Source organism: Zingiber officinale, chromosome 6B (assembly GCF_018446385.1).
Source record: "Zingiber officinale cultivar Zhangliang chromosome 6B, Zo_v1.1, whole genome shotgun sequence".
In the NCBI taxonomy this organism is placed as follows: Eukaryota; Viridiplantae; Streptophyta; class Magnoliopsida; order Zingiberales; family Zingiberaceae; genus Zingiber; species Zingiber officinale.
Window position 1 is genome coordinate 850,433 of NC_055996.1, and position 72,089 is coordinate 922,521.

General features: G+C 43.7%; 2 protein-coding genes across 6 annotated transcripts; one reads left to right on the plus strand and one right to left on the minus strand.

Moving 5' to 3' along the window:
- Nucleotides 1–25,274: 25,274 nt before the first annotated feature.
- Nucleotides 25,275–47,137, minus strand: LOC121991655 (GPI ethanolamine phosphate transferase 2-like). Of its 4 annotated transcripts, XR_006114698.1 has the most exons (18): nt 46,890–47,137; nt 46,709–46,802; nt 46,088–46,132; nt 45,830–45,997; nt 45,683–45,767; nt 45,493–45,599; nt 37,942–38,022; nt 35,949–36,001; nt 35,756–35,858; nt 34,851–34,994; nt 33,855–33,951; nt 31,693–31,918; nt 31,496–31,589; nt 30,184–31,278; nt 27,923–28,015; nt 27,540–27,817; nt 26,103–26,332; nt 25,275–25,474 (listed from the first exon to the last, which is right to left on the minus strand). XR_006114698.1 is itself a non-coding variant. In XM_042545641.1 (17 exons), the coding sequence occupies exons 1-17, from the start codon at nt 47,015–47,017 to the stop codon at nt 26,173–26,175; spliced, it is 3,051 nt and encodes a 1,016-aa protein (XP_042401575.1). In that variant the 5' UTR covers nt 47,018–47,137; the 3' UTR covers nt 25,967–26,172. The 4 variants fall into 4 exon arrangements, 3 of the variants coding, with proteins under 3 accessions (XP_042401575.1, XP_042401576.1, XP_042401577.1); XM_042545641.1 differs by lacking the exon at nt 25,275–25,474 and having other exon boundaries at nt 25,967–26,332; XM_042545642.1 differs by lacking the exon at nt 25,275–25,474 and having other exon boundaries at nt 25,967–26,332; nt 45,830–46,002.
- A 175-nt stretch (nt 47,138–47,312) lies between these two features.
- On the plus strand, nt 47,313–52,728 carry LOC121991657 (zinc finger protein ZOP1-like). Of its 2 annotated transcripts, none has more exons than XM_042545645.1 (4): nt 47,313–47,661; nt 51,445–51,645; nt 51,747–51,867; nt 52,180–52,728. In XM_042545645.1, the coding sequence occupies exons 1-4, from the start codon at nt 47,653–47,655 to the stop codon at nt 52,425–52,427; spliced, it is 579 nt and encodes a 192-aa protein (XP_042401579.1). In that variant the 5' UTR covers nt 47,313–47,652; the 3' UTR covers nt 52,428–52,728. The 2 variants fall into 2 exon arrangements, with proteins under 2 accessions (XP_042401579.1, XP_042401578.1); XM_042545644.1 differs by having other exon boundaries at nt 47,315–47,661; nt 51,747–51,870.
- Nucleotides 52,729–72,089: the final 19,361 nt, after the last annotated feature.

Sequence of the window (72,089 nt, forward strand, 5' to 3'; positions counted from 1 at the left end):
TTACTTTTAAAACACCACAATCATATTCAAATAACGAAACCAAGTGAATTTTATTTTTGCATTCATGAGCAGCAGAAGTTTGTGCATCATATTTTTTAGGTTTACATGAGAATAAGCCCCTCGACACCCAGCTGTGGAATTTGTACATCACCTTTTTGCAGCATAAAATGTGAACCTTTTTGTGAGGGAATTGCAATGTGTACTTTGCCTGATTCTGCTCGCTGTGTTCTATATACTAACATCGTGTCGAGCCTGATGGTTTCTTGTCTGGTCTGGATATAAAGAAACGGGGAGGATATATCTTTGAAAGTCACTCATTAAAGTGGTCCTCATTGCAATCATCATGAAAAAAAATGATAATTTCAGTTAGTCTCATTGACTATTTCTGAATGATCAATCTGATCCCCAATGGCGGAGCCAGCCCGGGTGATTCATCCGGGCTGCGGGCTACGCAGACATGGACACCCGGGCTGATTTTTACTATTGTTCAAATTTTTTTCATTTTTCTACAGTAAACCTAAGGTTTTTTTCTTTTTCTCCCGCCTTGGACCTCAGGCTGTAGCCCGGGTATCTCATCACTTGGCTCCGCCCGTGCTGATCCCATGGAAATTTTCCATCAACCATCAAGATAAATCAGAAAACGCACATGACGACAGGGTGTAGCTAGATGGAGCTTTGAGGGTGCGACCGCACCCCTTGAATTTTGAGAAAAAAAAAAATACATTGGGAAAAAAATAAAAAGACTTAATTATAAATTTTAAAATTTTATGGACTTCTATGTTAAAAAAATCTAATGAAAAACTAACCATGTTTTATTTTTTTTTTCTCCCCTAATTTCTTTTTCCCCTCTCCTTTCCATTTTTTTTATTTGTCTTTAATATCGTGTTTTTATTTTTTCCTTGTGTTTTTATTTTTTCCTTGTGTTTTCCCCTCTACTACTACCGCCCACATTATTGTCACCACATGATATTATTGCCAGCGCTGCCATTATTTGCTACGAGTATCGTCATCATCGCTACACCAATTCTCCACAACAAACACGTTTTGATTATGGTGAAATTTTCTTGTTTGATTTTTTTAGTTACAGATTTAAGTGCTAAAAAAATATATATAGTGTCAAATTTTCATATTCATATTTTTATTTGCTTGTCAAATATGTTATTTGTTTACTATCAATTTTATTATTATTTTTGAATGGTTGAAAAAAAATCTAGTCATTAAATTAAGTAACTATGTGTTTAAAATATTATTCTAATGATAAATTAGGTGAAATATGAATGTCAAGGTATTTTAAGAAATATGAGATATACCTATTTCAAATAGGTCATCTTCCCCTCTACTATATCCTTCTCCTCTGCTTTTTTCACCTAAATGATTCTTCGACTTTAAGTCATAGATAAGGTCAAAGGATTGACAGATCGTTGTTTTAACTAAAATCAAGGGCTAAGCTAAAAAATTTACAAATTTGAGTTCATTTTTAACTTATTGAATTCAAAATTTAAACTTTTAGAGAGTGAAAATTGATCTATACTAATATTTAGAATTTTAAAAATCGCCCCTTCTAGTATAAAATCCTGGCTACGCCACTGCATGACGAGCAGCCCAGAAGTCCAGCATCCTTTGATTATACTCTCCATTTGAAGAAAAAATTCTTACAAATACGTTGTAACTGGAGTTCGAACTGCGAACGCCTGAATGACAATCTAGATGTCCTAGCACGACATCATGACCCCGGGGACACAATGAAAAAAAGAATGAATGAATGTCCTTGGCACTCATACTAGTCCGATGATGGTGGTAGTAAGTAGAACTGGCAATGTCAAGCGATATCAAAGTCTGACTTTGTTGCACCAACAACAAATCCAAGTTTCGACTTAACTGAACGTGGAAAAGAAGGGCCGGCGACCTCAATTCCTTGTCGCTCTCCAGCCACATGCAGAGTTTTGATAACATGACAGCTAGTGAGAAAGAAGACGCGCAACGACAACGACCGAATCCAATGGATTAATCAATTGAGAAGACAAAACGGTAGAATTGAAAGGGATGGCAAAGTGGAATTCAAGTATTTAAACGGTAGATAAATTTGAATCGAAAGGGATGGGCACAGCTCTGCCCTACCATGTGTAGTTACATCCCTTCGGCTTTAAGCCGCTGGTGCACAGTGCCGTACTTTTCGCGATCCCCACACCGTGTCGGGTGCTCTGCACCTGTCCGTTCCTCCTCATCCAAATTGGCATCCGAGAAGAGTCAAAGAAGGAGGCGACCCAGGCGACGGATGGCATGTGCTATTATTTAATGCATTGTGCATGCATGCTCGCTGTCTTCTGAGATTTTCTGTTCTCCTCTGAAGCTAGAAAAGAACTCTTTTTACAGTGATTGGCGATTGAATGACGAAAATATTAATTAGTAAAGACATAAAGTTGTCTTCTTTAATTTGCCGTCGAACTCTTAGTTTTCTGGTTTGTGAAGCATTCTCTGTCGACGACCTTTTGTTTTAGAAAAAAAAGTCAAAAGAAACCCCTGTGCGAGTTCATTTTCTGATATTGTTTAGCGGGAAATGGAGTGGTTGGATTAGATTCGGAGGCTTTATTTTCTTTGGCATGCTCGGTTTGATGATGATGATGACGACGACGACTGCAATATGCAGTAGTGCAGGTCGTCGTGATCATGAATGAGCATGTCAAGCAAACTGTCGGCACATGAACGAGCACGGTTCTTTCTCCGGGCGGTAGGTGATGAAATATATGCTTCATCGGTCACTTCATAATCATATTGAAAGTCATTTCCAAGCGAACCCGTACAAAAGGAAAATAATCGGTAATTTATTAAAAAAACGTATCATATTTTGATAATTATCAAAGGTGTACTAATTTATTTGATCTTTCTCATTCTATATCCTCCTAAAGTATTCACACTAATTTTCTATCTAAAATATATAATTTAAAATAAAAAAATTATTTTATTAAATTTACATATCTATTTTTAATATACCATATATCAACTTCCCTATTTCTTTTCTCTCTTCTATAATATTTAGGGGATGAAATCTATTTCCTACGTATAGAGAAGTACTATTCATAAATACATAATTTAGAGAATGGATAGAATAACTGATGCAAAGATTTTTTAGTTACTCTATCTAAAATTTAATTAGGATAAAATTTTTGAATACAGTATCTGATATGGATACTTTATATAATCTCAACATCTCTCTCTACTCGTGAAAAGAAAATCTCTCTCTCACCTATTGATTTATTCTACTCAAATTTATTTTTTCAAAGTACCACTAATAGAAAAGATCGAGATGACATATTTAAACTTCTTGCAATCTCAAAAATTCATAGGACCTAAAATAAATGCACTCGAAACTCTAAGTCAATCAGTGGGTTTCGTGGACCTGATGTGAACTCATATCAGGGTCAATGTGAGATTTCGACCGATTCTTTTAATAATATTTTAACACCTCTAAATAAGTCGAAATAAACAATGGATAACATATTTTAACTTCTTGCAACCACATAAATCTATATCACCTAAAATGGGTGTAATCGAAACTCTCTAGGTCAATCAGTGGATTTCGACCCAAACTCACTAATTGACCTAGAGAATTTCGATTCTACCCATTTCAGATCTTGTAAATTCCTAATGTTGTAAAGAATTCAAATATGTCATCGATTATTATTGTTGGTCTTTCCTGATGGTAGTGTTTTGAAAAAATAAATTTGAGTCAAATAAATCAATAGGTGAGAGAGAGATTGAGAGATTTTCTTTCCACGAGTGGAGAGAGAGAGAGAGATAGAGAGAGGGGGAGGGTAGGGGAGAAAGGAGGAGTGAGAGAGAGGTTGAGGTTGCATGCGGTTGACAGGACAGGTAGAATGGGAATATCAAATAAATTATTGCGCCCTTTGATAATTACCAAACTATAATACATCTTTTAATCGATTCATAAAGTTAGGTTCACCCTCTAGTAAATTGTCAAAAAATATATTTCAAATAAAAATAACAACTGAGGTATTACTGGTGTAGAACTAGTTCAAAATAAAAGGGTAAAAATCAAAAAGTGTAACGACCCGCCTTCTACTAACTAGGCGGTAAGGCCGATCGCTACAGTTATGCTGTGCTAACTACTCCCTGACCATCATAAAATCTAGGTGCGGAAGCTGTACTAATTTAAAATTTTCTAAGCTGCTAACATTTATTGATTCTATACATGCTAAAGGGTGTAATCTAAAGTATACCTAGCATATACTACATCCCCTATGGTCAAGGAACTGAAATAAATGTTTTCCAGCTGTTATCAGACCTCCCAATCGATCCATTGATCGATTGGAACGTCGGATCGATCCAGGGATCGATTCAGCCGGCTACTGTATGCGGGACATAGGTTGGATCGATCCAGTGATCGATCCAGCACGCTACTGTGCTCGGGACGATATTCTGGATCGATCGGCTGATCGATCCAGACTGACCAATCGATCCAGAGATCGATCCCCGAACCTTCTGTTCGCGATAGAAATCGCTGGATCGATCGCTGGATCGATCCAGAAACCTACTGTTCGCGGGGTAATTTGCCCGATCGATCCACCGATCGATTGGGGTTTCTGATTTTTGCTGTTAAAGTCTGATTTCAGCACTTGGGCGTGCCAAAATCTCACATATGAGTTATACACTACATGAGAAACATTCTAATAACATAAAACTAGTATTCTAAACTTAACATGACACATAGTTCACTGATTCATAGCATTATACAACTAAACGTGCATGAAAGTAAAACATAAAGAGTTCTACGGTTTAAACTTGCTAAGTCCCCTAAGAATCTTTTATTCCAGTTCCTGCCACACACACCATCTCTGCATTGGCCTCCAGCTTCCTCTGCTAGTCCATTTTCCTTTTTACCTGTATCTGCAGTATAAGGAAAATAGTATCTGTAAGCTAAAAATCTTAGTAAGAAACCATCTACCTCACTAAAACATGCATACGATGCAAATATGATTTTAAATCATGTTGTTTGAAAGGATATGCTAAGTATACTGAATAAACTAAACATGGCATGGCATATAAGTGTTAGGATCCTTCGTACTCGGCTAGAGAGGGGGGTGTGAATAGCCGCCCCAAATCGATCGCGTTTCTTCCTACAATTCGTTAGCGCAGCGGAAAAATAAACAAGGAAACGAAAACAAGAAGATCAAACCTCAACGCGTCGATGTAACGAGGTTCGGAGATGATACTCCTACTCCTCGGCGTGTCCGTAAGGTGGACGAAGCCTCTCAATCCGTCGGTGGATGAGTCCCCGGAAAACCGGCTAATAATATACTCCTTGTGGGTGGAGAAACCTCACCACAAAGTCTCTTGCAACAGCAAGATAAGTGTACAAGAAATGCAGCAAGAAGCAAGAGCACTATGAATGTAAAAACAAACACTAGCTTGCCTTCGACTGGTTTCCGTTGACGAAGCAGCAACTTCACGGAAGAACAGCAGCAGCTGACCAGCCGGGGAAGCTCACACGAAGCTTCACGAAGTAGAGAGCTCAGCAAAGCCCAAAAGCACAACAGCACTTCGCAGAAGAGAAGAGGAAGTTTTTTTCCCTGTAGAAGCCCTCAGCCCCTTTATACCTGCGAAGAAGAAACAGCAGAGAACTAGCCGTTGCGTCGCAACGGCTAGTGCCTGGATCGGTCTGTGGACCGATCAGGGAACCTACTGATCGGTCCCCAGACCGATCAGCATGATTCACAGAAAGTTGCCCAACTTTCTGTTCGTTTCCTGATCGGTCTGTGGACCGATCAGGCCACAGCTGGATCGGTCCACAGACCGATCCCACCTCTCCCGGCTGCGTCTCTGATCGGTCGTGGAGACCGATCAAGCTTCATGCTGATCGGTCCCCAGACCGATCAGTAAGCTTGCTTTGCCTTCTGTTTGTTATCTGATCGGTCACCAGACCGATCAGATACACAAACGTATCACTGGATCGGTCTGCAGACCGATCCAGAGCTTGGTTTTTGCCCAAACCAAGTCCCAAGTCTCCCAAACCAACATTTGGTCAACCTCGACCTGTTGGTACTTAATTCCTAGCATCTGGTCACTCCCTTGACCTGCTAGAATTCCCCGCCAAGTGTCCGGTCAATCCCTTTGACCTACTTGGACTTTCCTCAACACCAGATGTCCGATCATCCCTGATCCATCTGGATTTTCCCTTGCCTGGCTTCACTCACCAGGACTTTCACCTGGCTTCACTCACCAGGATTTCCACACTGCCTAACATCCCAGTTAGGACTTTCTCACTGCCTGGCTTCACTCACAAGGACTTTCCCACTGCCTGGCTTCACTCACCAGGACTTCTCACCTAACATCACATCCTAGGACTTTCTCACTGCCTGGCTTCACTCACCAGGACTTTCCCACTGTCTGGCTTCACTCACCAGGACTTTCCACACTGCCTAACATCCCAGTTAGGACTTTCCCATGCCTGGCTTCACTCACCAGGACTTTCCAACTGCCTAACATCCCAGTTAGGACTTTCCCATTGCCTGGCTTCACTCACCAGGACTTCTCCGTGCCAAGTCTCCATACTTGGACTTTTCCAGTGCCAAGTCTCCATACTTGGACTTTTCCCGTGCCAAGTCTCCATACTTGGACTTTTCGCGTGCCAAGCTCCCTGCTTGGACTTTTCCAGTGCCAAGTCTCCATACTTGGACTTTTCCCGTGCCAAGTCTCCATACTTGGACTTTCCGCATGCCAAGCTCCCTGCTTGGACTTTTCCAGTGCCAAGCTCCCTGCTTGGACTTTTCCGGTGCCAAGTCTCCATACTTGGACTTTTTCCCGAATCAGGTCAACCAGGTCAACCTTACCTACGGTTGCATCAATACTTTCCCAATCATCTATTCTTGTCCCATATCAAGAATAGAACTCTCTCACGAGTGTCAAACATCAACATGCAACTCAACTAGGTCAATCTTGACCTAAGGTTGCATCAACAATCTTCCCAAGTCAAACATCAAAATACAACTCGAGTCAAGTCAACTCGAGTCGGGTCAACCAGGTCAACCTTGACCTAAGGTTGCACCAACAATCTCCCCCTTTTTGATGTTTGACAAAACCATAATCAAGTTAGGTTAATCCGATAACCTAACTTAGGTTTTCCAACCATCTTCCAATGTCCAATGTTCTTTCCTTGAACATTCTCTGGACATTCTCCCCTTAGGTTAACCCGATAACCTAACTTGGGTTCTCCAATAATTCTCCCCCTTTTTGACACACATCAAAAAGTATTCCAATGTTCTTCCTCGAACATTCCTTGACATTCTTCCCCTAGCTTAGGTTAACCCGATAACCTAACTTGGGTTTTCCAATAATTCTCCAATGAACGCTCTCCCCTTTTTGACACACATCAAAAAGAAAAAGGAGAGTATCAAGGTCAAGAGTTTCTTCCTAATGAAAGTCCCATACCTTTCATTGAAACTCTTAATTTCCCCCTTGGTACTAAACTCAACAATCAACTTAGCGATAATCCCATATCACTAATCCTCAAAAATCTTAAGGAGTAAAAACTCCCCCTAAAAGTCAACTCCCCCTTGACTAATAGGTAAAACTCCCCCTAAAGATCAACTCCCCCTTGACCATTGCACCAACAATGTCTTGGAGAGTTTCAAACCTTCAGAAATTCGAGACTCAACTCCAAAAACTGAAATTTCAGACACCTGCTGAAAATCAGAACCTGGCACGCACTGATCGGTCCCCAGACCGATCAGAAACCATCTGGATCGGTCCCCAGACCGATCCACGCTTCACTGATCGCACTGGATCGTCACTGATCGGTCACCAGACCGATCAAGCCTTCCCTGGATCGGTCCGGTGACCGATCCTCATTCTGAAATCAGATTTCTGATTTTCCTTCTCCGGAAATTCAGAAACTCCTAATAAATTCCAGAAAATTCCAAAAATCGTAAAATTTTGAGGATACACTCCTCATACCATATTCTATCACGGAAAAATAATTTTCTATGAAAATAGTTTCCATTTTTCAATCTTGATACAAAATTCAAAAGCTTTGAAATAGTTCAAAGTTAAGTCAATTTTGTATCACAATGTCCAATGATGAATGCTATCACTAGGAAAGCTTCATCAAGGTTTTTCAAATCAATTTTAAAATGCTTTTAAAACCATTTGAATTTAGGACCATAATCTTAGGGCTAGATGTACATGACTTGTACACAAGCTTTCCCTATGATCCTCCTTTCTTGAATTAGGCTCATCTAGGTACAAGACCTATGTACCTTGATCCTAACTCATGATCCTAATATCTCACACACATCTAAAGTGTATCAAACACATCCAAGTCAATTTTGATGTGAGATATGGGTTTAGGTCATCTTAGACTAAGTTCTCATGCATTTGCTAAACTACACTTTGATCTCAATATCAAAATGTGTTTTTATCCTTAAATCAAATTCATTGATTATTAATGCAAGAGATGATGACATGGCATAAATGATATCATAAATAGAAAACATGTGCCAAAGTCATGACGTCATGGCATAAAGTATGAAACTTGACTAGAGCATGACATATAGATAACCTAAGCATTATCATGACATTTCAAATGATAATAAAATAAATATGATGTCATGGCATGGCATATGGCAACCAATCATGGCAAGTTATCATAAATAAAATACCTAAATTCCCTATCTAAGTATCCTTAGCCTTAGCTAACTTAAAATCTAACCCTAGATTGCCCATATGTCCCTAAGAGAAAACCAAAATCCCAATTATGGTATTTCTCTAGGTTTTCTAAGATTGTGCCAAATAAGATTAAAATCGATATTTTTCAAATATGGCACAATTTACTCTTCAAGGAGTAAATAATAATTCTATTTCATTTTCAAAGGTTATCAAAACCTTGAAAATGCTCCTTGAGTGTCAATTTCCTCAAAGTTGGGTTAACTACCCTCCTTATTGGAGTTGACACTCTCTAACCCATCTATGGGGTAGAGAAAATGCTCCTAGGAACCCAATACCTATTAGAGCTCATTGGGTTCACTAAATATTCACTAGGGATAACTTCCCTAGCAACCCTCCTAATGACCCTCTTAGGCTTTGAAGCCTTGGTCATTTGGGTCTCATCAAGGTCAACTATAGGGGTGACTCCCCTTGTAACCTTGGTAATGGTCTTCCTAGCCCTAGGTTTTGTTCCATAATCGAATGGAACATTGTGATAAGTGGGCTTGACCATTTGGGACTTAGGTTTGTGACCCAAACCCTTTTTGTCCTTGGACATTGGTTTTTGACCCTTAAACCCTAGAGATGACTTCTCCATGTTTTTAAGAGCCTTTTCTAAATTATCAAGTCTTGACCTCAAGACTTGATTCTCCTTCTCTAGTACCTCAATTTTTGATTTGTCATTTTTCTTTGAGGCATTCCTAGGCATGTGTCTAGTTGATTTGGGATTCCTACCTAGGTTCTCCTTAACCTTAGATGAGGTAATTCTAGGGTTGGCTTTCCTAGTGTTATCCTTATCTAGGCTCACATGTTTGGCACCTAAGCATGTGTATCGATTTCTAATGTTATCATGCTTATCATTATTGACTAGTGCAATAAAATTTCTAGCATGCATCTTACTAGTATTGCACGAATGAGACTTAAATGATACCTTAGGGTTTGCCTTAGCTCCCCCTATAGAAGTGCTCGGTCTCTTGCCCTTGTGAGGTTGCCTTCCCCTCGGACAATGACTCCGATAATGTCCCCTTCGCTTGCATTGGAAGCATACCACGTGCTCCTTGCCTTTGCGTGTCGGGACTCCGGCTCCCTTGACTTTTGGTGCCGGTGGAGTCTTCCTAACCCTCCTTGGACACTTACTCTTGTAGTGCCCATGTTTCCTACACTCAAAACACATTATGTGTAATTTGCTTGAAATCACAGTGTTTGAGTTACCTAGGGTTGTGGATGGAGATGAGCTTTCTTCTTCAACCCTTCCGGAGGTGGAAACTTCTTCTTCTTGCTCCGAACTTGAGCAAGAGGAACTCTCCTCCTCTTCTTCCTTGGATGTTGAGTAGCCCTCAACTCCCAATTTGCTCCCTCCATGATGTGAGCTACTTGGCTCACTAGGCTCCTCTTCATGGCTTGAAGTGGAGCTCTCCTCATGGTACTTGGCCAAGTTATCCCACAATTCCTTGGCATTGTTGTATTTACCTATCTTACACAAAATATTAGTAGGTAATGAAAATTCAATTGTTTTAGTTACCTCATTGTTGATCGTGGATTGGTGGACTTGTTCCTTCGTCCACTTGTTCTTCTCTAGAGGCTCTCCTTCTTTATCCATTGGAGGAGAAAACCCTTCTTGTACACAAAACCAGTTCAACATATTAGTCCTAAGAAAATACATCATCCTTACCTTCCAATATGTGAAGTTGTCGTTGTAGAAGGGTGGAATCGTGATGTCTTCTCCGAATTGATCCATCTCTAGCTTTGCTCCCACGGGTGTTGATCCGACGAAGAGCGTCCTCGCTCTGATACCACTTGTTAGGATCCTTCGTACTCGGCTAGAGAGGGGGGTGTGAATAGCCGCCCCAAATCGATCGCGTTTCTTCCTACAATTCGTTAGCGCAGCGGAAAAATAAACAAGGAAACGAAAACAAGAAGATCAAACCTCAACGCGTCGATGTAACGAGGTTCGGAGATGATACTCCTACTCCTCGGCGTGTCCGTAAGGTGGACGAAGCCTCTCAATCCGTCGGTGGATGAGTCCCCGGAAAACCGGCTAATAATATACTCCTTGTGGGTGGAGAAACCTCACCACAAAGTCTCTTGCAACAGCAAGATAAGTGTACAAGAAATGCAGCAAGAAGCAAGAGCACTATGAATGTAAAAACAAACACTAGCTTGCCTTCGACTGGTTTCCGTTGACGAAGCAGCAACTTCACGGAAGAACAGCAGCAGCTGACCAGCCGGGGAAGCTCACACGAAGCTTCACGAATAGAGAGCTCAAAAGCCCAGCAAGAAGAAGATGAAGAGAGAGAAGTTTTTCTGTAGAAGCCCTCGGCCCTTTATACCTGCGAAGGAAAGACAGAACTAGCCGTTGTGACTCACAACGGCTAGGCCTGGACCGATCAGGATCCACCCTGATCGGTCCAGGGTGCTGCTGATCGGTCATGGGGACCGATCAGGCTCGATGCTGATCGGTCCCTAGACCGATCAGCACCTCTCCCAGCTCCGTTGCCTCTCGATCGGTCGTGGAGACCGATCAAGCTTCATGCTGATCGGTCCCCAGACCGATCAGTAAGCTTGCTTTGCCTTCTGTTTGTTATCTGATCGGTCACCAGACCGATCAGATACACAAACGTATCACTGGATCGGTCTGCAGACCGATCCAGAGCTTGGTTTTTGCCCAAACCAAGTCCCAAGTCTCCCAAACCAACATTTGGTCAACCTCGACCTGTTGGTACTTAATTCCTAGCATCTGGTCACTCCCTTGACCTGCTAGAATTCCCCGCCAAGTGTCCGGTCAATCCCTTTGACCTACTTGGACTTTCCTCAACACCAGATGTCCGATCATCCCTGATCCATCTGGATTTTCCCTTGCCTGGCTTCACTCACCAGGACTTTCACCTGGCTTCACTCACCAGGATTTCCACACTGCCTAACATCCCAGTTAGGACTTTCTCACTGCCTGGCTTCACTCACAAGGACTTTCCCACTGCCTGGCTTCACTCACCAGGATTTCCACACTGCCTAACATCCCAGTTAGGACTTTCTCACTGCCTGGCTTCACTCACCAGGACTTTCCCACTGCCTGGCTTCACTCACCAGGACTTTCCACACTGCCTAACATCCCAGTTAGGACTTTCCCATGCCTGGCTTCACTCACCAGGACTTTCCAACTGCCTAACATCCCAGTTAGGACTTTCCCATTGCCTGGCTTCACTCACCAGGACTTCTCCGTGCCAAGTCTCCATACTTGGACTTTTCCAGTGCCAAGTCTCCATACTTGGACTTTTCCCGTGCCAAGTCTCCATACTTGGACTTTTCGCGTGCCAAGCTCCCTGCTTGGACTTTTCCAGTGCCAAGTCTCCATACTTGGACTTTTCCCGTGCCAAGTCTCCATACTTGGACTTTCCGCATGCCAAGCTCCCTGCTTGGACTTTTCCAGTGCCAAGCTCCCTGCTTGGACTTTTCCGGTGCCAAGTCTCCATACTTGGACTTTTTCCCGAATCAGGTCAACCAGGTCAACCTTACCTACGGTTGCATCAATACTTTCCCAATCATCTATTCTTGTCCCATATCAAGAATAGAACTCTCTCACGAGTGTCAAACATCAACATGCAACTCAACTAGGTCAATCTTGACCTAAGGTTGCATCAACAATCTTCCCAAGTCAAACATCAAAATACAACTCGAGTCAAGTCAACTCGAGTCGGGTCAACCAGGTCAACCTTGACCTAAGGTTGCACCAACAATAAGCATACAATCATGGCATATCTAAAGCTGAACATGATATCAATCACATGGTATCAATAAAAAACTAAGCTGATACTAAAACTGAGCTACTGCTCGGAATTCACGAACTACTTTGTGAAAGGTTGAAAACCATATACATATAGTAAGTGAAAATACTAAACATGCTGTTTGGGCCCGGCAACTGTACTTGCTGTGCGCGCATCCCTAACTAGACCCGGATTTGCAAGTCCCGAATTTAGTAGGGTTAACTAGGTTATCTAAACCTAGGGACGACTGTGGGAGTCCAACCCAATGGATATCTGATCCAGTACAGTGCCACTGAAAGTAAAATACTGAATATAGCTAACTGTTTTAACTTATTGTTTCTACGTTATCTGAACCTAGAGCTAAGTTGTCTGAACCTAGAGGCGACTGTGGGAGCCCACCCATTGGACCGTAGTCCCATATAAGCTAAAATAAACTGATTTACTGATTTAAATGCTTCTAATGCATTTAACTGAGCTATTAAAATGCCTAATTTGCATTTTAACTTAACTAGCTATTTTATCGAACACCTAGTGTGCCCCAATTCTCCCCTCTATTAGGGAGACCACTCCTAGGCACCCGACAACGTCTAGGAACCCCCACTGAAGAGGGAATACGTGTCCGGCCCATCAAGAAGTACTCACTAAATCCCTAAATCTGCGAGGAGGGTCAAATTCACCCTATGCGTCGATAAAAACAGCATATAGCTAAACTAGTGCGTATAAAACTAAACGGAGCTACTTATACTGCAGGTGAGGGGTTTCTTACCCTGTGTGCTAGATTTCTTACAAATATAATCGCTAGAAATTCCGGTGGAGACGACTTCTCGACGATTCGCTCGCATCCACGTGCTCTACTCGCGGAGGGAAACGTCCTTGTGCTGAAATCGTCGCCGGAAAGTGACCTTGGGACCCTAGGGATGGAACCCTAGTTCTCCTTGTGGTTGGCGCCGAGAGAGGGAGGAGAGGGAGAGGTGTTCGGCGTGAGGGTTTGAAGGGGAAGAGGTTGCCGAACCAAATTAAAAATAAACCAAACCCCAACTTAAATTTCCTATTTATACCAAGTAATTAATTCGGCCAAACCAATTATAATTATAATTGATTCCCTTTCCTTTCAGCACGGCCCTGCTGGGTTCACCGGTTACTAAGGCTAACTAAAGGTTTAGCGGACCCGAGGGGTCCCGGGTTCGATTCCCGCTTAAACCATTTTACTTTTCTATTTATTTTTGCTACTTTCGATACTCCAAAAATTCTAGAAAAATATCTAATAATTCCAGAAAAATCATAGAATATTCCTAAAATAGTTTTGAGAATTTTCGCATAATCCCCATACCTTATAAAAATTCGTCCTCGAACTTAGAATAATTGTGGTTATGGCTTCTGCCTCCCAAGTTGCCTCTTCTGTGGTGTGATTGTGCCAAATGACTTTGACTAATGGTACTTCCTTGTTCCGCACTTTCTTAACCGCTCGGTCTATTATCCGAATAGCCGACTATCATAGCCGAGGTCTTCGCGGATCTGTACTGGGCTCAATCACCGGTGGCATCTGGGTATGCTTCTTCACGATAGAGACATGAAATACGTTGTGGACGGTTGACATTTCTGGGTAGCTCTAGCTCATATGATACCTTACCCACTCTTCTGCTGATAAGGTATGGTCCCACATATCTGGGACTAAGTTTGCCCTTCTTCCCAAAACGCATCACTCCCTTCATGGGAGCTACTCTGAGGAACACTGTATCCCCGACTGAAAACTCTAAGGGTCTGCGTCGTGTATCAGCATAGCTTTTCTGGCGGCTCTGAGCTGTCTCTATCCTCTGGCGGATCTACTGTATAGCTGCTGTGGTATCTGCCACTAGATCTGTCTGAAGTTCTAGTTCTTTCTGTTCACCACTCTCATACCAGCAGATTGGAGATCTACACCTCCGCCCATAGAGAGTCTCGTAAGGTGCCATGCCGATAGTGGCCTGATAGCTGTTGTTGTATGCAAATTCTGCTAAGCTCAGATATTTGCACCAACTTCCCTTGAAGTCTAGGGCACACGCTCGGAGCATATCTTCAAGTACCTGATTTACTCGCTCCATCTGACCATCTGTCTGAGGATGGAATGTTGTGCTGAACTTTAACTTGGTGCCCAACGCTGACTGTACACACTCCCAGAAGTGTGATGTGAATCTGCTGTCTCTGTCTGAAATGATGGTTCGTGGGACTCCATGTAGTCTGACGATCTCCTGGAGGTACAACTGAGCTAGCTTCTCCATGGAGTAGGATATCTTGATAGCTAAGAAGTGGGCTGATTTAGTCAACCTGTCGACTATTACCCAGATGGCGTCAAAACCATCGTGGTTCTGGGCAGTCCCACTATGAAATCCATAGAGATATCCTCCCACTTCCATTCTGGAATCTGTATAGGCTGCAGAACTCCTCCTGGTCGCTGATGTTCTGCCTTGACCCTCTGACAGGTGAGGCAGATGCTAACATATCTGGCGATGTCTCGCTTCATCCCGGGCCACCAAAAATGGTTCTTCAGGTCTTGATACATTTTTGTGGAACCTGGATGCATCGCATAGGGAGTCTTGTGAGCCTAATCTAAAATCCGTCTCCGTAGCTCCTCCTGATCTGGAACACAGAGTCTGTCACCAAAATACAACACCCCGCTATCGGACACCCTGAATTCTCTACTTTCTGATTCTGCTAGCCCTTGCTTGATTTTCTGAATTTCAGGGTCCTGCTCCTGAGCTGACTGAATGTCACCAAGCAAGGTAGACTCTAAGGTCATAGTAGAGAGTTGTCCAACGATGAGTTCAAGACCGAAATCTACGATCTCCTTCTGTAGGGGCGGTGACATGGCTGTAAGAGATAATAAGGTAGCACTGGATTTTCTGCTAAGTGCGTCGGCTACCTTATTGGCTTTCCCTGGATGGTAGAGGATGTCTATATCGTAGTCTTTGACCAGCTCAAGCCATCTGCGCTGTCGCATGTTCAGATCCTTCTGAGTGAAGAAGTACTTCAGACTCTGATGATCTGTATACACTCTGCACTGAGCTCCATATAAGTAATGTCTCTAAATTTTGAGAGCGAACACTACTGCTGCAAGCTCAAGGTCATGAGTAGGGTAATTCTTCTCATAATCCTTGAGTTGTCTGGAGGCATAGGCGATCACCTTGCCATTTTGCATCAGTACTGCTCCTAGTCCCAACTTAGAGGCATCACTATAGATGTCAAAGCTGCTGGTGTTGTCTGGTAGAGCCAAAATGGGAGCACTGGTCAATCTCCTTTTTAGCTCGCTGAAGCTGTTCTCACAGTCCTCTGTCCACTGAAATTTCCTGTTCTTTCTGGTAAGAGCTGTCAGTGGGGAGGCTATCCTGGAGAAGTCCTCTACAAACTTTCTGTAATATCCTGCTAATCCCAGAAAGCTCCTGATTTCGCTGGCGTTCTTAGGTCTCTTCCAGTTACTTACTGCTTCTATCTTGCTGGGATCTACCATAATACCATCCTTTGAGATGATGTGACCCAGGAAGGACACCTGATCTAGCCAAAATTCATATTTCGTGAACTTGGCGTATAGCTGGTTCTGCTGAAGGGTCTGCAATACTAGTTTCAGGTGCTCTGAGTGTTCTTCCTGAGTTCCTGAGTAGATAAGGATGTCATCGATAAACACAATAACAAACTTATCTAAATACTCCCTGAATACTCTGTTCATGAGATCCATGAATGTAGCTGGAGCATTGGTCACGCCAAAGGGCATGACTACGAACTCGTAGTGTCCGTATCTGGTTCTGAATGCTGTCTTGGGTATATCCCCTTCTTTAACCTTCACCTGATGATAACCTGATTTGAGATCTATCTTAGAGAACACTGCTGCTCCCTTCAGCTGGTCGAACAGGTCATCGATTCTGGGAAGGGGATACCTGTTCTTGATCGTGACTTGGTTCAGTGATCTGTAGTCTATGCACAGTCGCATGCTTCCATCCTTCTTCTTCACGAACAATACAGGCGCTCCCCATGGTGAGTGACTCGGGTGTATGAAACCCTTGTCAAGCAGCTCCTGTAGTTGCTCCTGAAGTTCCTTCAGTTCTGCTGGAGCCATGCGATAAGGCGTTTTGGAGACAGGATTTGTACCGGGAATGAGCTCTATCTCAAAGTCAATCTCCCTGTCTGGTGCTAAGCCTGGTAACTCTTCAGGGAAGACTGCTGGGTAGTCACATACGACTCGAACCTCTGCTAGCTGTTGGTTCTTGTCCTGGCTGGCGTTGACTACATGTGCTAGGAATCCTGTACATCCTGAATCCAGTAGCTTCTGTGCTTTCATAGCTGAGAGAAACTTCTTGGCCTTTCTCTTTGGTTCCCCGCTGTATTCAAATTGCACTGCCGCTTCAGGTTGGAAGATGACTTTCTGTTTACGGCACTCTATGGTAGCACCATATCTGATCAGAAAGTCCATTCCAATGATAACGTCATAGTCGGTCATCTCTAGCACTATCAGATCACAAAAGAGCTCTCTGTCTGCTATAATGACCGGCACTGCTTTGAGCCAGTGCGTGGATGCCATGATCTCTCTTGAAGGTAGTGCCATCAAAAACTGACCACCGAGTACCTCTGAGGGTATTTCTAATTTTTCGGAGAACATCCTGGCTATATATGAATGGGTTGCCCCAGTATCAAATAGAACAGTAGCACTATACTGTAAAATGCTAGTCTGACCTGTGACGACTGTCGAGGCATTGGCTATGTCCTCTCTGGTGAGTGAGTAGATCCTCGCATTCGCCTTAGCTGGAGGGGCTTCTAATCTGCCCTGGCTGATAAGTGGATCTTCTAGAGCGGCCTGCATCTGATATAACTGAGCTGGCTGGCCTGCATACTGAATCTGCTGTGGCTGAGGAAGACCGGTCTTGTTCGTTCAAAGCATCCTCGTGTGCCCTTGCGACAAACCCCTGGGTGGAATTTCTCACAAGTAACACACTTTGGATAGCTGGGTCACTTGCTAGATGGTCCTCCTTTTGGGTCACTCCCTGATTTGCGCTTGCTGTTGGAGTTCCCTTTCCAGTTAGAGCTGTGGCCTTGCTGTTTTTGAGTGTGAGAGTTTCCTTGGCCTTTGGACTCTGAGGAGACTTGCTTCTGCTGCTTTATGCTGTTCTGGTAATGCTCTGTGGTCAAGGCACTGCTCACTAACTCCTCTGTGGTTTGTGGCCTATGTATGCCACCAGCCACGTTCACTGTTATCTCTGGCCTCAGCATCTTGAGCATCAACCGGATTCGTTCCTTCTCTATGCTGACTAGCTCTGGGCATAGACGAGCCAACCTGTTGAATTTCTTCACAGCTTCCTCAACTGAAAGGTTGCCCTGACGAAACTCAGTGAACTCGTCGTAGTGGCGGTTTGTAACCCGTATGTGAAAGAACTCCTCGAAGAATTCTTTCTCGAAATCAGCCCATGACATCTAGTTCGCTAGGTGCTTCGTTCTGATTCTTTCCCACCACATGCGTGCGTCTCCTGTCAGGCAGAAGGAGGCACACTTCACCTTCTCGTGTTCTGGCCAGTCCAGAAGCTCCATCGTGCTCTCCAGTGTTTTGAACCAGGCTTATGCATCCCATGGTTCACTAGTGCCTGAGAAGTTCTCTGGCTTGACTCGCTGCCACTGGATCAGATATGCTTCCTTTCTTGGCTCAGCTGCTGGGACTGCTGGTGCTGGTACTGGGGCTGGGGCTGGCGCTGTAGGCTGGGATGGTGGAACCTACTCTGCTGATTAGCCTTTAAGGTGGCTATTTCCTGTCGCTGTTCAGCTAGCTGCTGGTGTAACTGAACCACTAATGCTGTAAGGTCTGGGGGAGACACTGAACTGCCTGCCTCATGCTGGGGCTCAGTGGCTGGTGCCCTTCTAGCTGGGCGTCCTCGTGCCATTTCTAAAGACATGCAGGACATACATGACTAACACAACATAATAGAGAAACTATTGTTATCATGTTAACTACTATCATAAACAAGCATGCTTTAGTTATCTATAACAGAAAAGCAATAAACATACAAAGTGAGAGGTATTCTTACTTGGAAGCTGCAGGTACAATGCTGATGTGTGTGTAGGAAGTATGGAAACTGCTCTGATACCACTCTGTAACGACCCGCCTTCTACTAACTAGGCGGTAAGGCCGATCGCTACAGTTATGCTGTACTAACTACTCCCTGACCATCATAAAATCTAGGTGCGGAAGCTGTACTAATTTAAAATTTTCTAAGCTGCTAACATTTCTTGATTCTATACATGCTAAAGGGTGTAATCTAAAGTATACCTAGCATATACTACATCCCCTATGGTCAAGGAACTGAAATAAATATTTTCCAGCTGTTATCAGACCTCCCAATCGATCCATTGATCGATTGGAACGTCGGATCGATCCAGGGATCGATTCAGCCGGCTACTGTATGCGGGACATAGGTTGGATCGATCCAGTGATCGATCCAGCACGCTACTGTGCTCGGGACGATATTCTGGATCGATCGGCTGATCGATCCAGACTGACCAATCGATCCAGTGATCGATCCCGAACCTTCTGTTCGCGATAGAAATTGCTGGATCGATCGCTGGATCGATCCAGAAAGCTACTGATCGCGGGGTAATTTGCCCGATCGATCCGCTGATCGATTGGGACCCCCCAATCGATCCACCGATCGATTGGGGTTTCTGATTTTTGCTGTTAAGCTCTGATTTCAGCCTGAAACTCTGATTTCAGCACTTGGGCGTGCCAAAATCTCACATATGAGTTATACACTACATGAGAAACATTCTAATAACATAAAACTAGTATTCTAAACTTAACATGACACATAGTTCACTGATTCATAGCATTACACAACTAAACGTGCATGAAAGTAAAACACTAAAGAGTTCTACGGTTTAAACTTGCTAAGTCCCCTAAGAATCTTTTATTTCAGTTCTTGCCACACACACCATCTCTGCATTGGCCTCCAGCTTCCTCTGCTAGTCCATTTTCCTTTTTACCTGTATCTGCAGTATAAGGAAAATAGTATTTGTAAGCTAAAAAGCTTAGTAAGAAACCATCTACCTCACTAAAACATGCATACGATGCAAATATGATTTTAAATCATGCTGTTTAAAAGGATATGCTAAGTATACTGAATAAACTAAATATGGCATGGCATATAAGCATACAATCATGGCATATCTAAAGCTGAACATGATATCAATCACATGGTATCAATAAAAAACTAAGCTGATACTAAAACTGAGCTACTGCTAGGACTGTACAGAATTCACGAACTACTTTGTGAAAGGTTGAAAACCATATACATATAGTAAGTGAAAATACTAAACATGTTGTTTGTGCCCGGCAACTGTACTTGTTGTGCGCACATCCCTAACAAGACCCGGATTTGCAAGTCCCGAATTTAGTAGGGTTAACTAGGTTATCTAAACCTAGGGACGACTGTGGGAATCCAACCCAATGGATATCTGATCCAGTACAGTGCCACTGAAAGTAAAATACTGAATATAGCTAACTGTTTTAACTTGCTGTTTCTAGGTTATCTGAACCTAGAGCTAGGTTGTCTGAACCTAGAGGCGACTGTGGGAGCCCACCCATTGGACCGTAGTCCCATATAAGCTAAAATAAACTGATTTACTGATTTAAATGTTTCTAATGCATTTAACTGAGCTATTAAAATGTCTAATTTGCATTTTAACTTAACTAGCTATTTTATCGAACACCTAGTGTGCCCCAACTCTCCCCTCTATTAGGGAGACCACTCCTAGGCACCCGACAACGTCTAGGAACCCCCACTGAAGAGGGAATACGTGTCCGGCCCATCCAGAAGTACTCACTAAATCCCTAAATCTGCGAGGAGGGTCAAATTCACCCTATGCGTCGATAAAAACAGCATATAGCTAAGCTAGTGCGTATAAAACCAAACGGAGCTACTTATACTGCAGGTGAGGGGTTTCTTACCCTATGTGCTAGATTTCTTACAAATCTAATCGCTAGAAATTCCAGTGGAGACGACTTCTCGACGATTCGCTCGCGTCCACGTGCTCTACTCGCGGAGGGAAACGTCCTTGTGCTGAAATCGTCGCCGGAAAGTGACCTTGGGACCCTAGGGATGGAACCCTAGTTCTCCTTGTGGTTGGCGCCGAGAGAGGGAGGAGAGGGAGAGGTGTTCGGCGTGAGGTTTGAAGGGGAAGAGGTTGCCGAACCAAATTAAAAATAAACCAAACCCCGACTTAAATTTCCTATTTATACCAAGTAATTAATTCGGCCAAACCAATTATAATTATAATTGATTCCCTTTCCTTTCAGCACGGCCCTGCTGGGTTCACCGGTTACTAAGGCTAACTAAAGGTTTAGCGGACCCGAGGGGTCCCGGGTTCGATTCCCGCTTAAACCATTTTACTTTTCTATTTATTTTTGCTACTTCCGATACTCCAAAAATTCTAGAAAAATATCTAATAATTCCAGAAAAATCATAGAATATTCCTAAAATAGTTTTGAGAATTTTCGGGCGTTACAAAAAATATCCTATTTTTTTCAAATTTATATCTCCCGTCTAAATTTTATATTGATTACGTTATAGTAGTTATGAAATCGTAATTAACTACACGCTATAGCTGTTATAGTTATAACAACTACGATTTCATAACTATGATAATAGTTTTAGCAGCTACGATTTCATAACTTCTATAATTACAATAGTTGTAGCAACTAAGGTTTTGTAACTGCCGTAACAAAAAAATAACTTTAATAAAGAGGATTTAAATTTTTTGGAGCCTCGAACAAGGCTTTAAACTACGTTTTTTGGCCTAAAACTGAGCCGTTATGAGTAACATTGATCTCTGAACGAGCTTTGAGTTGACATATTATGTATCATGTGATTTAACCCGAGTCAAAAATTATGACATCTCAAAATTTACCTAGCATTCACGTTGTTGTTGGTTGCTACTCGGATATCATACCGGTTCCGCTGTACAAAAATTTTGTACAAGTCCCAAACCTTTCCTAACAACCGATTGTGTTCTTTAGAAATTAAATTTGGAATCGCAAACGGAACTTAACATTATTGATTCCAAATTCAACTTATCTGTTCTTAGAGGTTTAGATTTGGATCGCAAACGATGCTTAACATTATTAATCCAAATCCACCCATGTTACAAATTTGATTAAATATTTATTTCAGAGATCGGCTTCCAGGTTAAACATGGTGAGGCACTAGGCCTTCTTGGGTATGGGATCATCCACCACTTCCTAGACAAAGCCCTTCAACGAAATTCAATATTTAATCTCCTTATAGTAACCCTAGGTTTAACTATTAAGAGCAATCGAATCATAAGATCGAAAAACAAAAGAAACACAAAATCGAATCATAAATCTGAAACCTAAAATCGTTAGCCTCTTGTGTTTGGTATTTTCAAAATCCATACAAAAGATGAACTAGTTATGATGCAGAAACAAAACTGGTTATACCTTTTGTAGCTTATAAACCTCACGATCTTCTATCGTATTCCTCTTCTTATCTCGGACGTCATGTGGGCGACGATCTACCGAGATGAGAATCCACCCAAGCCTTCTTCTTCCTTCCAAGTTTTGGCCACCACCATCAAGCTCCAAGGGATGCTAGGAAACAAAACCTCCTTTCTCTCCTTCTTCCTCAAGCAAGATCTGACTACCAAAAGCTCCAAGAGATGTGATGTCGCCGGCCTCCAAGGAAGAAGAGAACAGGATGAGCAAGAGAAGAGGGTCGGCCACCAACAAGGAAAAGAGAGGAGAGGAATAATAGATGTGTTGTCTAAGGTGAGATACCTCTATCCTCTCTTTTATATTCCTTGGTCTTGACAAATAAGGAAAGTTTTAGATATAATTAAAACTTCTTTATTTTCCTTACCAATGAATAAAAGGAAAATTTAATTAAAAATTTCCTTTTATTCTTTCTATGGTCGGACACCTCATTGAGCTCCAAACAAAGAAAGTTTTAAACATAAAATTAAAACTTCCTTATTTATTTTCAGAAATTTTTAAAATAAAAATTTCTCTTTTAAATTCCCTTCATGGTTGGTTATAAAAGGAAACTTTTATAAATTAAAATCTCCCTTTTAAAACATGTGGATGATTTTAAAATAAACTCCCTTTTATTTTTTATGTGGTCGGCCACCTAAGCTTAGGCTCCAAGCTAGGCCGGCCGCATCTTAATCTCATCCAAGGCTTGGTTTGGCCGGCCCTTGCTTAGGCTCCAAGCTTGGCTTGGCCGGCCACCTTAGGATGGATAAGAAGGTGGGTTTTAGGTGGATATAAAATTTTATAATTAAGAGGCTACGACAGAGACCGAGAGGAGGAATTGGTTTTGGTCTCCTGATGAACTTAAGCTTCTCGTGTTCGCCCCGAACACCCAACTCGAGTTCATCAATAATAACTCATACCACTAAAGAGTTATTATTGAGCTATCGTATCAATCTCATATTACTATATGGGCTTCTGCTTATCATGAGTGTGTTAATTTCCCTATGTTTAAGATATCGAATGACCACTAATTAAATGAGTTACTCACAACTCAATTAATATCTAACTCCAAAAGTAGTATCACTCAACCTTATTGTCATGTTGGATTAAATCCACCTGTAGGGTTTACATGACAATCCTTATGAGCTCCTCTTGGGGACATCATCAACCTAGATTGCTATGACACAATTTCCTTCTATAATCAACAACACACACTATAAATAATATTATTTCCCAACTTATCGGACCTCTTGATTTATCGAACTAAATCTCAACCACTAGTAAATTAAATAAATAAATACTAAATATATGCGCTTGTTATTATATCAGGATTAAGAGCACACACTTCCATAATAACAAAGGTCTTGTTCTTTTATGTAGTCAGTATAAAAAGAAACTACCTTAAATGATCCTGCTCAATACACTCAGAGTGTACTAGTGTAATTTTATAGTCTAGATATACTAATAACAAATTACACTATAACTTATTCCAATGGTTTGTTCCTATCCATCTTAGTCGTGAGCTACTATTTATAATTTATAAGGAACTGATAACATGATCTTCTGTGTGTGACACCACACACCATATTATCTACAATATAAATTAATTGAACAACTACACTTAGCATATAAATGTATACATTTGACAAATATGATTCTTTATTTCAAAATAAATGTTTACAAAAAGGTAGACTTTTAGTATACACTCTAACAGTTATAGCAGTTATAAAATTGTAACTACCACAATTATAACTGTGAAATCATAACGGCTATAAACTGTATAATTATTACGAACTCATAACTACTATAAAATCCCCTCACATGATTTCGACAAGAAATATAAGCCACAAATAATAATAATAATAAAAACAATATAGAAGAGAATAGTTAGAAAATTGTATATGAATTGGAACGTCCTTTTAATAATATAGGATGTTATCTTGATTATTCTATAGATAAGAGAGCCCCTGTAATTTTTTGCCTAAACAACAAAAAAATACTAACAAATGCTTCACAAAATAAAATAATTAATTAATTTAATTTGGATCTTTATGATTGATTTATAGTAGCATAAAAAATTTAAAATATAATTTATATACCTACGTAAAATAATTGATCCAACTAGCCTAGCTCACACGGACTCAATCCCGCTCGTTCAATCAAATCAACACTGTCCCTTTAGTTTATCTCACTTGGCTTTTTCTAATCTAATCGAATCATTAAACCTATCTAGTCCAACAAACTCTCCTAGACCCTATCAATTTACTATGCCCACCTAATCCATTCGACCCGACCTATTTCCTATAAATAGAAAATCACAATTATTTCAAATTCATTTTTTTAACTAATGAAACATTTTGAAAGCAATCTTTTGTCGTAGAATCCTATCGTCCCCATGTGGTTAGAGTCATATTGAGTTATCAATTAAAATCAAAACGGATCAGACATGACCTAAAAAATCAGACCCAGCCCAAATGAAATTCGGATTTGATAGAACATGCTCAATGCACTTCTCCTAAGGAATAGAATTTGTCTGAAAACAAGATAGTTACTAAGACTTCACCTCAGTCCGCATTTTTCTTGTCTCGATCTTAGTCATTGACATCCTCCCTGTCTCGATATCAGTTGTCGACATCATTCCTGTCTCGACCACAAATCCTGACATCATCTATGCATCAACCTTGAATCCCTATCGTCTCAGCATCAGTCACCGACATCCTCCCTGTCTCAACCTCAGTTCCCGACATCATTCATATCTCAACTTCGGATCCCTACATCGTCCTTGTCTTTGCATTAGCAGTTGACATCCTCCATATCTCGACCTCAATCATTAACATTCCTTCTATCTCACCTTAGTCGCCAACATTATCTATCCTCCAGGCTATTCAACACCAACCTCATTTCCTCATCCATCCTCGGATTGGGCCCATACACCCCATGTGGCCCATTGAAAATAGGTGAAGGGCATGTGGTTAACGAGGCAACATAACCACCTCCTCAATGAGATATTTTCTCTTGTAAGATACGGACCACTATGAATATTTTGAAACACATGGCACCAAATAAATGAAGAAGCGATTAAGTAATTGGCAGATCTAATCTCCTGGTTACCCTCCTCCAAACACGTGGCATTTGATGAATGGAGAGAAAACTAATAGCTATCGGATCTAGTTCCTTCACTGACGCATATGAGGATGATGGAGGAGAATGCAACGTCTGATGTAGAAATACTCTTCTAACAACTATATAAATACTAAAGAAGGTAAACAGGAAAGACTCTCGCTACCTCTTCAACTCCACTAAACTCTCTTCTTCTTTCTCTAGTTTCATACCGAAAGAAACTTTAACTTGAGTGTCAAAATGACTTATCGGAATCCTCTTCGACATCATTCTAATTCTCTTCTGAAGTGCCTTTCAGGTCCTTTCATCCTCCTCACCAACAATCTCCAGAGAGCGTACACATTAACTTGTTCATTGACCAGAGAGCGTACACATTAACCTGTTCATTGACCGGTGACTTGATTTTCAGAAATATCAATCATAGGGATAAATTAATAAATTTTAAGAACTAGAGGCACTACTTGCCTATGTTTAGTAGGATGAAATATGAACTGGACCATGAATATGCTAATAGATAATTTAAAGTGGAATCAGCATTATGACTTATGAGAATGCTTCATTTGATTCTCACATTTCATAAGTTGATGAGGTGGGAGTAAAGCATTCCTTCTCTAGTAAACTAAAACTCTGTTTGAGAAGATCAGCAAGTTGAACAGACTAAGGGTACTGCAACATGCCGGGGCAGACAGGATGGCATAACAAATCAAGTGAGTCAAGAAAGAAAGATCAAAGATTCAAGCATAACAAACAGTTTAGTAGACCTAAAGATTCAAGCACCCATAGCAAGCCAACCCAAACAAGCAATCTTTAGTAGACCTAAAGATTCAAGCACCCATAGCAAGCCAACCCAAACAAGCAATCAAACTGCATCTGGTGTCAAGTCCAAAAATAAAATAAAATAAATCATATAATACAATTCAAGGAAGACAAAGTGATGGTAGATCCTTTTAGTGTTTAAGAATTGCTCAAGAACAAACAAAGTCATTCAAAAATTTATGAATCAGTACCGAGTGATTATTGCCCTCGAGAATGGGTTGCCAACATGCATCGACTCATAATCACTGAAGAAATTGCTCTTTAGTCGTCTGATACAGATTTTGTATCCAAACTATTCGTGTACAGACTTGATTTCACACCACGTCTCACAGCTAATACAGATCTAGTGTAAACCACAGTGAAAGCTATTATGAGTACCCCGATGTAAACACACAATGTTGAAGCACAAAGATAAAGATACCTGTTGCATTTTGACAAAGAAATTATAATTTAGCTGCAAAATGTGTGCTAGGCTTCAGAAGTGGTAAAATAATATACATAGAAAACTGATGAGAAAAATGGGAAAATTGGTAAACAGGAGTAAGAAACAGAACTCATGAAACAACACAACAGCCAAAATGCCAGATTTTAGCGTCACCATTTAAGAAGGCACCACATACACATCTTTTCAAAGTAATTTCCTAGATCTTGATAACTTATTGATGCGACAGCAATATGGAAATCAATTTATTCGACAAATGAATAATGTGACAGGCTAAAGCATCCCGTACCTTAATGTATAAAACAAACATTTGCCAAACTGGATATATGGTGTAAGCATTAATGTTACATATGAAGAAAAAGAAAACAAATTGCTGCCACTTTGGGGAAACATTAAAAGGCATGCGCCATTTCTTTTTCTTTCATCAGGAAAACTCAAAAAGATCCAACTAAAATAAAAAATAATCTAGTGCTTACACACAACTAAGACTGGGACTCACTATCAAGTTTGCACATGCAGTTTCATCAAATACTAGCTGGTGCTTGCAGATGCAAGCTGCTGGAAGTAGCAGATGCAACGATGAGCAGATTAGCTGTGTTCAGATCTGGGTGTACATGGAGGACTCAATTGGGTGAGATGCAGATTAGCTGTGTTCAGATGCAACTGAGGGTGACAAAGACCTTGCAGTTGGAAGGGAGGAACAACAAAGGGACAATGTCTATGGAAGATTCTGCTAGAATGGAATTGATAACGGGAAATGTGGTGTATGAGGACAAGAGTGCTGCAATTGCTATAACACGACCACATTGTACCATATAACAGATAAAAGAAAACAGCAATCAAATGAACAAAAATATACCATGTACAAACTGTGCAAAAGTACTTTTCTAGATTTATGAATTGGAAAAAATCTTATTTAATACAAGTGATTGTGATAGTAATGACAGAAAGGAAACATAACCAGGAAAGGAATCATGAAAGGAAACATCATGGTAAGTTGGGTTACAATTGAGGAAAAGTAAACAGGATATTGAGCATAATCATTTTTCCATAACATATCTACTAAAATCTTAGATATTTATTTGGTGAAAAGTAATGTGTAATAGAAGGAAGAAAAAAAATCTGAATCCTCTGTTAACAAACCAATTTAAGCTGAAGTAAAATGGAGTATCAGTGTAAAACTTACTTTGGTGAGAAGACACTCCAAACAAACAGATGGTTTCTCATAAGCAGCAATATGATAGTGAAAGCAACTAAAACCACCGAATTTAAGACCAAGGGAAGCAGACAAGGAAATCCAATCATCAAATGTAATGTATCCAATCCTGGGTGGTTTGGTAAAAGATCATTCATATCCTTTACAGAAATATAGATTAGCATGCTCAGGAATGCTAACAAAGGTGCTGCATAGGTGATGATGAACATCAGTATGCCAGAAAGAACGGTGGAATGATTTGAGATACCCTACAGAAAAAGAAAACACAGCAAATAGTGAAAATAAGATGAATAAGTGGTAATGTCAGAGTGAACTAGTCTTTCATATATGAACTGCACGGTAAAGAAATTTACAATAAATGCCCCAGCAACGTCAATAGTAGCCAGACTGTTACTGTTCCCCAGACCAAAATGGCCTGTCATTCCTAAAAAATACATTGCAGCAACCTGCAAATTGCAAAATATTTGTGCATCATCAGATGAGGATCGCTGAATCATATATGCGAAATGCAAGTACCACATCCTAGTCCTTTGGATATTAAGGTAATTTTCAAAATGTCCACCAATGTTTATCATCTTTTAAAAAATGCTCCCCCCAAGATTTAATTGATGTCAAAGGGCCCCTACAGTTTTCACTTTGTTGTCAAAATGCCTTCTATCCATTAACAAATGAATGATTTAGATGGTAATTTTGAAGCATAAAGTAAGTATTTTTTGATCTTATATAAGGGGTATCTTGATAACCAAAATGGTAGGAGGCATTTTGACATTAATCAAACCTTGGGGGCCATTTTAAAAAAATAACTGATAAATGTTGGGGGGCATTATGAAAATCATCATGCACAACAACATAATATATTAATCATATGAAAGATATATTCTGCAACTTCACAAGCAAATAAAAATATAGCCGTTCAATCACTTAATCTTTCTCATCCTTTACAACACTGCTGACAACTGAACAAGCTATAAAGCTACACTTGCACAAAGATTGTTTAACAATTCACTGCTACAATCTACTGAGACATTCTTCCAGTAACAATCTCTTTATTGTCATTGGTAACATCAGTAAACTATGTTAGCTTCTACTTGCACATATTTGTATCGCCAACAAGGATGAGTCAACAACATGTCAATGATGATAAAGAGCCATTTAACAATTTAACCAGTGTGATACATGTTGACCATTAAAAAGCCAAGAGGTATTGAAGATTTTCAAAATTTACACTTGTTTAGTATGGAATTTCATAATTGTTCATTAAATGTTAGATCACACAAGCTTTTTAATGACTTATGGCGAGGAGAACAGGGAAGCAATTAAATATTCCTTTCACTGATCATCTCCATTTCTTTCATCTCATCTAATATTTTGTTTCCTTGCCACTTTTTTTTTCACTCTTTCAGGTTGCCTCTGCCTATCGCATTTCCTGGCCTATCCAATCTCCAACCAGATTTTGAAAGAGACTGTTGGTCAACAATGGAGTTAGTTTTGTCAAGATTAAGTTATTCACACTTCGCCATAGACCAATTTAACTTGGATTAGATCTAGTTGATACCAGTATAACCACCTACACTTGCAAAAATACCACTGATTTGGAATCACAGATTTAAACCATTAAAGAACTTTGGCATAAGATTGTTGTCACAACTCATTGCTCTAGTGAGCTACTTTGATGTGCAAACATAAATATGGATGAAGAACCCATTACCCAATAATCAAAGTAATAAGTGAGAAACTGCAAATCTACAGTTCGTTAAATATTATAGAACTCTTTTACCATTTCTGTAAGGATAAAGGTTATTTTCTGCAAGTCTCAACTCCTCAAACAGTCTGCTATGCATTGAATCAGGTATGTTGTACAAGTAAATTAAATTGTTACTAAATAAAAAATTTTACACCATAAGAAACCTTCTAGGATGTCTCTTTCGAATGACAAAAAAAATAATGCCTACAAATGATCCGTCAATTATGTAGAATCTCCAAAAGACAACTTATACTTTACAAAAAATGTCGAACCAGGTAACACCGATCCTAGGGCAACCAGCCCGGCCCCACAGGCCGCCAGGTTAAATCAAGGCAACTCAGAATCCCAGCATTCCGTGGTTGTGTGTCCCATTTGGAGGAAAAATCTCTGCAAATGTGTTGTAGCTAGGGATCGACCGTGGGTGCCTAGGTGACAACTTGGCGCCCTTCCACTGCAACGTAGCCCCGGGGGCAACTTATCCTTTACAAGTTATATGGCAGAATGCAGTTTCCATTTTGATTTGGCAACCAATTTTTTATTCATCTAAAATAAAAAGAAACAATACTTTCTCTTATTGTGCAAAAGGGAAACCGTGCTCATTATGCTTCAAATTACGTTTTTTTTTAAATATAGATAAGTGGGAAACCAAAAAATATTAAAATATTGTTGTGCATTTAAAAAGACTATTAACTAATATTTCCATAACATCAAACATCAAGTAACATAGGTAGTAGGAACAATAAAATCTGCAAGTGAATAAATTCTAAACCATGTAGATGACAAAATATCAACCATCAAGTGACACATGTACTATAAATACAGAAGTTAACTAATTCTGTGTGCCAGAAAATACATCTGATGAAAACTGACCTCAACCCACTGCCGGTGTTTAGTTCTATACGATGAGAAATAGATTATGCTGGCCATTTCTTGTAAATAAACTATCAGCACTGGTATATCATTTATTCGCTGCTGCAGAAGCAGTTGTAACAAACACCAAAAAACAGTGAATGTGGTTCCAATCAGGTATGTGCAATCTCTAACTCCCAGCAGAAAACTAGAACTTTGCATATCATTACTCTGTGAACTTGATTTCAATCCAGTTATAACACTACCCACTTCATGATCAACAGGAAGAACCCATGGAGATACTAACACAGTAAAGAGTATCACACTTCCAACACAAATATAGATGATTTGAGCCATTGAATTGACACTAGAATATGTTGGTCCTATAATATTGCTCTCACTATCAATTATGTGTAGTAAAACAAGAAATCCACATATGAAATAGCTAATCCAAACAATGTAAACTAAGGATATCCTTCGTCGCACAAGTGAAAAGGCAAATGAACCAAGCACCATGAGACCAAGTAATGTGATTATTTGAAAAGCCTTAATATAGAAATCACCAGTTTGGATCAGCAACTTCGATATATCAGGAAGATGAGCCCAGTTAACACCACCTTGATGCCATCCTCTTAATACTCTTCCCAAAATGAGAACAAGTAGTATCAAGGATGCTTGATAATTTTCATGTAGTTGTTTTGATCGAGATGATTTGTCATTGGTAGTGGGACCGCTTTCTTCATTTGACAGTGACTTGCGAAGAGGATGGTTGTTTTCATGCTTGTTGCTTTTCATGAAGTATGATGCAGGTGTTTTTAGAGAGGATCTGATAACTGATAAGAGAAATATCAAAAAGAGTGTGGATGTCAAGAAATGCCAAGTATATTGCTCTTCCTCCACCATGGAACTTGCACCAAGGCTAAGAACATGGATTAATATTCCAATAAGAGTAAAAGATTCATCAATATGCCACACTTGATTCAATTCTTTTGACAGAGAGAAATGCTTCCTCTCTATAACGAAGACTTCTTTGAATAACTTAAACACGATGTTTAGTTGTAGAATACATGAGATAAGCATTATAGCAATACCAGACAGAAGCAAGTTGATGGGTTTCTGCAAAACCATCAGATTTCTGAGTTAGTAATCTTCACCCTCAATGAACAAAAACTTATCAAGCAAACAGATATGGTCCCAATCCTATAATGTCATCCATGACTGACAGCTTATCAACACTGCCAATATGTGACAATAAGCACACAGACACACAAGAATATTGAACACAACCAAATCAAGCTAATGGATCTTACTAACGGCAGGAAATGAAAATTACATCAGTAGCTCTGTGAGACAGCCACTCACTCGCATTTCCTAGAAATTCATAATATGAACTTACAGCAAGTTCAAGATCATCATTTGAATTTGATCTGCAAATGTAGAGAAAATTAACTAGCATAAATATTTTAGAAACGATGTCAAGAACAAATGCATCTATGTAAATATATACACAAAATGTAAACTTCCAATTACGTTACATCAGAAGTTCGACGGAGTAACCACAAATTATGAGACGATGTAGCTTTGGAAAACAAGTAACCTAGTTTTTCGTTTGTGCTGTCAACATCTTGATTAGTCAACAAACCAATGTCACCACCAATGCCAGTCAAATTCCCACAAAGTAAGCCAGGTGAATGTTCTTGCAATAATCTTAACATCTGCCAGGAATTCAACTGTAAGGCTCGAAGCCTTTGCTCATCTATTAAAAAAAAAAATAGATCAACAAATTATCTTTATTGAAATGCATAGTAAGAAAAATAATTGTCTTATAACACTTGCAAATTCATAAATATGTCAACACACTCATCATATTTCCAAAGCTCTTCTTGTTGCAATATGAAGATTACTAAGATTCTCACTTGACCATATTAATTTAAAGAGTACATAATAGTGACTGGCATCAACAGATGGCAAAAGACAAGGTTCCACACCACCCAAAAATGATATAATATGTGGAAGCCTACTAGTTTCTCTCTACGTCATCATATTAATTATAAAAAATTACAGTATATTTCTTTTGTAGCATGACAAAGATAGCTTGTAATTAACAATTGAGTATAGATTATATTAACATCAGTGTTGCAGATTTCGGCCTAGGCGGCCGCCTAGGCGCCGCCTAGGCGCTAGGCGGCCCCTAGCCGAACCGAAAACCTCCTATTCGGCCAAACTAGGCGGTATTATTTATGTGCGGTCCTAGGCGCCGAATAGGCGGTCTGTTTGGCCTAGGCACCGCCTAGACCAAACTGATTTCTTTTTTGTTTTGGACCAAACCCTTTTTTTTATAATTATTTATGGTCCAAAAGCCCAAAACTACTATATTTCTTTCCAGTTTTCCAAAACTCCAACCCTAATCTCGCTGCACATCTCTCTGCCGCCCACCCATCTCTCTGCCGCCCACCTACACATCGCTGCACATCTCTCTGCCGCCCACCTGCACATCGCTGCACATCTCTCTGCCGCCGGCGTCCCTTCCACCGTTCTCTGCCACGCCTCACTGGAATCTCTCCGGCGCCCTAATCTCTCTGCATCAAACTCAAAGAAGCAAGAATCTGCACCACTGGTGAGTTCTTATTCTTCATTCTTCCATGCTTTTTGCTTGCCTTCTTGCTTCCTCTTTGATCCTTCTTGGTTCTTCAATTCTTCATCTTGCTGCTGCCTTCTTGCTTCTGAGTTCTTCACTTCTTCTTTGCTGCTTCTTGTTCTTGGTTCTTCTTTGCTGAGTTCTTCTGCCTTCTTTGCTAGTTGTTACTTGTTTTGAATTTTGGTATTTTATTGAGATCAATGTGCATTTCACATTTTCACTAAAAGATGATATTGTATCTAGAGCGCCTAGGCGCCGCCTAAGCGCCGCCTAGGCGCTCTAGGCGCTAGGCGCCAGTCGAGCGCCCGACTGGCGCCTAGCGAAATCTGCAACACTGATTAACATTTAGGTCAGATCCAATAATCATGAGCTATGAAGAATGTTGTCGTTGATTGGCTAGCCACTTATCTCAAATCCTTGAGTTTTCAGGAATGATATCAATATATAATGAATCGCCGCACCTGTCCACGTGGAACTAATGGGCATGGATCGTCCTAATAATGGTTCATATCACTTGTTCTGACTAATACAAAACATGGCCTGTCATGTATCAACCCTTATTGCATGTTAATATGGAATGGTAATAATATGGTAATGATTTACAGCAGACTGTATTGAAGTAGTACCTTAAATTTTGAATGCATCTGCAAGTGTTCTATATATTACAAAGTTAAAAAAAACAAGGGAACAAATGTTTGTGTGATGATAAGTCCTATGAAATTTTCAACAAAAACTATTGTATGAGGAGACTTCCTAATGCCAAACTAGTAGGATTACCTTTTCATAAGCAGGAATTCTAGATAACTAAAAGACTATAAGAAATTTACAACAGATTCACTAGAAATGTCACTGAAAATATAACATAAACAACATTTCTTTCATTTTCATTTACACTTAAAAAGAAAAATTAAGTAGGAGTTCAAATCCATACACGATTTGCAAAATACCCAGACTATAATAAGTTGCTAACTAATAAGTCAAAACTCAGCAGGGAAAATGCTGGCTATTTCAATTATTCTAAAATATTGAGGACTAAACAATAGGACCAACAAACCTGTCAATGAATCAAGCATCCCCCTCAGGATGACTCCTATATTGTTATTTGGAATGGGCACGCCAAAAAGAAGAGCTAGAGTTGGAGCAACATCTACCTGTATTAGTAGGGACAATGTTGCATGACAGGAAATAAAGCTAATCTGGACATTCCAAAGATATCAAAATTATGTAGGGATACAGCTAAGAAGGTGTGTTTTATGCTCATATATTTCTTCTAATGATCCAATTTTCTTGCATTGATAGGGATGGCAAAGACTGATACAAAACATTTTCAAATTTTATCAATAAAAAATAGAAAACATAACAAATCACAGGTATGTAAAAATAGAGAGACGTGATGCCTATATGAACTTCATATAACTATGCTTCCATACCTTTCATCTATTTTAAAATTAGGATCCTAAAGATGTGTATGTCAACAAAGCAATCATTGGCTATTATTTTAAACATGAAAAAGGGCAGCTCGGTGTGCGGGGTCCCGGGGAAGGATCCATTATACGCAACCTTACCCTGCTTTTTGCAAGAGGTTGTTCCAGGATTCGAATCCGTGACCTTTTGGTCACATAACAATAACTTTACCGTTGCGCCAAGGCTCCCCTTCAAAAAGAGCTATAAGTTCCACTGACAAAAATCAAGCAAGTCATAGCAACTACTTTTTAACCATGAATTAAATCAATAATGAGCTATAAGTTCCACTGATTGGCGATTGATTGGAAAGGTAAATGGCTAAACAGCAAGGTACCTATCTAACAGGTATTACATCTACAATATTTTTTTAATTGAGAATTACAGTTATGTTTCAATGCCAATAGCATGTTTGTACTTGTTTCTCTTGTGACTAACCAACAGAGGGGTACTCAGAGCCACCAATAAGCATAAGGCTTCAAGATCAAAAACAAAAGAAAATCAAACATATAAAAGAATTACATATACCCTCAACAATAAAAGATATTAGTAGAGAACAGAAACATAGCAGTTGAAGACTAGAGGGAACCTGAGAAGCAGACATTGGCACATTGAAAGCACTATCTGAATTCTCAATAGAGAGACCAATGAAAAGAGCTAGTGAATCAGTTTCTTCATATGATGATCCTCCATGGTTTCCACTAGAAGTCATTCCATGGTCACTGACAACTACCTAACAAGAAAGAAAGAGAAAAAGATCACAAAAGTCATCGATTACTGTTGAGATAAAAGAGGAAAATTAAAATATTGACAAACTTATAAGCTTGTGCTACTGATAGAAAACACAATAGCTGTGTGTAATCAACCAGTATGGATCCCAGAGACGAAGCATCTGAACTACAGTTAGTAGTTATCAGAAATAAGCTTTGGCGCTCAGGAAAGTTGTAATGACTGGGATTATGAACTACTACGGGATATTCTCTATGCAAGTTAAGAAAAATTGCAATAACTGGTATTACGAAATACTATGGCTTTCTATGTAAGGCCATGAGGGTGGATGCTATCAAAAAAGCTATTGTACAAGTTATCACCTATCAAATTTTCTAACATGCATTATATCGGAAAACAATTCATATAGCCACAAGCACCCCCCGACACACACATATATTCACTGTAGTTTCAATTTGCAATAGCCTCATTAGGGCAAATTGACAAAGTTTAGTTTATCACAACTTAATGCATTCAGCATAAACTTAACCTTTTAAAAAAAAAATAATGCAATTTATATTTAATTTAACAAAAATTGTGAAAAAGATAGTAAAGAAAGAGATTCCTTTTGTTGAAGATGGCATGACAAATGTAAAGGAATGATGATAGTGTAAAAGATTGGCATGGCAAGCATACACTAAAAAAAAAAAATCAAGTTTAGTAGGACAAGGATCTAAAATCACAACATTATCCATGTTATGGAAATACAAGATAGAACTAACAAACCAATAATGTGTCTGCAGCATTGTTGCGTTGATGCAGGATAGCGTGCGTATGAATCATCATAATGACATCATCCATCTCCTTCAACTTTGGGGCCATCAGTATACTGAAATTGCAAGACTATTTTAAAACAAAAGCCAATCTTGAAGCAATTTCATACAAACACAATGATGAAAATAATAGTTTTAGCACATACCTATGTCGTCCACCGATGTGGCCAACATGGTCCAAGCCAAGGTAATGAAGAATCTAAAAAGAACATCAAAAATAAGAACTTGTGCTAATAGTTATAATAAAACTTTGGTCAAAACCAATACCATTAGATGAATCTAACTATTTACCTTGTCACTATTCATCAATCATGCAAATACATAGGTTTGTTAAAGTAATTTGATAAAGTTGCCACACCATATTTACTCATATAATCAATGCATACTTTCAAGCTAACCAACACAAAGCATAATGTCAGAAATCTATGAAAGTTGAAGCCAAAAATGATGCTGTCAAAATGAACAACTTTAAAAACATGCAACAATCTGACAATCCCTTGGATTGGCAATTCTTTGTTGTCTTTAAATGTCAGACTCGTATGATAATTCTCAGTTGAGCCCCTATACATGTCATTCCATGCATCATCGTCAGCAACTGAGCCCCTGCCTGTGAGTCAGTCTGCGCATCATTGTTGCTAGTTAAGTCTTTGTGCGAGATCATTTTGTGCAGCCTCATTTCTGATTAGCCTCTGCATGAGATCATTCCATGCGTCATCTTTGGTCAAGCTCCGTGCAAGCGAGATCATTTTGCACATCATCTGCCTGTGTCACTATGCGGATCTTATCTTTGCTCTCTCCGTGTGCATAATTCTGCATATATTTCAAGACAGATTTTCTCTCTTCTCTTTGCATGCGTTCTTCCACAACAATTTCAAGATAGATACATTCTCTTCTCTTAGTATGCATCATTCCACAATTTTTCAACGTCATTCTAGAATTATCTTCACGTATATCTGAACTTCTCAAGTCCCAAATTAGTATAGTTGGTTGTATCAGTTAAATATAGTTATAACAAGCTAATTTCTATAGTATATTTGAATCCACTTAAGGAGAGTAGAGTGTTATAGAGTATTATGTAAATATTTAATAGGCAAAGGTGTATTTTAATATTCTTATTTATCAACAATATGTATATAAAGATAGATGGTGTTACCTAGGGTTTCTTGAGGAGTACTTATTTCTTCCTTTAACAATATTAAAAGAAACAAAAAAATAAATCATTGGGGAAGTAGAGTTACCACAAAAAAAGTTAATCAAATACAAGTGATTCCACTTGACATTAGGAAACTCTACCAAATAATAGTAAACAAAATGGTTAACTCTCTTTTTTGGGGTTTTGTGCTAAGATAGCTTAACATCGCCAATTTTGATTTATCTACATGGAAAGAGCTAAAAGGAAAAGAAGATGCGAACAACAATATTCACATAACAATGAGAGATATGCAAAGATAATATAAAAAGAAAATGTGAGAGAGCAGATTTATAAGTGATCATGGAATCTGGCTAATAAGAACTCATTTCGCTGAATACAATGAGGTTTCAGTTGCTTTAGCAATCTATCAGAAACATAGCTTGTCTGAAAGTGATACCTGCTCTCTTCACTTTCTTGAACATATACAAAAACAGTGGAAGTTTCATGCACATACCCCTCCTAAGGTAAAGACCCATGTTATCTTAACCAAATTCACTGATCCATATTTTTCAATTTCATGTTACCTTACCCAAATTTAACGATCCTCAATCAAATTCTCAACCAACCAACACATCAAATTCCTAAATCAACTTCTTTCATCCAAGAAGTCCATCCTGATTCAACAATGGTTTCTACAGTTCACCAATTTCATTAAAAACAGACCAGCCGACAGAATTCAACCAGTCAAATCAGAAATCAAGAATCAATCCAAACTAGGATTGGTATTTAAAAGTGGAAATGGTAAAAGTTTATGAAATTAGAAGATAAATAAGAATCAGCAGAACTGTTAGTTCAAATTAAGTTTATTTTTCTCAAAGTAGAAATTGGCATATTGCGACAATAAGGATAAATAGGTTTTTATGCTACCAAACTATGATAAGCATCAAAGAATCCCACTATAATATACAAGATATACCAGTAATGGACTAAAAGAAACTATGCCAGACCAGGAGATTCCAATCTTCAGCAGCCAGTTCAGCATCTAGATGACGAGAAATGTTGAAATCAACTTCAATTGTATCTTTCACCTAATAAGAAACAAAAACACAAATGATTTTGACTTTCCATCAAGGGGAGTGACATATTACACATAAAACAAGAGGTAATCAGACACTATGTTGGAAAATAATGAATAATTATACAAAAATCTATACCAAAGTAGACCAAACAATCATAATAAGAAATAAACACTGTCTAAAGCAATGATAGATCACAAATGCGGCCTCTTATATCCTTTTCAGGTTATCCATAAAATTAAATGAATAAAAACATGAGTTGCATATTCCACTATGCAAGAATCTAAAGTGTATTGTCCCAGGCTTACACTAATTGGAATTGGGATAATATGTTAAATATCTACAAGGAACTCACTCCAGAAGAAAATATATCTATATTAAAGAAACTTTAGCATATCAAACTCCTAGGTAATCTTGTGTGTTGAGGTTGGTCCTTTTCTTTCTTCTTTATCGAAGAACAATAGGGAAATGAAGAAACTACGATAAACTGATGCTATAATATTACAGATAAATAACGATATTGTTTTACTGAATGAATGAATCTTGTGCAAGAGCTGCATAGCCAAATGACAACAATATTTTAAGTAAAAAAGTCCACAGCTGTAATGCCATACTAAGAACCATTCTATATTGAATGAGATATCACATTTAAAATTGCAGTGTTTTCAATAGGTCTCATTTTCGCAAACAAATAATCTTGGAGGTTTGCTGCTTGTCCATCCAAAACCAATTAGTCAAAACAAAAAAGGAATCTTGTTTCATCAACTCACATTGCAAAAACAAAAACCTTGTAACGGCACATCATATGTGTGGCCTAGTGATTCACAACTATGTATCATATAATAGTATAATGCACACATCAAAAACATTATGCATTTAGGATGGTACTTTGGACTGTGCAAAAGTATATCAAATAATCTAAAATGTAAATGAAATAATATGCACGAGTAATTGATTGAAATGTTAAACTACTGTAGCTATTTATTGTAGATGCTTCTGGTGATAATGCTAGCATTGTGCTACATCAGTCATGTCCCATGCGAACGCCGCAGTTGTTTTGATAAAAGATTGATATTTATAGACCTCATGCTATCTTGGCATGTATAATGGAACCTGAGAGGCTAAAAACATGATACAAATACCATTAAAATTTTGGGGAAGGATCTGAATCATCATCATTCAAGTTGTGTTGTTCCAACTATTAGGGGGTGGCTACATGGATTATCACTCCAAACTTTATGCACAGTTCTATCACCAATAATATTCACATCAGTTGAACCACGTTTTTATAACATCAACTAGAATTTTCTAGTCTTTCTCTACCCCTCAACTCTATCGATACGACTTGCAAATTATCAAACTATTATATCCTTTGGTTGTATTTGAACATGTTAATACCATCTTAACCTATTTTATTTCATCATACCATCTATTAAAACTAAACTTAATTGCTCTTCAATAGTAGTATTTGAATTCATCTTTCTAAAACCCTCATATACTATTTTAACATTCTCATTTCTGCTATATTAATTTTGTGCAGGCATAGTTTTCTAATTGTTCAATTCATTGATAGGTACAATGTGAAGGATCATACCACAGATATATGTTTTTTATCTTAAAAGGAACAAACAGTGACATCGACAAACATATGCAGTAGCCCCTTTACGAATCAACTGCCAAATCATAATGTTATTGAATAAATTTTCATCAATATCTCCGTGTTGAAGAATAGATCCAAAATATACAAGCTCTCGCACAAATTTACATCAATTCATCTTGATCCGGTGGTAAGGACAGGGGACCCTCGTTGACGGGAGGTCAACGACACGTGGAGCTCAATGGTCAAGAAGGTCAACCCCAAGGTCGTGCCGAGCGGAGTAGCGGGCCGACCGAGCATCCGGTCGACCAGACATCCGGCCAGGGGTCTCTCGGACTGGACGAAAGACAGCCCAGGAGTCGGGTTTCCGATGCTCAAGGTAAAAGAGTCTATGGGCCGGGCGGACAGGCCGCTCGGCCGAGTCGCAGGACAATAAGGCGCAATTCCATCCGAGCACATGAGCAGGGCTTCCCCACCCGGGCCGAGGTATACGCATTCCCGGAAGCCATGAGTGTCGAGCGGCTGGTCCGCTCGGCCCGGGAACAGGTAAGAGCGCTATGAGACAAAAAGGACAACTGGTAACTTCATCCTCGAGACACCTGCCGCTGACAAACAACATGGTCGGTGGCCGGAGCGGACAGAGTATCGTACGGTGAAAATTTCCACCGTCACATCCGGGATATGCTCGGACGATTGCGGAATGACGTTGAGCATGCTTTTCTGACACAACCCTACTGAGGTATGTTTGGGAAGCGTGTGCGCATCGAGAAGCGTGTTCGCGCCTCCCGGGGTCCTATATAAAGACCCCAGACTTCGACGGAGGTATGCGATTATCATCACTGTAGCCACAGTGTTACTTTGCTCCTCTCCTTCTTCACTGCCTGACTTGAGCGTCGGAGGGTCGTCGCCGGGAAACTCCTCCCGGCTCGGCTTCTTTGCAGGTTCGCCGGAGATCCACATCACCAGTCGGAGACAGCGGAGAGTGCCACGCCCCCAGTGTCCGTCGACTCAGCACTCGGACAGGATCAAATTGGCGCCGTCTGTGGGAACGCTCCTGAATCCGAGCAGAGACGATGGAAGAAGCTGGACGCCAACTCATGGTGACACTCTCTCCCGAAGAACTAGACGCGCTCATCCAAGCGCGACCAACCAAGATAGTTGAGCAACAGCAAAAGGCTCAAGCCGATCGGATAGCGCAACAGGCAACGTCGGCATCAGGCTGTCGGGCGACACCAGATGACCGGCCGGAGCAACTCTCAATATGGGGCCAGAACAAAGGGCCGACCGGCACTCAGGTGGAAGCCCCGCCCACCCCGATACCGTTCCATCGGGCTTTATTCCAAACGCCCTCGGAAGTCGCGCAAGCCAACCTCGACCGGGGCTCTTCGTCCGATGAGGCGCCTCTCCGCGATGCAAGGAAGGGCAAGGCGCCACGGACAGACGCGTCCCCCGAGCGGGTCAATAGACAATTCTCCGAGGCCATCCTGCGCGACCCACTACCAAGGCATTACGCGCCCCCGGCGATCGGGGAATACAACGGGACCACCGACCCGGACGACCATCCGGATAAGTTCGACAACACAGCCACTTTGCATCAATATACAGATGGTGTGAAGTGTCGGGTGTTCCTCACCACCCTTTCTGGATCAGCACAACGATGGTTCCGGAGGTTATCGAACGGATCCATCACGAGCTTCAAAGAGTTCCGCATGGCCTTCCTCCATCACTTCGCGAGCAGCAGGCGCTACCAGAAGACCAGCGTCAGTCTGTTCGCCATCAAACAAGGCTCGAAGGAGTCGCTCCGAGCCTACATCCAGCGTTTCAACTAGGTGGCCATGGATATCCTGACGGTCACTTCAGAAACTATGATGAATGCGTTCACACAGGGGCTTGTGGACGGTGATTTCTTCCGTTCACTCGTCAGAAAGCCGCCTCGCAGCTACAACCACATGTTGAACAAGGCCAACGAGTACATCAACGTGGAGGAAGCTCAGATGGCGAGGAAAAAAGAAGCATCATCCGAGCCACCAGCTCATGCCAAGCGGAAGCTGCCTTCTAATTATCAACCACCGAGAGGACCCCGCGCAGAAGCCGCCCGGCCTCATCAGCAAGCAAGGCCGCACGCCGTTCAACAAGTATGTTTTGTTCACTCCATCGTCAGAACTCACAACACCCGCGATCGGAGCCTCCCAATCGCCATCATACGCCAAGGAGCTATCGCCGGATCGCCTTCGCAGAATCGGCGACATCGACACCAGAGCCCCGGTCGGCGTGCAGAGAGAGGATCCCGAGCGGCAACATCATCGCAGCCCAGGACTCAACCTCGGGCATCGCACGAGCGTCCCTGGCCATCCGCTCAGGAGGAAGAGAATAGAAGCAACGTGTCCCGAGGAGAAATTAACATCATCGCTGGTGGACCAACGGGAGGTGACTCCAACAAGGCAGCTCACGATCCATGCGGTTGGCTGCAGTCAGGAGCGGGCGAACGAACCCGAGATCAGCTTTGGGCCTAGGGACCTCGAGGGAGTCGAAGTCCTGCATGATGACGCTCTCATCATCCAAGCGGTAATAGCTAACTACACTATTCACCGCATCTTTTTTGATACAGGCAGCTCGGTCAACATAATCTTCCAGAAGGCATTCGACCAATTGCAAATCGACAGAGCTGAGTTGCTGCCAATGACAACCCCCCTCTTCGGGTTCACCGTGGCGGCCCTTATGTCGTCGGCCCATTTGGCGACCTCTCATGTCGTCGGTCGACGACATGAGAGGTCGCCAAATGGGCCGACGACATAAGGGCCGAGGGTCGACGACCCGAGGGTCGCCAAATGGGCCGCCAAATGGGCCAAGAAGGCCGGGTCGTTACAATAAAAAGGCGTCTTTTATCATCTCACTTGGTTACCAGGATTCATAAACTCTAATACTTAACCCTGGAGGTTTAGAGTTCGAATCCTGAGGGAGGCAAAAATCCACTGGCCAGGGGTGGAAAGTCCGAGTGAGTAACGGCACGACCAAAGGGTCGTCGGTCGACGACATGAGAGGTCGCCAAATGGGCCGACGACATAAGGGCCGCCCTAGAGGCCAAAGGGTCGGGTCGTTACAATAAATGCCTTTTTATTGTAACGACCCGACCCTCTTGACCCATTTGGCGGTCCATTTGGCGACCCTTGGGTCGTCGTCTCACTTGGTTACCAGGATTCATAAACTCTAATACTTAAACCTGGAGGTTTAGAGTTCGAATCCTGGGGGAGGCAAAAATCCACTGTCAGGGGTGGAAAGTCCTAGTGAGTAACGGCACGGCCAAGGGTCGTCGGTCGACGACATGAGAGGTCGCCAAATGGGCCGACGACATAAGGGCCGACGGTCGACGACCCGAGGGTCGCCAAATGGGCCGCCAAATGGGCCAAGAGGGTCGGGTTGTTACACCAATGACAACCCCCCTCTACGGGTTCACTGGTAATGAAGTTGTCCCGGTCGAACAGGTCCGGCTGGCTATTTCGCTGGGAGAAGAGCCGCTCAGAAGAACACGGACGGCTAACTTCATCGTAGTCAACGCTCCCTCCGCGTACAATGTGATCTTGGGGCGACCGGCTCTCAACGAGTTTCGAGCGGTCGTCTCTACCTTCTACCAGAAAATCAAGTTCCCAGTAGAAGACCAAGTTGGAGAAGTCCGAGGGGATCAACTGGCAACCCGGCGATGCTACGTAGAGATGGTCCGAGCCGAGGCTAAATCCGCTCGGAAAGTGCCACGAGTCGAGGTGAACGCTATAACCGAAAAACCACCTTCTCTAGTTTGCGAAGAAAAGGAGGAGGTACAGATCCACCCTACCCGACCGGAGGCCACGACATTCATAGCATCCGACCTGGAGCTAGGCCAGAAGGAGGAGCTGATCGGATGTCTCCAGCGAAACTGCGACGTCTTCGCTTGGTCAACTCATGAACTGTCGGGGGTCTCGCCAAGCGTAGCGCAGCATGAACTCCACGTCCGACCGGACGCTCGGCCGGTGAAGCAGAGGAAGAGGGACTTCAGCGCTGAACAGAATGTCATCATCCGAGCTGAAGTTGAGAAACTGCTGGAGGCCGGCCACATACGAGAGGTGCAATTCCCGAGCTGGCTCGTCAATGTGGTGCTGGTCTCCAAACCAGGCAACAAATGGAGAGTCTGCATCGACTTCCGGAATCTAAACAAGGCATGCCCAAAGGATTTTTACCCTCTGCCTCGGATCGATCAGCTGGTAGACTCCACCTCGGGGTGCGAGCTGATATGCATGCTGGATGCATACCAGGGCTACCACCAAATGTCGTTTGCACGGGAGGATCAGGACAAAGTGAGCTTCGTTACTGCGGACGACACCTACTGCTACAACGTGATGTCGTTCGGACTCAAGAACGCTGGGGCTACCTACCAACGACTAATGAACAAAGTATTCCGGGAGCAGATAGGGCGCAACCTGGAAGTCTACGTGGATGATATACTAATCAAGTCACTCCGAGCGACCGATCTTTGTACAGACATAGAGGAAACCTTCCGAACACTAAGGAGGTATGGAGTCAAACTGAACCCCCAAAAATGTCTGTTCGGGGCAAAAGGCCGAGGAGTTTTCTAGGGATAATCAGCGTGACCGATGCCGGAGCGGCGGGACAACGGCAGGCAAACGAAACTTTCCAAGTACCAACCGGGGACACGCCGAGCGGCGTTACCTACTTGCATATTCCCCGGACGGCCGGACACTAATCTCGGTGGATGAGCGGCAGACACGCCACCCAGACGCAGTCCAGTCAGTCGGACTTAGCGCGTCCTTCGACTAGACTTGAGGGGGAGGCATGTGATCCGGTGGTAAGGACGAGGGACCCTCGTTGGCGGGAGGTCAACGACACGTGGAGGTCAATGGTCAAGAAGATCAACCCCAAGGTCGTGCCGAGCGGAGTAGCGGGCCGACCGAGCATCCGACCGACCGGACATCCGGCCAGGGGTCTCCCGGACCGGACGAAAGACAGCCCAACTAGGGATCGGGTTTCCGATGCTCAAGGTAAAAGAGTCTATGGGCCGGGCGGACAGGCCGCTCGGCCGAGCCGCAGGACAATAAGGCGCAATTCCATCCGAGCACATGAGCAGGGCTTCCCCGCCCGGGCCGAGGTATGTGCATTCCCGGAAGCCATGAGCGTCGAGCGGCTGGTCCGCTCGGCCCGGGAACAAGTAAGAGCGCTAGGAGACAAAAAGGACAACTGGTAACTTCATCCTCGAGACACCTGCCGCCGACAAACAGCATTGTTGGCGGCCGGAGCGGACAGAGTATCGTACGGTGGAAGTTTCCACCGTCACATCCGGGATATGTTCGAACGATTGCGGAATGGCGTCAGGCATGCTTTTCTGACACAACCCTACTGAGGTATGTTTGGGGAAGCGTGCACGCATCGAGAAGCGTGCCCGGGCCTCCCCGGGATCCTATATAAAAACCCCCAGACTTCGACGGAGGTATGCGATTATCATCACTGTAGCCACAGTAGCGTTATTTTGCTCCTCTCCTTCTTCACTGCCTGACTTGAGCGCCGGAGGGTCGTCGCCGGGAAACCCCTCCCGGCTCGGCTTCTTTGCAAGTTCGCCGGAGATCCACATCACCAGTCGGAGACAGCGGAGAGTGCCACGTCCCCAGTGTCCGTCGACTCAGCGCTCGGACAGGATCACATCTAAATTACTTTCTCAATTTTTTTCTTATTTATTAAACTACATTATGTCACTTTTTGTACTTAATTTCAAATCACAGAAGAAATGGTACGAACAGACCTCAAGTATATACATACATGGAAAACAGTGTGTAAGAATCGGCATGGTATAAAGACTTAAAATTGTTGTACATGAAATGTACAAGTGATGGTAGACTTACAAAAAAGCTGCTCACTCCATCTTGTCTTATAAATAATTTAGGGAAAAGTTTAATCCATGTTTCATCCCCAAGCATCACTAGGTTCCATCCAATACGCTTGAATTGGTCTGCTAGAAAGATTAAGATTAATACTCAATTAAGAAAATCTCCGCCACTTTGTCAAGGCAAACTGGAATTGCATCTGACGAACCAAGGAGATTATCATCCAATAGAGCTTGAGTATTAAAGTTAAATGCCACATCCAAAAAACCTCCAACTGCGCCAGAAACCATAGCCTGTAAGCAATAGATAAATGAGGCATACAGGAATAGGAACTACTTTAAAATTTTAAATGTACCTTTAACCTAGGCATGGTAACTGTAGGAGGTTCAGCTTTAGCATGATAAGCTCTAGCTTTTCCAGCTGACAACAAAGATTGAGTATATGGCATAGCCTCCATCATGGTCTTGGTTGGAGGCTTGTTATCTCTTCCCAGAACAAATTCAGCAGGCAGTCCATCGATAACCTAAACTAGCAGATGCATGAAAAACAACAAAATCCCCCATGACCTTAGGAGCATTTTTAATTGAGAGCAATGTGTTTACAAGGGTCATACCATTAATACAAGTCGATCATATGATGGAGGCACCTTAGATAGTTCCTGTGTCAAAAATGCATAAATATAATGTTATTAACATGAAATTCTTCGGGATTATTCTAGAAATCTAAAGATTGTATGATTTGACTGCCCTTAATATGACATTTAAGGGGAAGAAATGCCACCAAACAAAATAATCTTATTGTGAGGGATAAGATTGTCTTATTGTGATTAAAAGAGAACAATTGGCACCCAATATATAAAACTATAGCAAACAACTTGAGAACATAATACTCCAAGTGGCATCAAGTATATATTATTTCTATGACTGTTGGGCTGTCACAGGGTGCAACACAACTTGAACCAAACTGTCATGGGCCCAGAAACAGATCATTGACACACCTATCTCGAGTTGTTTTTATGATACAAATTCAATAAGTTCAAAGATAGAGAAATTTGCTTGCATTATACAAGGTGAAACTGAAAAAAAAAAATCAGGTTTGAGTTACTAAATGTGTGATAAAGATAAAATAAAAACTAACTGGTTCAACCATTCCTGGGTATATATTTCCATCATCATAGAGTTGTATTAGTCAACCAAATCAAATCAGCAACCTAAACGTGAGTGCAAAAACTAACCTTGTAGAAGGATCTCAGCTTCTCCGGAGATAGCTCGCTGTCCTGAGCGTCCAACACTGGTTCACATGTTGGCATTCGATAGCTCTCTGGACCGCTAAAATAACGACACCCCCAAATAAATTAGATTGAATTATATTACTCTTTCTCGATTAGTAACACAGAAGAGAGAACGAAACCAAACCTGAAGCCCGGGAGAGTAGGTTTAACGGGGAAGAAACCTATCATGAAGAACGAGAGGCCGAGGATCTGAAGCAGGACGGCGGCGATCGTCCAAGAAGCAAGCTTTCCGCATGTTAGTCCGGAAACCATGGAACGTAACCCTGCTAGGGTCCCTCCAGACGGGAAGACAGTCGGGAGGCGCGAGGGAGGAGCCGAGGATCTCAAAGAGAGACGAGAGTGACCAGCGATGTCATTTCGATGAGGAACACTTTCACTCTGCCCTAGCCTTTTATATATATTTACACGATAATATTTCAGATACTTATAAACACAACAGACAGCCATTTAAAACTTCTTTCGCTCAGCGGCTCTGGCCCATGTAACTGGCTCAAATGACAAGAAATTGGAAACTGTGAAGGGTTTTTTTAGAAAAATCAAAAACCCTTGATTTGGAGTGGCGGAACTCGCGTGCCCCAATCGACCGGAAGGATACGAAGCGGCGACAACGACGGCGGATTCGGCACGATAAGAGCGATCTGGAACCAACAAGGCCTGTAGCATCTCCGAGAAACAATAGCTTAGTCTTCTCCCTGTCGTGATCTTCTCCGGTTGTCGATTAGATCCTGCTCGTCGAGGACGGAGGCGATCCCACTCTGAGTTCGCCACGCGCCTGTCCATTGTAAACCTCGATCGGAGGCTCCGATTTCCTTTTCTCAAAGGCTCTGAAGTCTTGGAGGCCTATTTTTCTTTTCCCTGCGGCAAAATCAATCCCGATTTCTTCCAGCATGACAGAGGTATTTTTCATTCCTCAAATTAGGGTTTAGTATTGTTATTGCCATTTTTTTTTGTTTTATATGTTGATTATCAACGAATTTTGGATGATTTTCACCCCTATGTTCCCTCTCCTTTAGCATTGCCTAAACCCTCTCCCTCTCTCGTTTCTTCACTGTGTAGCAGCTGTGCTCATAAAAACTTTATCTTGTTTCTTCTCTATAAATTTCGCCTCTCCAACATCAATCTGGTCTCCCTCCCCCTTTCCGCTCCAATCCTCACAGAAACACACTCTCCTTTTTGTTTTTTTTATGAAGCCTCCACTCCGACCCTCTTATTGAAACTCTCTCCTGCTTTGTTTCTCAACACTCTCGGTGACACAAAACCTCCTTCTTTCACATCGTCCTCCCTGTCCTCCCCCATTGTTGCCCCTCTCAGTCCCTCCATTGATTGTGGACTGGTTGCCAAATTTTCCGGAAACATTTCATTGCTTGTGGAACTACTTGACTGTGGAGCTGATTCCTACAGAGTAGGGTAACTCCAAAGAGGCCACGAAAGAATAATATGTTGCCTCAAATCCATACTTGAAGGGCAGAAAAGAGGTCCATTTCTTGTCTCCCCTTTGTTGATTAATTGGTTTAACATCTAACTTCAGGTTATTCATTGATTTGGCTTTCAATATCCAATTCTTGTGACCAATAAATTTCGAGCATGTATGTTGTCTTTTATAATCATTGATCTGAAACGAAAAATGTTACAACACCAAAGAAGTTTACCTTCCACAGGGAGGCAAATCACTAAATAATGACCACAGCAAATGTTGTCAAAACAAGTGGCAGATAATTTGTTGGAATGGATAGAAAATTGTCAGTGACTAATCCTTCGGGCACTTTCTAATGGAACTAATGCTTAAATTGGACACATCCACATGATATTTGACTGAAACTTGGGATCAGACGAAGCATTTGTCGATTGGGGACAAATTAATCAAGTTTCAGATCAAGGATGTCTAATTAAACTAAGATTGCAATGCTATGGATGCATTGTGTGATCCACAAAGAAAGAATAGACTTGTATATTCCATAGTATCTATTTTTCCAGTGAGTAATTGACTATTGGCCTTTGAAAGACATAATAAAACTGGTGTCAAAGTAATAACGGCGATGACACCACATTGGTGATCTTGGTAACAGTGACTATTTCCTAAAATCATTACCTATGGCCAATAGAAAATTGAATTTCCACTTGGAGTCTTGGTTTCTAAGTGGCTTTATCTCACACAAGTACAAAGGGTAAATAAAAGAGTCTAAGTGTATAACTATAAAAGTATCATTCTACCTTTACTACCCCTATTCATTTAGATAAATTCTGGTTCAAAAAGACCATTATCATATTCTCCAACTTTGTCAATCTTCTCCTCATGACTAGCAGCAGGGGAAGGATCTTCGGGAGAGAGCATGGATTTGATGGTAGAGGAGATTACCTTGAGGCAGAGAGGGTTATATGACTAAAAGGCCCATGAGGACTTCAACGTCGCTAGGTAGTGAGGAAGAGGTTGAAGAGACCTGATGACAATGGAGAAGACGACCTTACACAAAGACAATGATTATTTAGGTTTATTTGAATTGGTCCAAATCGATTTAGGAAGGGTATATTGGTAGGTAACAACAAATAGGGGCCCCTTTGATTATTTTTGAAAAAAAAGTGGCGTCCCCTCCCTTTATAATTTTGAAAAGGGGTGTTCTTTGATGACCTTAAATCTATTCAAACATATATATATAGAGCAAAATATATAAATATAAAAATCTAATATCGTGAGTGAGAAATGCAAGTGGAGAAATCCCACCTCTAGGCCAAGAACCAGGTTCTATCCTGTTATAGTGTTGTTTCAGTTAATGGTTTTATAGCCAGTATTTCTGATTTTTATTCTATCTGGTTTATCCATCAGCCTGAACTGGATTGACTTTTAGTCCCAGTTTAATTAGTTGAATTGCCTGTCCTGTCTAGTTTTGAAAACACTGGTCACTGTGAATTGAGAGTTTACTAATGTTGACTGAGGAAGAACATAACAATTTCTCAATTAAGAGTGAATCGACCACTGGTGTGAATATATTTGTCCTATTCATTATCCAAGTTTTCTATTGTAAAATTATATGACAACTGCAGTAGGGAAGACTAATACACACAGATACATTAGTTGGAGATGCATAGGCAAAGTGGTTAAGTTAGAATACAATAAAATGGTTCCAACTTGTAATGTAATATCTCACTATCTTATTTGCCTTCTTCATATGTAACACTGATGGCAGTAATAATGTTTTCCTATTTTCTTATTTATTATACATAACCAATATTAGAAGGGAGCCTTGATGCAACAATAAAATTGTTGTTGTGTAACCTGGAGGTCACGGGTTTGAGTCAAAGAAACAACTTCTTGCAAAGTAGGGTAAGGTTTCTCAGGACCCATGTTGGCCGGAGTTTCGTGTACCGGGCTGCCCTTTTATACATAACCAATATTACTTCATTGTTTATGCAACTTATTTTATGATACATAGGTAATCTTGATGGTTATCATTAAGGAATTAGATTTATTTTCCTAAAAAAGTATTATTCGTGGTTAACTTTGAAGAAGACCAATTTAGAGAAAATGTCGGTTTATTTTCTAGACATTTTCATGTGGCAATGGGAATGTCGGCTAACTCTAGGGGTGTCAAAAATGAACTCAGCCCGTCAACCTAACCCAAGTCGATGCGAAAAATATCGGGTTAGGGTTGAGGGTTTTAGGATTCGGGTCAGATCGGGTTGGACCTAAAATCTGACTAGGAAAATATTTTTGGGTTGGGTTGGGTTGGGTTGATCTGAATTTAGGATGGAGAAGTGGAGCTTGAAATTTAGAAGTTATTTTGTGATGCTTGACAGCTTGAAGACTTTTTGATTTTATATTGATATCATAAATTTTCATCATGTAATATTTATTTTGTAAAAGATTTGAATTTTCTAAACAATTGTTTCTTTATAAAGTAATTAATAGTTTAAACAATTAAACTCTTAATTTAAATATTTAAAGCCTAACTCAGCATTTCTAATCAGAGTGTCAGGTGCCCAATATGAGGTGTGGGTAGGTAGATCAAGAGTTCAGTAACTCATTCTACCACTATGGGGAAGGAAGCATCACCTTGAAATTTAGTTGTTGTGTAGCCATTTCTTGTCAATCTTGTAGACATCCTTAAGTTCCGATCAGGATTCAGGGCACCAGTATATATATTTTTTCTCTATAAGTTCTATTGTTAAAGCAGTGAGGACTCTTCTCCTCTAGAGGAGAAAAATGTTGTGCTATGATTTGTGTATCAAGCATCAGTCAGGTGATGAGCCAATAAGAGATCTGCTGGCTTATGTACAGTGAGTGTGATAACCTTTCCATCAAGCTCATAGGACATGCATGATTAGCAAAGGGATGTATTAGGACTGGTATAGGTAGCTTTGGTTATGGATATAAAAATAAAAATAAAAATTTAAAAAAAAAAAACGTGATTGGTATGTCTAGATACGCAACCTTATTATCACTAAAGCAATGCAAATTTGTTGAAATTTCCTCACCGCCTAGATATCAAAAATGCTACTAAAGGATTTAGTTCCAGTTGTACTTCAGGCACATAACATCATGGAATGTGGTAATGCTAACAGTTCAACCACTATTGTTATCCTGTTAAATATCATCATTGTACCTGGTCCCTCGGATCACTTTTTTGTTATTTGTACCATCTCTAAGGAACAAATTTATGCTCTTCTTTTGAATTACTTTATAGTATTGGGTCAGCCAAGGAAACAAATGGTGCGACTTTTGCAAGATATACATCTCCAACAATCCTTTGAGCATAAGAACCCACGAGCTTGGTCAGCGTCACAAGGACAATGTCTCAAAGAAGCTTGCTACTATGAGAAAGGAGAGTGCTGTAAAGGAGAAGCAACAAAAAGAAGCTGCGCGAGCTCTCAAGGCAATTGAAGCAGTATGTTCTCATTGAACTATAACCACTGTTACCAAGTTTATTTTGTCATGCTAATTATAACACTTGATTCAGTTGTTCTGTCCTCTCAACCTGCCTTGCAGAAAGCTAAACAAAGTTATCAGAAGGATTTGGCTTCTTTTGAAAGAAGTAATGACCCTTCCGCTGAATTGGAACCTAACAAGAAAAGTGCAGATGAAGCTCAAAGTTCATCTGCAACAAAAAGTGGTAGCTTCTTAACCATTTTTCCTTACTATTATGTGAACTTAGACTAACATCCAGTATCTTATCACTTTGGGATGACATATTTGCATACTATTATGTCTTTAGTTAGAATGACAGTCTTTGCGCATTCATGGTAATAGTCAATTTCCTCCACATCTGACTTTGGTGGGTATCATAGGATCAACAAAACCTGTTCACTAACTTCTATTTAGTTTTTGCCCGTCATCATTTTAACTCTGTCAATGATATACCATGCAATATGACAGTATATGTTTGAAGCATCTAATATTGTTGATTATACACATCGTGCAGGAGATGGAGTTGCATCCAGTTCCAAAGGTGGTGCTGCCCCTGGGCGGGTTGTTTCAACACCTCTGAACCCCACAAGAGCAGTTAAAGGTGCACCATCATCAATCGCTGTTAACAAAAGGAAGAGGGATGATGGAAAAGCAAAGGTGATATCCAAGGAGGAAGCAGAGGCTCTGAAAGCAAGGGAAGCTGCCAGGAAAAGAATGGAAGAGAGGGAGAAGCCATTCATGGGCCTTTACAAGTCATATTAATTTGCCTGGGTGAAATCAAATGTGTCAGTCAGTATTCAGCATTTGGTACTGAACCGGATTCAATCTTAGGCTTGGCATGAAAGTAATACCTGCGAATCCAATAGATTTTTCACCAAACGGATGACCGTGTAGATTAATTCTGTTTCAGCATACTGCTTCGTCCATTAGTTCAGGTGTGATGTATTAATTAGATCATTATGTAACTCAAAGAACATTTGTTTTTTTTATAGGTCGCGTATCATTGTCACCTTTTCCTCATGTCTTAAACTGTTTAAGGTTAATAGTCATTTATGATTTATTACTTTTATGTTAGTTTGAAGATGGACTAATGGAGATATTAGATCCAACGAATTATCTTGTTATCACTCTAAAATCTAATTGTTGGGCTTGTTTTTGACTTGCTTTTGTGATCCTGTCCGAACCAGAAGTCAACAGACGCTGGGCATGTGGCGCTCTTCGGCTCGCTGATGTAGACCTCCCACTGGTGGCGCGCCGCTCCGGCTAGCCTGCACAGAAGTCGAGCCGAGAAGGGGTTCCCGGCGGCGACCCTCCGACGCTCAAGTCAGATAAGCTACGATGAACGAAGTGGCTTCCAAAGTCTCTGAATGCGTACCTCCGGCGAAGTCTGAGGCTCTTTATATAGAGTTGTGAAGGGTTAGGGCACGCATACCGAGGTGCATATGTGTCCTCTGTCCTTTCCTCGGTATGCAGTTGTCAGAAAGCTCACTTGACCCATAACGCTACAGTCAAAGCATGTCCTCGATGGGACAGCAGAATCCCCTGTCACAAGATTTGGAGCGTGGCCTACACGTAAAACATACCTGCTGTCAGAAAAAGACCTCCCTTGTCCTTTTCCCCTTTGCTTCAGATCTAGCGTCCGGGCGGACAACTCCCTCAACATCCGGCCGGACATCCGCAGTGGTTTACTTATGCTTTGTGGAGATTAATAAACAGGGGTGCTTTATGACTTTGGTCGGTCAAAAGGTCAGCTCGGTCCATGACCTTTTCAACTGAGCGTCCGAACCCCGATTTGACAGGGTGCCTTCCAACCATAAGTGCGAGCCGGCCGGACCCATCCGGGTATTCGATTCCATCGGCCGGCCGGCAGTCCGGTCGGACCGGCCGTCTACGGCTGTCCGTCCGACTTCCACTCGGCGTTGACATTGCAAGAGAGAGGGGGGGCCCGCTCTTACCACCGGATCACTTGCCTCCCTTTCAAGTCTAGTCGAAAGAGGCGAATAGTCCGACTGACTGGACTGTGAGTCTAGCCGAACGGCTCCTCCATGCTAATACTCTCCGCTCGGTCAGCCGAGGAAATATCCTTGAATGAATCAACGATGGCCTTCACCGGATCTCCTCGCGTTTTGCGCCAATCTTCGACATCAAGGTCGATCATACCTTCATTAAATGCTCCGAATGATTGACTGCCACGTGGAGCAATGCCACCAGAGTACGGAGGCGGTTGCATGATATTTTGATGTGATCGAAGCAATTCGAAATAAACGGCTAGATGTATGCTTTGATTCCCGTGACCTGGATCCGACGGTGGAGGCCGCCCGGCCCTCACCTTAAAAACTCTTCGTTTCCTTCTCACCTTCACACGCCCCCATTACCTCTACTGCTGCTCTCTGCGCTTTGGAGCTCCGGCGATCTGGTTGCTGCCCCCTGACGCTCTCCGGCGCCTTTCCCCGATCCATCTCCCCTCAGTAAGGTTTTAGGTCTTTCCTCCTTCCTTTCCGGTATCTAATTCGCCTTTCTTCCCCTAGCTTCAGTCTTTGAAATTCCCTTTCTTCGTCTTTGGAACTTCCTTTTTTGATTTCCCCTATCCGGATCATGGCCAGTTCCTCTCATCCCGAAGAACAATCCTTAGGCCCATGGTATACTACCATGCGATCCCGTTTCGAACAACGGGATTTTGATATTCTGGCTGACAATTTCGAAATCCCCGAGGATATCGAAGTTCGTCTAGCTGGTCCCGCCGCTCGGCCACACAGACCGCCGCGTGGTGGTTTCTGTGTCTTTCGCGACCAATTTACCGCCGGTCTGCGGTTCCCCATGCATCCCTTTATAGCAAACGTCTGTAATTATTTTGGCGTGCCGCTCGGAAGTTTAGTACCAAATACCTTCCGTCTCCTCTGCGGCGTTGTCGTTTTGTTTAAGATTCACAACATTCCCCTCCGACCGGAGGTCTTCTTTTATTTCTATTATCCTAAGCAAGCCGAGCCGGGCACCTTTATGTTCCAAGCTCGGCCCGGTCTGGTCTTCTTCAATAAACTACCCACTTCCAATAAACACTGACAATTTCAAAATTCCTGAGGATTTCGAAGTTTGCCTAGCTGGTCCCGCCGCTCGGCCACACCGACCGCCGCGTGGCGGTTTCTGTGTCTTCCGCGACCAATTTACCGCCGGTCTGCGGCTCGACATCAACAAACTTCTCCACGAGGGAGTGATGTACATTTTTGGGCTGAGTCCTATACGGACCCCACTTCCGACCGGCTTCGGTAAGAATTTTGCTTGGGCGCTTGCTTTAATTGCTAACTGATTTCTTCTCCTTTTCATGCAGCTGACATCGTCATGGACTCGGTGATGGCCGGCGTTCTGAAGAGAAAGGCAGCGGCGCTGGAGGCCGCGGCGGCAAAGGAAATGGAGGCGCTGGGTATTCAGCCGGTCGGTTCTCACGAAGGAGAGAGCGGCACCCAGACTGAATCGGCCGCTCCGGCCTCTCAACAGCAGGTAGCCAGCGGAGCTACCCCCTCCAGGGAACCAACGGCCCCAGAGGAAGGGTCCGTTCGGGAGGAGGAACAGCCACTGCAAAAGAGACGTCGGGTGGAGACTCCGCTGCGCTCGGCTACCTCCGCGGTCCAACCTTCCGACCGGGCCGCCGTGGCTGCTAAAGGCAAGGCGCCTGTACCCGAGACCATCTCGTCCGACCGGACTCCTTCTGACTGGGACGAGCTGCCTACTCCGGTCGAGGCCACTCCGGTCGACACTCTCCCCCCTGCTCGCCGTTCAGTCCAACGCTCAACCATCCATTCGCGAATTTCTGCGCCAGCTTCTGATCCCGGTCGGGCTATCCCTGGTCACGGCCGCACGGTACGAGTTACTCTTCATCTTCCAATCGAAGAGTTGCTACCAGAAGCCGACCGGCCCACCGCGCCCGAGCACACCATTACTTTGAAAGGGCCCCTCGCCGAGATGTGGGCCGACGCTCGGGCGCGAGTAGCACTGATCCCTCTACAGAACCTAGCCAACAGCCACATGCAAGCGGCTACGGGGGTAAGTTTGTTGTTTTTTGAAGTTTTGCCTGAATATTTCCGCTCGGCTTTTAACAACTGCGTCTTGTTTCAGAGATGGGTGGAAGAGATAGCAGTTGCCAGCCGCCTGGCTATGGCGGACGAGGAGATAAGGCAACTGCGGGCGGCGGGCGGTCCGAGCGGCTCCCAAGGCCCTTCCTACTCCGAGCTGCAAAAAGAACTAAAGAAAGCTCAAACTCTGCTGGCTGCTGAGCAGAAGAAAACAGCTGACCAGGCCCACGCCCTAGCCGAGTCCGAGCGACAAGTCAAGTCGCTTGACACAAAGATAACTCTGGCCACCACTCGGAAGAACACAGCCATCTCCGATCTGGAGAAGAAAAACGTGGAGGCCCGGGGCTTGGAGTTGAGGATAAAGGAGCTGACAGAGAAGCTTGACCGGGAGAAGGCAGGCCGCTCGGCCGATGCGGAGAAGATTGAACGTCTGAATGAGGCCCTCACAAGCTCCCAGGCGACCTTCAAAGAATACCAGGATGCCGAGCCGGGCCGAGTCGCCGCTCTCCGACAAAGCCACATCCGATCGCCCGAGTTCTCGGAGAAAATTTGCGAGCGGATGTACTCGGCTTTCGACTTGGCCATTAAGGCCACTGTGACCTACCTGAAGTCGAAGGGCCTTCTTCCGGATTCCACCAATATTCCGACCGGCGATCAGGTGGAGCTCCTCAACAACATTCCGAGGGACCTCTACGACTACATCGAGTAATTCTTGTAATATCGTCGCTCGGACGAACATGAACCTTTTTGTACTTAGGCCACTCGGCCTAAGGTTTTAATTTTAATGAAATGCTTTCCTTTCGTGTGTTCGACCTTTTTGCACTGTCCCCTTGCTAATACTTGTGTTGTCCGCTCGTCTGCTATCACTGTTTTCCCCAGCCCTTCCATTCGGCCGCATATCATTCTGTGTTGCTAGTAAGAATCGCTCGTCATAAGCCGATCAGAACCTATATACCTCGAGCCTGAGCGGAACTTAGCGTCGGTCTCTCGATATTTAACGTCGGAGCTCGACGGCATGGATATTTATAGCCGGACGACGCGGCTCTCGATCTTTAACGACGGAGCTCGTCGGTTCGTCCGCTCGGATTATTTATAGACGCCGGCTCGTCTCTCGATCTTTAACGACGGGGCTCGTCGGCTCGTCCGCTCGGATTATTTATAGACGCCGGCTCGTCTCTCAATCTTTAACGACGGAGCTCGTCGGCGCGGATATTTATAGCCGGACGGCGCGGCTCTCGATCTTTAACGACGGAGCTCGTCGGCACGGATATTTATAGTCGGACGGCGCGGCTCTCGATCTTTAACGACGGAGCTCGTCGGCGCGGATATTTATAGTCGGACGGCGCGGCTCTCGATCTTTAACGACGGAGCTCGTCGGCGCGGATATTTATAGCCGGACGGCGCGGCTCTCGATCTTTAACGACGGAGCTCGTCGGCGCGGATATTTATAGCCGGACGGCGCGGCTCTCGATCTTTAACGACGGAGCTCGTCGGCGCGGATATTTATAGCCGGACGGCGCGGCTCTCGATCTTTAACGACGGAGCTCGTCGGCGCGGATATTTATAGCCGGACGGCGCGGCTCTTGATCTTTAACGACGGCGCTCGTCGGCGCGGATATTTATAGCCGGACGGCGCGGCTCTCGATCTTTAACGACGGAGCTCGTCGGCGCGGATATTTATAGCCGGACGGCGCGGCTCTCGATCTTTAACGACGGAGCTCGTCGGCGCGGATATTTATAGCCGGACGGCGCGGCTCTCGATCTTTAACGACGGAGCTCGTCGGCGCGGATATTTATAGCCGGACGGCGCGGATATTTATAGCCGGACGGCGCGGCTCTCGATCTTTAACGACGGAGCTCGTCGGCGCGGATATTTATAGCCGGACGGCGCGGCCCTCGATCTTTAACGACGGAGCTCGTCGGCGCGGATATTTATAGCGGGGCGCGGCTCTCGATCTTTAACGACGGAGCTCGTCGTAGCGGATATTTATAGTGGACGGCGCGGCTCTCGATCTTTAACGACGGAGCTCGTCGGTAGCGGATATTTATAGCCGCCGGGCCGGCTCGATCTTTAACGACGGAGCTCGTCGGCGCGGATATTTATAGCCGGTCGGCGCGGCTCTACGGTTTAACGTCTGGGCTAGACGAGCTTGAAGGCTAACTCCTTACCAGGTCGAGCGACCTTGGCTTTCCTTTCCGCAGAGAATACTCAAAGTGCTTCCATCTTTCTACTTCGCTTAGCCGAACGGCTCAGGATCTACTTCGTCGAGTACTTTGGCTCGAATAATTCCCCCCGTCCGGACGGTACGGGGCCCTCGATACTTGATGACGATGCCTTACATTTGTTTCTTTGACTTTTCATTTCTGCATTTCAAGTATTCAGTCGAAAAATGTACACAGGATGATTTACATAGGCACACCTTTCACCCTGCCCGGTAAGGCTGGAGGTGGTTCGCGCTCCACGGCCTATCTAGCTGCCGACCGTCCTCATCCTCCAGATAATACGCGCCCGAGCGGAGCTTTTCGATGACTTTGAAGGGACCTGCCCAGGGAGCTTCAAGCTTGCCGACGTCGCCGACCGGCTTGACTTTCTTCCAGACAAGGTCGCCGACCTGGAATGATCGGGGAATGACGCGCCGGTTATAGTTTTGCTTCATTCGTTGACGGTACGCCATCAGCCGAACGGATGCTTTGGCACGCTCTTCGTCAACCAAATCCAGCTCCATATTCCTCCGCTCGGCGTTGCCTTCATCATAACATTGGACCCGGACGGACTCGACGTCGACTTCAACCGGAATGACCGCTTCACCGCCGTACACCAGATGAAAAGGTGTAACGCCCGTTCCTTCCTTAGGAGTCGTCCGGATGGCCCATAAAACGCCCGGCACTTCATCCGGCCAACTTCCTCCCACGTGGTCGAGCCGAGCGCGCAGAATACGGAGAATTTCCCGGTTGGCTACTTTGGCTTGACCATTGCTTTGGGGGTAAGCCACGGACGTGAAGTGTTGCTCGATGCCGTAGCTTTTGCACCAATCTTCCAGCACCTTCCCTGTGAATTGCCGCCCATTGTCGGAAACCAATCGGCGAGGGATACCGAACCTACAGTTGATGTGTTGCCAAATGAATTTTTTGACCATCTGTTCGGTGATCCTGGCTAGTGGCTCGGCTTCTACCCATTTGGAGAAATAATCGACCGCCACCAGCAAAAATTTCCTCTGCCCGGTCGCCATTGGAAAGGGACCCACAATATCCATTCCCCATTGATCGAACGGACATGAAACGGTTGATGCTTTCATCACCTCTGCCGGTCGGTGAGAGAAGTTGTGATACTTCTGGCATGAAAGGCACGTAGAGACGGTCCGGGCGGCATCCATTTGTAAGGTCGGCCAAAAGTATCCCGCTAGCAGAATCTTCTTGGCTAGTGATCGTCCGCCCGGATGTCCTCCGCATGATCCTTGATGTACCTCCTGGAGGATGTAAGCCGAATCTTCCGAGCTCACACACTTCAACAACGGACGAGAGAAAGCCTTCTTGTAGAGCTGATCGCCGATAAGTGTGAACCGACCGGCTCTCCTCCTGAGCAGCTGGGCTTCATCCCGATCGGCCGGTGTGGCTTCGGAGCGGAGGAACTCTATGATGGGCGTCCTCCAGTCGCTTGGAAACGCGAGGCTTTCCATCCGGTCGACATGCGATACCAGTAGTACTTTTTCAATAGGTTGCTGAATGGTGACCGGCACTATAGAACTTGCTAGCTTGGCCAAGTCATCTGCTGCCTGGTTCTCCGTTCTGGAAATTTTTTGAATAAGGACCTCTCGGAAAGTGGCTTTGAGTTTTTCAAAGGCTTCAGCGTAGAGCTTAAGCCGAAAGCTGTTCAGAAAGTTGCTGAGCGGCCAACTGTGAATCCGAATAGAGAGTCACCCGACTGGCACCCACATGCCGGGCTGCCTGCAATCCGGCTATGAGGGCCTCATACTCTGCTTCATTGTTGGTGGCCTTGTAATCTAGTCGGACGGATAGGTGCATCTTTTCTTCTTGAGGTGAGAGTAGCAATATTCCTATCCCACTTCCGAGCCGAGTGGAAGACCCATCCACATATATTCTCCACAGAGCTTCCGGCTCTGGCCTCTGCACTTCGGTCACAAAATCAGCCAAGGATTGCGCTTTGATCGCCGAGCGGGGCTGATATTGGATGTCAAATTCACTTAGTTCTGTCGTCCACTTGATGAGCCGTCCGGACGCTTCTGGATTCAACAGCACTCTTCCTAGTGGGCTATTCGTCCGGACGATGATGGTGTGAGCCAAGAAATATGGTCGAAGGCGCCGAGCGGCGAGAACCAAAGCGAAGGCCAACTTCTCGAGCCCGGTGTAACGAGATTCAGCATCTTTCAAAATGTGGCTTAGAAAATACACCGGCTGCTCTTCGCCGCTCGCCCTCACAAGTGCCGAGCCTACAGCATGCTCAGTTGACGACAGATAAATATAAAGTGACTCACCCCCGATCGGCTTGGCTAACACTGGCAGAGAATTAAGATATGTCTTCAATTCTCCGAACGCTCGGTCACATTCTTCATCCCACTGGAACTTAGTAGCCTTGCGCAGGATCTTGAAGAATGGAAGGCTCCGGTCGGCGGTTTTGGAGATGAATCTGGACAAAGCAGTTATCCGACCGGTCAACCGTTGAACTTCCCTTGTATTTCTGGGAGGCGGCATGTCTTGCAGAGCTTTCACCTTGCTGGGATTGGCTTCGATTCCCCGCTCGGTCACTATATATCCCAAGAAACGCCCCCCTTTTGCTCCGAACAAGCATTTCTGAGGATTTAGCTTGACTCCATATTTGCGTAGCGTTCGGAAGGTTTCTTCCATGTCCCTGAAGAGATCGGCCGCTCGGACCGATTTGATAAGAATGTCGTCCATATAGACTTCCAGATTACGCCCGATCTGCTCCTTGAACACCTTGTTCATCAAGCGTTGATAGGTGGCCCCGGCATTCTTCAAGCCGAACGGCATCACATTATAGCAATGTGTGCCGTCGGCCGTCACAAAACTAACTTTTTCTTGATCTTCACGGGCGAGCGGCACCTGATGATAGCCTTGGTATGCGTCGAGCATGCAAATCAATTCGCAGCCGGCCGTAGAGTCCACCAGCTGATCTATCCGTGGCAGAGGATAGAAGTCCTTGGGGCATGCTTTATTTAAGTCCCGGAAGTCGATGCAGACTCTCCACTTGCCGCCCGGCTTGGAGACTAATACTACGTTAGCCAGCCAGCTCGGGAACTGCACCTCGCGTATGTGGCCGGCCTCCAGAAGTTTTTCTACTTCCGCCCGGATGATGGCATTCTGCTCGGCACTGAAATCCCTTTTTCTCTGCTTTACTGGCCGAGCGTCCGGTCGGACATGCAACTCATGCTGTGATAGGCTCGGCGAAATTCCGGACAACTCATGTGTCGACCAGACGAAAACATCATGATTTCGTTGGAGGCATTGGATCAGCTCCTCCTTTTGCCCCTCCTCCAGATCAGAAGCGATAAAAGTCGTGGCCTCCGATCGAGTCGGATGGATCTGAACCTCCTTCTTTTCATCATAAATTAAAGCAGGAGGTTTCTCGGTTATGGCGTGTACCTCGGTTCGGGGCGCCTTCCGAGCGGAACAAGCTTCTGCTCGGACCATCTCTATATAGCACCGCCGAGCTGCTAGCTGATCTCCACGTACTTCTCCTACTTTGTCCTCCACGGGGAACTTTATCTTCTGGTGGAAGGTTGAGACAACCGCTCGGAATTCGCCGGTCGTCCCAAAATGACGTTGTAGGACGAAGGAGAGTCTACCACCACGAAGTTTATTGCCCTGGTCCTCCTGAGCGGCTCTTCTCCCAATGAAGTAGCCAGCCGAATTTGTCCGACCGGCTGAACTTCGTTGCCCGTAAACCCGTAGAGCGGGGTCGTCATGGGAAGTAGCTCGGCTTGATCAATTTGCAGCTGATCGAACGCCTTCTTGAATATGATGTTGACTGAGCTCCCTGTGTCAACAAATATGCGGTGAATAGTATAATTTGCTATTACCGCTTTAATGAGCAGAGCGTCGTCGTGGGGCACTTCTACTCCTTCTAAGTCTCCGGGCCCGAAAGTGATTTCCGGTCCACTTGCCCGCTCTTGACTACAGCCGACTGCGTGGATCTGCAGCTGTCGGACGCCCGCCTTTCTGGCTCGGTTGGAGTCTCCTCCGGTCGGCCCGCCAGCGATAACGTTGATCTCGCCCCGGGAAGTGTTGCTCCTGTTTTCCTCTTCCAGAGTGGACGGTCGTGACCGTTCTCTGGACGCCCGGCGATTCTCCTGTCTTGGAGATCTATGCCGATCGGGTGTCTGTTGATGTCGCCTTTCGGTGCGGGCCCGGTTGGCTTCATGGGTCCTTTGTCTCCTGTCGATGGGAGGAGACCGTCGTTCGGCTCTCCTGGGAACGGGATTGGCCACGAAGGGAAGACTTCGACAATCCCTCGTGTTGTGCGTATCCGCCTGGTGGAAGGAGCAGAACATAGGGGTCCACCTCTTCTTTGGCTTGGGCCGAGCGGCAGCCACTTCTTGTACGTGCGATCTGGCGTGGGGGGATCGAATTGCTTCGGTCCTCGGTCCTCGGTCCTCTGGGTGGCTGCTGAGCGGCGTGTTGTTTCCGCTCGGCATGAACAGGTGCACGCTCGGTTGGAGTTTCCTTTTTCCGAGCGGCTTGCGCTTCTTCCACGTTTATGTATTCGTTGGCCCGATGCAGCATGTGATCATAATCTCGGGGCGGCTTCCGGATGAGCGACCGGAAGAAGTCCCCATCCACAAGGCCTTGTGTGAAGGCATTCATCATCGTCTCCGATGTGGCCGTTGGGATATCCATCGCCACCTGGTTGAATCGCTGGATGTAAGCTCGAAGCGATTCTCTCGGCTCTTGCTTGATGGCAAACAAGCTGACACTTGTCTTCTGATAACGTCGACTGCTGGCGAAGTGGTGGAGGAAGGCCGTTCGGAAGTCCTTGAAGCTAGTGATGGATCCGTCCGGCAGCCTCCGAAACCACCGTTGAGCCGATCCCGAGAGAGTGGTAAGAAAGACTCGGCACTTTACTCCATCTGTATACTGATGGAGCGTAGCTGTGTTATCGAACTTACCCAGATGATCATCCGGGTTCGTTGTTCCATTGTACTCGCCGATCGTCGGAGCCACGTAGTGCTTGGGCAGAGGGTCTCGTAGAATAACCTCCGAAAATTGGCGATTGATCCGCTCGGGAGATGAGTCCGCCCGGGGAGCTTTCCCTTTTCTGTCATCCCGCCTTGGCATCTCGTCTGAAGAAGATCCCCTATCTCTTCGAGCTGGTACGGCTTCAGGGGTGCGAAACAAGGCTCGGTGGAATGCGACGGTGGCTGGAGGTGCTTCCGCTCGACCACCTGACGCAGATGTTGCTTGTTGCTCAGGCCGCTCGGCTGCTGCTTTCTGTTTTTGTTCCACAAGTTTGGCGGCCCTTATCTCGACCAGAGCTTCGAGTTCTTCCGTCGAAAGCGCCACCGTGTGTTGTCGTCCAGCCTCATCCATTGTTTCCAGTCGGGTGCAGGAGCGTTCCCACAGACGGCGCCAATTTGATCCTGTCCGAACCAGAAGTCAACAGACGCTGGGCATGTGGCACTCTTCGGCTCGCTGATGTAGACCTCCCACTGGTGGCGCGCCGCTCCGGCTAGCCTGCACAGAAGTCGAGCCGGGAAGGGGTTCCCGGCGGCGACCCTCCGACGCTCAAGTCAGATAAGCTACGATGAACGAAGTGGCTTCCAAAGTCTCTGAATGCGTACCTCCGGCGAAGTCTGAGGCTCTTTATATAGAGTTGTGAAGGGTTAGGGCACGCATACCGAGGTGCATATGTGTCCTCTGTCCTTTCCTCGGTATGCAGTTGTCAGAAAGCTCACCTGACCCATACCGCTACAGTCAAAGCATGTCCTCGATGGGACAGCAGAATCCCCTGTCACAAGATTTGGAGCATGGCCTACACGTAAAACATACCTGCTGTCAGAAAAAGACCTCCCTTGTCCTTTTCCCCATTGCTTCAGATCTAGCGTCCGGGCGGACAACTCCCTCAACATCCGGCCGGACATCCGCAGTGGTTTACTTGTTCTTTGTGGAGACTAATAAACAGGGGTGCTTTATGACTGTGGTCGGTCAAAAGGTCAGCTCGGTCCATGACCTTTTTAACTGAGCGTCGGAACCCCGATTTGACAGGGTGCCTTCCAACCATAAGTGCGAGCCGGCCAGACCCGTCCGGATATTCGATTCCATCGGCCCGGCCGTCTATGGTCGTCCGTCCGGTCGGACCACACTCCTCCCGGATGGGCGGCTACTCTGGTGACTTCCACTCGGCGTTGACATTGCAAGAGAGAGGGGGGGCCGCTCTTACCACCGGAACATTTTGTTTTCTGTCAAACGCTGGGCCCCTTTCCAATTTTATATTGGTAGTAATCCAATCATTTTGCAGCAGATCGCCGCCATCTGCGGTCTTCGTCCTCAATATATTGATTAATGTCACAATCCACGGCCCTAATAGCGCTGCTGCTGTCTGTGGAAGATGAGCGGGCACTCTACACTTGTTCACATTGGAGCAACCCAAACTTTAATTGCCGCTTGTGTTCTTTAATACAGATCGGATCCAACTACCACATGCGTGAAGAAGCTCGTCCAACAAAACAAATAGGAGACGGACGACTTGGTGATCAAACGCACAATTTATTAGATGGAAAGTCCTTTCAATTCTAATTGTGTATGGAGGTAGGAATTGGTGTGCTCGTAAATGACATCTTCATTAAAAAATAATCATCAACAAAAATGTTAGTCAATACTTATAAATAAGGCCATAAAGTTATATTACATGCCTCGCGTGGCTGAATTCTACTGCATGCACGCCATCCATCAATGGCTTTGACTAACTTATGAAAGCTACTGGGAAAAAGGTGGTGGACACCGTCCGTACCCAAACAGCCAATCCCACTCCGGTCGTTAATCCACCGAGGCAGTGTGCAGCCGACCGGATTGGACCTAATTTCTGCACAAATGTTCGTGCAAACAGGGGCGGATCGAATTGTTTGGAAAAAGCAGTGCAGACGGCGAGACGGTACGCGGAAAAGGACTGGCCGCGGAAGCACTGCCACTCATGTCAAGTACTGGCCCGAGTCAAGAAAGCTCACTGAGACGTGGTCAATACTATAGCTAACCAGCACACACTGATCATCATCCACCTGCATCAGCTATTCCTACCACCGACTCTCGGCTGTGGAGAACTATCCGACTCTCTCTGTGCGGCCGTCCATTTGTCCTCGAGAAACCTTGGGATTTCATGAGCATTTATGCATGTTCGTTTATGCGGGTGAGCAAATATCTGCTGTAGCAGAGGTGGCAGGAGTGTTAAGGATTGAGGGGTGTAAGATGGGCACGTGGGAGGAGGACGTCAGTCCGCTATGTCAAGTAAAATTATCATACATCACTCCACCGTAAAAAAAAAAAAAAAAAAAAAAATCTCAATAACACTTAATTTCATATTTTTTTTTATTATTTACATTATATAAAAAAAAAATAATCCGATGCACGAAGTTCCTATCATGCGGGATCTCGAGAATGATCCATTATACGCAATCTTATCTTATTTTTTTACAAAAAAACTATTTCCAGGATTCAAACTCATGTCCTCTTAGTTACATGGAAACAACTTTATCAATGCACAAGGCTCACCTTCCCTTTACATTATATATATAATTAAAAAAAACCCCATGATGTGGATATGGGTTAGGGGTGGAGATGTAATTAAACGGATATGGAGGGGCAGTTTTGTCTTTGGGTTGCATAGGGTTTTAAGGGAAAGGAGACTGTAGCATGCAAGGGGAGGGGGGGTTCGTTTGGAGCTTCCGCCGCCAGCAGAGCTTCCTCTACCTTCTCCTCCTTGTCGGCTCCGACGCCGGCCATCGCCGGTCTTCACCTCTTCTCGTCTCCCTCTCACCGTGCCGCTACCTCCCTCTCACGATCCTCGCCGAAGCCGCCGTTGGCCGCTACACCTGCTCCTCTCCACCTCCTCCTCCTTCGTCTCTCTCGACGACACCATCGACAGGAGATGCTCGGGAGGGGGGTTGACGCCGACGAAGCCGTCGGCGCTACAGCCCCCACCACATCCCTTTCTCTCTATCTCGCAGCCCTAGCCGCTTGAGCTCACCAGCCGGACCGACAGCCTCTCTATCCCTCCTCCTCACGACATCGCCGCTAGATGCACGCCGCTGCCACTTCCTCTCTCGCCGGCAGCAACTTCCAGCCACCACTTCCTCTCTGCTCCCCTTGCGCATCACGACCCCCATTGCGAATGTCGGCAGCCCTTTCTCCTTCTCCGTGTCGACATCATATTTGTCGGAGTCGTGCCCGGCACTACTGTTCACCCTCATAGTTAGGGCCTTTGCGACGCAGTTGTTGCTCCCTCCGTGTTATGGTTAAGGGTCGCCGCTTTTAAGATTCCAACGCTTATACGGCGTAGCTTCCTCGTCGTTGTAGGCCCCCACCTGCGTGCCATTATTGTGTTCCGATTTTGTGTCGATCTAGCTTGTGCCATGTGTTCCAACCTATGCGTTGCGCCTGTTTGTATGTCGTTTCCCGGCCTGCGTGCCGATCGCATGTCCCGGCCTACGTGCTGATCTCGTATCCCGGCCTGCGTGTCGATCTCATATCCTGGCCTGCGTGCCGATCTCATGTCTCGGTTTTCGTGTCGAAGTCATATCCCGGCTTGTGTGCCGATATTCTATCCCGACCTGCATGCCGATGTCGTATCCCGATCTGCGTGCCGATATTATATCCCGACCTACAGCTCGTCTTCCGGGTCCGTACCTCGTTCAGCTTCTCGTCGTCAGATCCAGCTCTCCATCCTGATCGGGCGTCGTCTACTCTTTCGGGTCCCGACAACTCGCATCGCGTCCCATCCGAGGGCGCCCCCCTGGGCCAGGGTACATTCCTCGTTCATATTCCATATGCATTTTCATTATTTTATGGCTTAGTCTGTTATTTATATGTTCGTTGGATCGACCTCGAGCCTCGAGATACCAGAGACCGGGGGGACCCGGTCGCTGGCTGCAGGGTAGCATTGACCAGAGGACTTCTGAAGACTTGGTCAACACGAAAGTCATCTCAGCACACTCCCCTCCGGGGCGTCACGACTCAGTCAACATTCTCGCCACCTCACCCAGCGGTCCATCTGACTCAGCTTCCAAACGGGATCAAATTTGACGCCGTCTGTGGGAACATCCTTCACCTGTTCTGGAATGTGAAGATGGACGACGTCAGGAGGTTCTCTACTATTATCACAATCCCGGAGGAGCTCGATGCACATATTATTTTCTATCCTCACTCCACCGGTATTCGGGAGTCGAGGGATCGAGTGGAGCTTCAGCTGGCTGACAGGTTAGTTTTTCCGTTATGTTTTTTCCCTGACTCCACGGGTATTCGGAAGTTAAGGGACCGAGACAAACCCTTAGCCGGTTGGCACGGCTTCCCGATCAGGTACGCTACAAGCTCTGCTCCTTTTTTACGATTATAGGAACTGATATAGCTCCCTGATAAGAGAGTAAAATCCTAGTTCCTTGGTCAAAGACTATGGTCTTCGATTTTTGATCGGACACTAGGGGCCCAGCTCCCCGCACATACACTTGGGACACAGCTCCCTGCTCATGCACTAGGGATATAGCTCTCTGATTATTGACTCGCAGTACGACTTCCCGATCAGGATCTAAGGGCCTCGCTCTTTGATTACAGGCTAGGGGCATTACTCTCTAATTAGGGATCAGGGGCCCAGCCCCCCGATCAATTGTATTATAGGCTCTGTACCCTTCGCCATGAGGCTTTGCATCCTCTTACTACTACTGGCTCTGCACCCTTTGCCATGAGGCTCGGCATCCTCTTATTGCTACAGGCTCTGCACCCTTCGCCATGAGGCTCTGCATCCTCTTACTACTATAGGAACTTCACTCTATTATTATTATATGCTCTGCATCCTTCACCTGTTTTGCAGTTTCTTACATCTACAGGTGCTGCTACCTGCATCCACAGTACTCTGCTTCCTTCTATGGTTATGGACTATGTTTCCTTATATCGGCTTCCCGCTTTTTATCCTCCCCCCTCTCTCCACGGGTATTCGGGAGTTGAGGGACCGAGATAGATCCTCAGTCGGTTGACACCACTCCGCGATCAGGTATGATACGCGATCAGGTATGACAAAGGCTTTATTCCCTCATGTTGCTACAGGCTTCGCTTCTAGGGGCTTCAAGGCTTATCCTCCCCTGTTCGGGGTCGAGATATCACCACTTGTCTCGGACCAGAGTATCACCACCGGTCTCGGATCGGAGTATCGCTAATGATCTCTCGGTCGGGCGGTCAGACCAATTCCCGGTCGGGCTTCCAGACCAATTCCCGGTCGGGCTTCCAGACCAATTCCCGGTCGGGCCTCTAGATCAATTCCGGGTCAGGCCTTCAGATTGCTTTTTTGTCAGGCCTTAAGATTGTTTCCCGATCAGGTCTCCAGATCGAGTCCTGGTCAGATCTCCAGATCAATTCCGGGTCAGGCCTTCAGATTGCTTTTTTGTCAGGCCTTAAGATTGTTTCCCGATCAGGTCTCCAGATCAAGTCCTGGTCAGATCTCCAGATCAATTCCGGGTCAGGCCTTCAGATTATTTTTTTGTCAGGCCTTAAGAATGTTTCCCGGTCAGGTCTCAGAATGTTTCTCGATCAGGTCTCCAGATCAGGTTCTGGTCAGACCTTCAGATCAATTCTTGGCCAGGTCTCCAGATCAAGTGCTGGTTAGGCCTCCGGATCAACTTCCTGTCGGGATTCCAGACTCTCGCCCCAGTGCGAGTTATAAGTAAGCTTGGCTCTCACGCCCAACGACCTTCCAGGTCGGTTGTCCCAGACTCTCATCTCAGTATGAGTTATAAGTGAGCAAAGTTCTCACGTCCAACGACCTTCCAGGTCGGCTGTCCCAGACTCTCGCCCTAGTGAGAGTTATAAGTGAGTAAGGCTCTCACGACCAACGACCTTCTCGGTCGAGGCAATGATTTTCTCGGTCAGTACTTCTTATATTCGCCGACGCAAAATGCAGCAAGCCAAGTTATCGTACCGGATTGGTCAGTAAGCCGTATTTCAAGGGTTCTTGCTAAATATGAAATCTCGCAAGCACATCTTCAAGCATCTCATTTGCTTTGGCTAAAGGCTTATATGTTATGAGGTAAAAAGAAGATGGGGTAAGCAAGCTATGCTAGAAATATTAGACAAACGCAGGTGTTCTATAAAAACATGATGATACCCGAGCAATAGAATGTGGGGTTACACCATGAGTGGAACGCAGAAAATAGGCTTTATTCCGTTAAATCAGAGGTACATTTTTCAAGGGTTTACATGACTACCAGAGCCAGAGGTTTGATCCTTTCTAGCCAGATGAGCTTGGGCTTTAGTTAAATCTTCTTTAATAAGATCGATGGTGCACTTCAATTGCCCGATAGTCTCATCTTTGATCCGTCCTTCCTCTTTCAGAAGAGCCACCTCATCTTCATGCTTTATCTTCAGATAAATAATATAGTCTCTTTCAGAAGAGCCACCTCATCTTCATGCTTTATCTTCAGATAAATAATATAGTGCACCTGGCTCTGGAAGTCTGATTGAGCTTTAAGCTTGAGGGCGATTTCGGCTCGGGTTCTAGATTTGGCGGCCAGTCATAGACTTTCCATTTCGTGAGTAAGGGACGCTTGAAGATCTCTGCTTGTAGTCATCTCCAGCAGGATTTCTTCTTTTTGAGCCAGTAATTCCGTTAGAGCTGCAATTTGTTGAAGCGAGGCTTCCTCTTTCTGAGCTGATAACTCCAGTAGATGGGAAGTTTGCCGAAGTAAAGAAGCAAGTTCGCTAGGTTCTGTCAAAGCTGCAATTTGTTGAAGTGAGGCTTCCTTTAGAACTTGCTAAATTATGCAAAAAAAATTAAATGAATTGTTGGAGTCAGGGTATGTCCGACCATACAAAGCTCCTTTTGGTGCACGATGTTGTTCCAAAAGAAATGAGATAGTGGCTTGAGGATGTGTGTAGATTATAGGGTCATGAACAAAGTGCCAATAAAGAACAAGTATCATGTTCCGTTGGTGCAAGATCTGTAGGACAGATTGAGCACGACATCATGGTTTACAAAACTTGATTTGAGATCAAGTTATTTGCAAGTCAGAATTATAGGAGATGAAGTCAAAACAACATGTGTGACTCATTATGGTTCCTACGAGTTTCCTGCCATGCCCTTTGATTTGACAAATGCCCTGCTACCTTTTGCAATTTGATGAACGAGGTGTTATATGACTTTCTTGACAATTTTATTATAGTTTATTTGAATGATATTGTAATCTACAGCAAGTTGCTGGAAGAATACTTGGAGCACTTGGGGATGGTGCTCGATCGGCTAAGGAAGTATCAACTCTTTGTGAAGCAAGAGAAGTCTGAGTTTGCTAGCCAAGAAATAATATTTTGGGGGCACATGGTTAGTAATTGTCATGTCCAGATGGATCCAAAGAAGGTGATTGTCATTGTTGAGTGACAACCTCCTTCAACACAAACTTATTGAAAAAGAATGTGTGGTAGGAATGGCTAGATGAATGCAAAGAAGAATTCAAGAAATTGAAGATGGCTATAGAATCTGAACCAATGTTGAGCTTACTAAACTTCGAGTTGCCTTTCGAAATGCATATTGATGTTTCTAATAAAGCAATTGGTGGTGTGTTAGTGCAGGAAGGTCATCTAGTTGCCTTTGAAAGTAGAAAACTCAATTCAGCTAAACAAAAATATTTTGCACATGAGAAGGAAATGGTTGTCGTTATTCATTGCCTATAGGTTTGGAGCATATATTTGTTGGGAACAAAATTTTTTATGAGAACTGATAATGTTGCTAACACTTTCTTAGTCACTCAAAAGAAATTGTCCCCTAAGCAGGCTTGTTAGCAAGAATTCTTAGCTGAATATGATTTTGTTTGGGAGCATAAACCTGACAGGCACAATCCAATTACAGATGCATTGAGTCGGAAAGAAGTTCTTGTCACTTTCTATTCTATCACAAGAGTAGAATCGAATATGCCGGAAAGAATTAAGGTTGTTGCTACGAATGACACAATTACTTATGGGAAGTTGATGCAACAAGTAAGAGATGGGATAATACGGCAGTACTAGATCAAGGATGATCTCTTGATTTACAAAGGGGGAGAATGTTCGTACCTGCAGTGGGTGGTTTACAGAGAGAGTTGCTGAAAGAAACTCATGACCCACAATGGGTTGGGCATCCAGGTATTGAAAGGATGCTTGCTCTTTTAGCCTGTTCTTACATTTGACCGAATATGGAAAATAATGTGGAGGCTTATGTCAAAACTTATCTTGTGTGCCAACAAGACAAGACATGGCGAAAGAATGAAGCGGGATCACTCCAACCACTGCTTATTCCAGAAAAACCTTAGGTTTATGTTTTTATGGACTTTATTAGCGGCTTCCCAAAGGTTGATGGCATGTCTTCCATCATAGTGGTGGTAGACAAATTCTCAAAATATGTAGTATTTATTGCGGCTCCTTCAGCTTTCCCTTCTAATGTTGTTGCGGAATTATTCTATCGTAACGTAGTAAAGTTTTTCGATTTACCTAATGATATTGTGAGTGATAGGGATACTTGATTTACAAGGAGATTCTGGACTTCCTTGTTTAATATGATGGGGGCCAATCTCAAATTATCTACGACTAACCATCCTCAAATTGATGGATAGACCGAAAGAATCAATCATGTACTTGAAGAGTACCTGCGGCATTATGTTACAACAAGTCAAAAGAATTGGTTGGAGTTGTTAGATAGTGCACAATTCTGCTACAATTTGCACAAGTCCTCAATCAAGGAAAGGAGTCCCTTTGAGATAGTGTTGGGTGAGCAGCCAACAACTTCTGCGAAGATAGCTAAGCAAAAATCTGGAGGGAAATGCCCTGTAGCATATACATATGCAAGGGAAAAGCAAGAGTTGCTCGAGGAAGCCTAAGACAGTTTGCGAAAAGCTACTGATAAGAAGAGAAGACCCTTAGAATTCTCTGTTGGTGATAAAGTTTTGTTGAAACTCACTCCTCAAATCTGGAAGAGAATTAATTAGTAGCAAGAATACTCATCGAGGGCTAATTGTCAAGTATGACGGACCAATTGTGGAGAAAGTTGGTAATATGGCTTACAGGTAGAATTTGCCTGAAAGGCTAAAGGTACATTATACATTTCATATAAGTTTCTTGAAATAGTTTCATGCAGATGAAATAGATCCATCAAGAAGCAATG

Coding starts and splice junctions, on each gene's coding strand:
- LOC121991655 (XM_042545641.1), bottom strand. CDS start 47,017: ATGGTTTCCGGACTAACATGCGGAAAGCTTGCTTCTTGGACGATCGCC. Junction 28,016..30,183: donor AACACCGGCAGTGGGTTGAG/GTCAGTTTTCAT, acceptor TGCAATTTGCAG/GTTGCTGCAATGTATTTTTT. Junction 27,818..27,922: donor ACGTTGCTGGGGCATTTATT/GTAAATTTCTTT, acceptor CTTTTTCTGTAG/GGTATCTCAAATCATTCCAC.
- LOC121991657 (XM_042545644.1), top strand. Junction 51,646..51,746: donor CTCTCAAGGCAATTGAAGCA/GTATGTTCTCAT, acceptor CCTGCCTTGCAG/AAAGCTAAACAAAGTTATCA. Junction 51,871..52,179: donor TTCATCTGCAACAAAAAGTG/GTAGCTTCTTAA, acceptor CACATCGTGCAG/GAGATGGAGTTGCATCCAGT.